Raw genomic sequence first — 72,089 nt, 5'->3', positions numbered from 1 at the left:
GCCTATAAAATATAAACTCTGTGCTGCTAAGATCATTCATGAAACTGCTATAGCACATCCTTACATTGGTGAGATAGAAAGCCAGTTATGATGTTTTTTTAAAAAAAAACAATCATTGTTTTCTGGCAAATAATAATAAATATCCAATATATGAGCCACAAGACAAAATAAATGGATAATAGCTGATTTCAGACCTCAAATCAGATAGTGTCTACAATTAGTAAGTGCAACAGTGCCCTCTACATCTCATGAATTCAAGCACATCTAACAACGTATTTCTAAAACTTTGATGAACTTGGAATAAAAATATTTATACAGGGTGGCAAAGTTTTTGATGCATTATCTACACCAAAAGAGAAATTTGGCTTATAAAATAGTTGTCCACTTCAATTACTGTATATTATATCATCTGAATCTTCATATTTAAATAAATCATCACATTTAGAATGAGTTATTTGAGAGTCACATCCTTAAATCTCTATTTTTTTTTAATTAAGGTGATTCTCTCTTGATCTCATTGGGAGATTGCTCACGTAAAGAGTGTGTAAAAGGAGTGTGGGGCTCTGGATTTAACCCTATAGCTTATGTGATAAAACTAACACCACCATTAATCTCAGATCATAAGATTTAAATTTCTTACTCATTTTGGTACAATAGACCAATACTTTTTGTATGTGTAGATTGGAGGACAGAACAGACTGCTGAGCCCAGGAGCCAAGCACCAGGGAGAGCAGGAAAATCATGGAACTTTCAGTCTGCATCTCTGTCCTCACCAGAGGTGAAAGTAAGCTGGTACGGTACAGTGTACTGGTAAGAGCCGGTTCACAGCCGACCATACCAGCAGTGGCCGGGGGCTCCGGTGGTGATTTAAAGGAACCGGGGCTCCCAGTTGCCCTTACCACGCCAGCAGCTGGAGCCCTGGCCCTTTAAATCACTGCGGGAGCCCCAGGGTAGCACTAGCAGTGGCGGGGAGCCCTGGGCTCTTTAAATTGCCACCGGGCTGCGCTGAAGGGCTGGCTGTGGGAGTCTGCCCCCGGCCCGCCCCTTCCTGTTGAGGCTCCGCCCCCACCTTCCTCAGGATCCTGGCTGCTCTGCATACCGGTAAGTCCTTTAAGTTACTTTCACCCCTGGTCCTCACCATCAGGTAACAGAAGGGGCTTTTGAGCAGAACAGCTGCACTGGTAACTGACATTCCCCAGGGTATAATCTGGACTGTTGAACAGCTGTGTCCTCTTAATTCTCCAACCTTTTACACCACTTTGCTGTGTGTGAGCAACCACTCCCAGTCTGCTCTCACACAGTCTCCAACATGTAAATCACTCCCAACTACACATTGAGTGCTATAGCCAGCCATTCTTGAATTACACTGCACATCAACACCAGCAAATTCCTAGTCCCAGAAATATGCCTCTTGTACTGCCCCAGCTCTCTCTTGGACAACACAAGCTCATATAAAATCTGTCATTTTATTAATAGAAAATGATTGTACAAATCCTTTTCTCTCAAATGGAGCTTCTCAAACACTTCAAACCAGGCACACTGGTTTAGATAAAACAAGTTTATTAACTACAGAAAGATGTAATCACTTACAATCTCAGTAAAAAGGCATAAAACTCAGAATTAGTTACAAAGAAATAGAAGGTAAAAAGCAACTAACACCTAACATAAGTAAGGTAGCTAACCTTAGCATAACTAAGCAAGCTAAGTGAATTCAAAGCAAAAGTGTCTCTCACCACCTGTTTCAGCAGTTTTACTGTCTGAATTCCTTTCAGACAGGATCCCTCTCTCAATTCAAAGCTGTTTCTTTGTTCCTCAGGTACTGCTGTGGGTAGAGAAAAAGGGAGGAGTATCTTGGTGCATCTGTTTCCCATTCTTATTCCTTTTCTTCTTCTTTGAGGATCATCTCCAGCTGGGGTTCAGGAGACAGAGAGCCTGTAGGGACAGGAACCTCCAGCTATTTCCTTGCCATGATATAAATTTCTCGCTCACAACCTTTTTCCTGACAAAGAATGGCCACTTAACCATGGGATGGCCCATTTGATTTCATTGACACCTGGCAGAGGCGACAATTTGTCTTTTGTCTCCAAGGAACTGGTTTGTGGCGGCTTCTCCAGATTTGGAGTATTTCTTAGTAACATCATACAGTAGAATTTTGTAATTTTACAGTGTTGCCACATGTATTTTACCAAGGCAATAATGATCAGCAAATCATGAGTTTTCAGATGATACCTTACAAGATATAGTTTGTACAACACTTATCACAGTCTTGAAAAAGGAGTGGACATAGTCTGTATCCCTATCACAGTAACCACTCCCTCAACTCCTCTTTCTTCCTTTGGGAAAAGTTTTGCATTCAAGTACTAATATTATTGTCCCTTGTTTTGTGATACAATACATTCCGCTCCCGTTTAGCCAAATGGTGTGGGGACATCTGAACATTTTGGATAACTTGGTGTTTGGATAACTGGAAGTGTTATTAACTAACATAGGGCTACATTGGGGAGGATACTGGATTTGCATAATTAGGATGTTCAGATAAAGGAAATTTGGATAACTGGAATTACATTGTATTCTGATACTAAAATGGATAACAAAGGCAAAGAACATGTATATTATAAAGAGGTAATCCAACTATACAAGATTAACTGCTAGTTTGGCTTAAGTCTTTGATCTTAATGCCAGGGAGCATGATGGAGGCTCCCTCACAGTGAACATGAGGTGGTGGTAGGTAACTAAGTGTAGGCAGCCATGGCAGTGGAGTTGCATGTAAAATCCCAGTAACAATGCTCAGAGCTTTAAGTTCTACATCGACCTACCTCGTGTCAGTAGAGTGACACCAGGCAGGAGCACAATACTCTGCTGTTGAATAGCAGAGGGCAAGGGATGATGTTCTAAGCGTACAGCTGCTCGCACCCCAGGTTGAGCAGGACAGTTTTCCGAGGAAGTTGTTTTGAGTGGTAACTTTGGCTGATCTGTTCTTCAAGTGGTTGTGGTATGTCAGTGATCTTTCCAATGTCATGCCGAGGTAAACTGTGTTTGGGTCATGCTGCAGGCATTGTCCATTTAAGAAAAAATTAACTTATGGCTTGCACTTGCATTATGAAGATGCAATATACTAGAAACTGTCTTGGAGAAGCTCACCTGCAGGTGCCATCGACTACAGTAGTCTGCCATGAGCTTCATATCATTCAGGATCTTGTCAATTTGTTAGAAGGACTAAGCTTGGTAGCTGCAGCAGATGTTATTGGCCTAGATAAACTTGTGCAAGAGTGTTGCTGGCAAGTTGTTGATGTACACATTGAACAGTACTGATGAAAGAACTGAACCTTGAGGAAGACTGTTAATCTGCCACTTCCAGGAACCACAGCAGTTGCCCATTTTGGAGGCAGAGCTCTACTACTTCGACCACCCAATCTGGGGCAACTTGAGAGTTTGCACAGAAGGCCTTTGTGCCAAACCATGTCATAAGTGGTGGTCAAATCCAGGAAGACAGCTCCAGTCTTTAGATTTTGTTGATAAAGGTGGTCAAGGCTAAGACTTGCTTACGGGTGCTACGTCCTTTCCTGGACCCTGTCTGCATTGAATAATCAACTAAAATGAAAACAAAGACCTTACATTCATATGGTTTTAAGATTGCAAATTTGTAAAGTGGAAAAAAGCAAGAAATGCAAAAGCTAGAGGTAGTTTTGAAGATAAAGGGCCAGAAGGGAAATGAACTGTGGTGGGCCCAGTATAGAGGGAGAAGAGGAAGCAAAGGATTATGAGGAGCCTGGAGCACTTGCATACCTATCAGATTTCAAAATGAAAATGAGGGCAGTTGATCTAGTACAATACAATAAATTCATATGTTGCTGCATCCTTTCTTTACTCTTTCTCGCTGTCTGGTTTCCACACACCTTTCCCCCCTCCCCTTCCCCCAGCTGAATTGCTATAATTTTGCATCTTTTCTCCCACAATACCCTTGATCTGCCTGGTCTTTGCTCCAACTATTTTCCCTTAGTGTTTTCTGAGTCCCACTCCCAAACCAGTGTCTGACCCACAAGAACACCCTTCCTCCTCTCTCATAACAATAGACTATTTTTAATCAAAGAGAAGTTGATCAATATTGGTAGATAGCGGACCCTGGTTCTCACTTTTTTTAATAAGTGAAGAAAAGGGTGGAAAGACAGACCAGTCATGCTTTAAAATCTGGAGGAATCTTTTATTTGTATTTTGCTGAACTATCATAAGCTAGGAATTCACCCAGGTGGTGTAAATAAATAAATAGTATTGCTAAAAATAATAAAACCCCTCACAAATTTGAATGTAAGTGTAGCTTATGTTATCTAAACACAGCAAGAGGAAAATTGTGCTTGAAATATTTTTAGAATGGCTCCTGGGTTCATTAATTTTGTTGGCAGATAAAAAATGAGAGAGCAGTTTTGAAGTAATGTATTAAAGAGCCCTGCAGTTACTGAAGAAACTAATGATGATGAACAAACCACCTTTTGGGACAGAAGCTTCTGTACATTCCCTGAGAGACATCCAGGTTGTACTTCATTAAAGTATTATCAGTGACTCTCTTTTTTTTTCTATTGATGAAGGGTAAATAACTGGTTTTAAATTGAATCTCTTCTCAGAATATTTCCGGTCTGCAATATGTCTGTGCACTAAGAACACAAACTAAAAAAAAGAAGGACTGGGTTCCATTTTAATTTATTCATAATTTTTAAAAAATGCAGCTAATTATCCATCCTTTCCTAGAGTGATGTCAAGTAAACTTAACCTTTTCCGCTATTCAAGAAAGCACTTAAGGTTATTCCTATTCAGGAGCGATTGGCTTTGGTGGACTTAAGCACAAATGCTCTCCTGATTAGGTATGCTTTTCAGAACCAGGGCTCTATTGCAGAAAGCCCATAAAAAATTTCCTACACCAATGATTCCCCACAGTACCTCGGCATGGGGGAGTAGACAGTTAGATTAGTTGCATAGGAAGAACATATACAAATCTGTGCACTGGGGAGACAATTTATGAGCTGGTTCTGAATATTGGTGTGGAAGGGAATGTTATGGGAAAATGAGGGAGAGATCAGTGGACATCAAATAACCACAAACTCCCACACAGCTTGTATGGAAGGGTCAGGGCTGGTATTTCAGCTCAGGGGCTAAAAATGTGGGCATGGAGCCATTGCAAAGCTTCCCCTTATCATGATTTTGAGTTACAGTTTTGCCCACCAAGTCCCACTCCATTGCACCACCTCAATGTCTACATAGTTCCTCACTCAACCCTCTCCTCCCCCTGGGTCCTGTCATGGCCACTCAAGGGCCTGTCACAACTACAGTGCCTGTACTTGGGAACTGCTCCTGGGAACATAGGATTATCTTGAGGGGGACAAACAGGGAAGAGATGGGGCCAGAGCAATTGTGCTCTGCCTCTTATTTGGGCCAGTAGCCAAATACAACAATTTGGCTTTGAATGACTAGATGGAGTAATTAAGAAAACTAAAGAAGTGATCTTTACTTTAGGCTATGATAACTCACTCTTGATCTAATTTTGGTCATTGAAGGAAGATGAAAGGTCTTAAAGGAACATTCTGTTCTCACCAAGGGTATGTTGTTATGCTTTTAGAAAAGCAAATATCTGATAGCACTGGAGATTTGCAGAATAAAATATATGGATGCTTTTTGATCTGATACTGCTTAGAAAGATATCGTGCCAGCACAAAATACTGAATAAGAGTAACACATGAAGTCTTTGTAACAATTGATAGGACTATGAGACATGATTTTTAAAGCCATGGAAAGTATACTGTATAAAGGTATACTTTCAAACACAAATCTAAGTATTAAAATAAAGGAAACTTTCACTGTGTGAACTGGAAGATAAACGGCTTATAATGAGACAAAGAAAACTGGCCTTACCAAAATAAGGTTGATGTTTAAGGTTCAGGACCCAGTTTTCAGTAGTGAATGCTTCTTGAAGGAATAACCATAGGATCCATGACTTAAACTGTCATTCAGGACAACACTTTATCTTCAGAAAAATCTCATTTAGAGTTGAGATGTCTCATGAAATTCACCTCTTCAGACAGCTAAACAAATAGCCTTGTAATGTTCATTATTTCTTATGAACTGTGCACCACTGAAGACATATTGCCACCCCCCCCCCAGCCCACTTCTACAAAGGTTCTGGCACCCTTGGTTAGGACTTGCAGATGCAAGCTGGACTGAATAACTTGGAGGGGAGACTGCTGGGTGATGAAAGTGGTCAGTGGAAGCATGTGACTTGGAGAATCAGGCAAAGGAAAAGACTGGTTAATGAAGGAAAAACAAAGCTCTGGAACAGATTTGCTGAGTTGGAAAATGAAGAAGGGGCACAGCAGGCAGTAACAGAAGGTGGGAGGGCAAGAAAGAGAAGAGCGGCTAGTCCTGTATGAAGGGAAGAGCCAGTGGAGATGCCCAGAATTCGGAACCCCAGGAGGATACAGGATGACTTGCAGATGATTGCAAGAGAGAATAAAAGACAAGAGGACATGCAGCCAGAAAGAACAGGCAGGAGGCCAGAGAATCACACCATCACCTTGAAAAGCAGGTTTATGTGACTGGGGACTCCCTACTAAGAAGAATAGACAGGGCTGTCACCAGAGCTGATCTGGAGAACAGAAGAGTGTGCTGTCTGCTGGGAGCTAAGATACAGGATATGGACCTAAGGCTGAATAGGATCCTAATGGGAGCAGGAAAGACTCCACTGATTGTCCTTTATGTGGGAACAAATGACACAGCTAGATTCTCGCTGGAGCATATCAAGGGAGACTACGTGAGGCTGGGGAAGATGCCAAATGAAATGGAGGCTCAGGTGTCTCCAGTGGGATTCTGCTGGAGGAGAAGGAAGGCAAGACAAGATTTTGATGATTAACAGATGGCTCAAGCAGTGGTGCTATAAGGAGGACTTTGGGATGTTCGACCACTGGGAGGCATTCATGGGCAGAGGACTGTTCTCATGGGATGGACTCCTCCTGAGTCGGGAGGGAAATAGACTTCTGGGATGGAGGTTGGCACAACTCATTCAGAGCTGTAAACTAGGAACTCGGGGGAGACAGTAGGTAGGTGCTCATGTAATCTCCACACCTAATTTTAACATTCAGAGGGAAGAAAATCAAGTAAGAAAGGATACAGCAATGGAGAAAGGAACAGCAGTGGGTAGGAGAACGGACATTAAGGGGAAGGATATTGCTGATATAGGTCAGATATAGTCATATAGGTGGAACTGGCAGTAGAATAACTGTACCCAATCGGGTGAGGAATGTGCGAAAAGCCAAGCAGCAGCAATTAAGATGTGTGTACATGAATGCGAGGAGCCTGGGCAACAAAATGGAGGAACTAGAACTATCGGTGCAGGAAGTGAAACTAGATATTCTAGGGATAACAGAAACATGGTGGAATAGCAGTCATGACTGTAATACAGGTATTCAAGGGTATGTGCTGTTCAGGAAAGATAGAAGTAAAGGCAAGGGTGGTGGAGTAGCATTGTATACTAATGAGGAGGTGGACTGTAAATAAATTAGGTGTGATGGAATGGATAAGACAGAGTCTGTTTGGGGTCAAAATCACTTTGGGGAAGAAAGCTAATAGAGTTTCCCCTGGGCTAGTGCTTGGGGTGTGCTACAGACCCCCCCAGAATCCAATTTGGCTATGGATAGAGACCTCTTTAACGTTTTAAATAAATACTACTGGGGAATTATGTGATTATGGAAGACTTTTACTTCCCAGATATAGATTGGAGGATAAGTGCTACTACTAATAGTAGGGCCCAGATTTTCCTGGGTATGATAGCTGACAGATTTCTTCACCAAACAGTTGCTGAACCAAACCAACAAGAGGGGATGCTATTTTAAATTTGGTATTGGTGAGTAGTGAGGACCTCATAAGAGAACTGATTGTAGGGGAACAACCGTGGTTTGAGTGATCATGAGCTCATTCAGTTTAAACTAAGTGGAAGGACCAAAAAAAAAAAATCTGTAACAAAGGTCCTTGATTTCAAAAGAACTAACTTTAAAAAATTAAGGGAATTAGGGACATGGATAGAACTGAAGGATCTGAATGTGGAGGAGGCTTGGAATTACTTTGAAAGTTGCAAAAGCTATCTTTGAAACCTACATCCCAAGCAAGGGGGAAAAATTTGTAGGGAAGTGTTGCAGACCAAGCTGGATGAACAAGCATCCCAAACGGGTGATTAAGAGAAAGCAGACAACCTACAAGAAATGGAAGATAGGAGGGATCAGCAAGGAAAACTACTTCTTTGAGGTCAGAAAGTGTAGGGATAAAGTGAGAACTTCCCAAAAGCCCAGCAGCATTGGACCTTGCAAAGGGAATGAAAACCAGTAGTAAAAGGTTTTATAGCCATATAAATAAGATGGAAAGATGAAGTGGGACTGCTAAACACTGAGGATGGGGTGGAGATTAAAGATAATCTAAGCATGGCCCAACACCTAAACAAATACTTTGCCTCAGTTTTTAATGGGGCTAACAGAATCACAGAAATATAGGACTGGAAGGGACCTCAAGAGGTCATCTAGTCCAGTCCCCTGCACTCATGGTAGGACTAAGTATTATCTAGACCATCCCTGACAGGTGTTTGTCTAATGAAGAGCTTAGGGGTAATGGCAGGGTGGGTAATGGGAATGAGGATATGGAGGTAGAAATAACCACATCCAAGATGGCAGTCAAACTCAAATAGCTTAATGTGCCTAAATCGGGGGGGCTTGGATAATCTCCATCCAGGGATTATTAAAGGAACTGGCACATGAAATTACTAGTCCAATAGCAAGGATTTTTAATGAATCTGTAAACTCAGGGGAATTGCTAATATAGTTCCTATTTTTAAGGAAGAGGGGGGAAAAAAGTGATCCGTGAAACTACAGGCCTGTTACTTTGACCTCAGTTGTATGCAAGGTCTTGGAACCAGTTTTGAAAGAGAAAGTAATTAAGGACATAGAGGCAGGGGCGGCAGGTTTGTAGAAATTTTGGTGATGCCCAGAACACCCAGAACCTGCCCTCACCGCCCACCTGCAAGTTCCCCTCCCCCAGCTGCCTAAGGCTCTGGGAGGGAGTTTGGGTGGGGGGAGGGGTTCTGGGGTACAGGCTCTGGGATGGAGTTTGGGTAGAGGCTCTGGGCTGGGGCAGGGGATTGGGATGCAGGGTGCAGGCTCTGGTAGGGAGTTTGGGAGCAGGGGGTGTGAGGGGTCGGGCTCTGGGAGGGAGTTCGGTGTGGGAGGGGGTCTGGGTTCAGGCTCTGGGATGGAGTTTGGGTACAGGTTCTGGGCTGGGGCAGGGGATTGGGGTGCAGGCTCTGGGAGGGAGTTTGGGTTGGGGAGGTAGTCTGGGATGTAGGCTCTGGGAGGGAGTTTGTGTGCTGGCTGCAGGCTCTGGGCTGGGGGTGGGGTGAGGGGTGCAGGCTCTTGGAGGGAGTTTGGGGTGACGGGGTGCAGGAGGAAATTTGGGGGCTGGAGGGTGTGTGTGGGGAGAGGGTGGGGGTGCAGGCTCTGGAAGTGGATGGGGGGCTCAGTGCTTACGTGGAGCACCCCCTCTGGCAGAGGCTCCTAGGCGAGGCAGGCCAGGGGGTCTTTGTGCGCTGCTGTTCCCAAGTACCGCCCCCGCAGCTTCCCATTGGTTGCAGGGGCATTCAGGGTAGGGGCCACGCGCAGTGGCACAGGCTCTCTCCCTCCCCCATGGGCTGAAAGGACATGCCGGCAGCCACATGGAACGAGTGCGCAGGAAGCCACTCAGCCCCACTGAACTGCCGGGTGGCAGCAGGAGCCCCTGGGCTGTTTTAAATCGCCTGGGGGCGGCAGGCGGGGTCAGGGGACATGCCGTGGGGGAGGGGCAGAGGGTGTGCAGGCGGGAAACTTTGCTGGAGCCGGACCTCTGGGCCAGAAATATTCCTGATGCCCAGGCACCACGGGCCCATAGAACTCGCCACCCATGCATAGAGGTAACGGTAATTGGGATAAAATAAACATGGTTTAAAAAAATGTAGATTGTGCCATCCAGCCTGATCATCTTTGAGGAGATGTCTAAAAAATCAGCTAAAGGAAATGCCGGTAGATCTAACCTACCTGGATTTCCATAAGGCGTTAATACAGTTACACATGGGAAATTATTACTTAAATTGGAGAAGATGGGGATTAATATGAGAATTGAAAGGTGGATAAAGAACAGGTTAAAGGGGAGACTACACATGGGTCATACTGATTACTAGTAGCGTTCCTCAGGGGTCAGTCTTGGGACCAATCTTATTTAACATTTCTGTTAAAAAATGGGAATGTGCGCTCATTAAAATTTGCGGATGACACAAAGCTGGGAGGTATTGCCAATACAGAGGAGGACCAGAATATCACATGAAAAGAGCTGGATATCTTTGTAAACTGGAGTAATAGAAATGGGATGAAATTTAATAGTGCAAAGTTCAAGGTCATGCATTTAGGGACTAACAAGAAGGATTTTTGCTATAAACTGGGAAGTGACAGAGAAGGAGAAAGACCTGAGTGTATTGGTTGATCACAGGATGACTACTGGTTGATTGATCACAGGATGACTGCCTGCGTGTGTTCTCTATGCATGCTGCACTGGCTCTGGCCAGATAGACCATACAGCAGGCTCCGATCGAACTGCCCAGTAAGACCACTGGACTTGGTTTAGTAGTGAAGGCATCCAGACAGATTTACTGCCGACAAAGCACAGCGCTAATGCCCCGGCTCAATGGTTGCAGGTACACTAAGACATGTACGCCCATGACAATGGACGCAGCTCAATCAGTGGCGGGACTTTTCACTGCCCCCTAGGCTGGACGAAGGGTTAAAGAGAGGAATCCCAACATTTATAGACTGAGACAAACAATCTGGGTTAAACAACTTACTTATCATCTTACGCATTTCATGCCATGTTTGTTACTTCCTCTTGTACTTTCCTCCTGATGTTTCAGACAAAACATTCCTGTTCACCACTTTTACTCCTGATGTGTCAGACAAAATATCACTATTCATCACTTTTTGTCAAACCATTTTATCATGTGCTAGGTTGGGGGTTCTTGTGCTGGCCTGCTGGAATGTGTTTACATATTCAGTGTGTTTTAGCCATACTGGTGCCAAGTCCATATTCCGGACATGGTTTGCAGGCAAGCATCTGCTTTTGACAGGGCCTGACTGTTGCTAGGAGCATAACTTCTGCTCATTTTGGTTCAGGCCTTGCAGCAGGACCATGCTTCAGACTCTTTCTACTACAACTATGAGCTGCCAATGTGATGTGGCCGTGAAAAAGGCTAGTGCAGTCCTAGGATACATCAGTCAAGATATTTCCAGTAGAGACAAGGAAGTGTTAATACTGTTATACAAGGCACTGATGCGACGTCATCTGCAATACTGTGTGTAGTTTTGATCTCCCATGTTTAAGAAAGATGAATTCAAATTGGAACAGGTGCAGAGAAGGGCCACTAGGATTATCCAAGGAATGGAAAACTTACCTTATGAGAGGAGATTCAAAGAGCTTGGCTTGTTTAGTCTTACCGAAAAGAAGGCTGAGGGGAGATACGACTGCTCTCTATAAATACATCAGAGGGATAAACACCAGGGAGAGGGAGGAGTTATTTATCTTAAACGCCAGTGTGGACACAAGAACAACAGGATATACTGGCCATCAACAAGTTTTGGCTTTAAATTAGGTGAAGGTTTCTAACCCTCAGAGGAGCAAAGTTCTGGAGCAGCCTTCCAAGAGGAGCAGTGAGGGCAAAAAACCTAACTGGCTTCAAGGCTGAGCTTGATAAGTTTATGGAGGGGATGATATGATGAGACTGCCTACAACAACATGTGGCCCATCACAACTGCCAGTAGCAAAAATCCCCAATGGCCAGTAATGGGACACTAGATTGGGAGAGCTCTGAGTTACTACAGACAATTGTTTCCCAGCTGTCTGCCTGGTGGGTCTTGCCCACATGCTCAGAGTCTAACTGATCGCCGTATTTGGGGTCAGGAGGGAATTTTCTCCTGGGTCAGATTGGCAAAGATCTTGGGCGGGGGAGAGGTTCACCTTCCTCTGCAGCATGGGGCATGGGTCGCTTGCAGGTTTAAACAAGTGTAAATGGTGAATTCTCTGTAACTTGAAGTTTTTAAACCATGATTTGAGGACTTCAGTAACTCAGCCAGAGGTTATGGATCTATTACAGAAGTGGGTGGGTGAGGTTCCATGGCCTGCAATGTGCAGGAGGTCAGACTAGATGATTATGATGATCCCTTCTGACTGTAAAGTCTGTGAGTGTGCTCTAGCAAAGTCATAGTGTGTTAAATTGTATGACCGGGGGGGGGGGGGGGGGAACAACCTTTGTGCTACATCTGATACAGAACTTTCTATGGAAAAACAACTTCCAGATTGTTTTATGGTAAAACAAATTTCAAAAATGTTCCACAGCACTACTTTGGGCTTTTAAAAGAAGATTTGCTATCACATATATTGTGTCTGTATTTCAGTGATTGCAAAACAGAATGGATTATTACAACAAATAAGCATCCATGGACAGAAAGTAATTTATTCCTTCTAAAAAAACTAGTCAGGTTTTATTACGATATCTGAGAACTATAACTATAAGCAAAATCTAAAATGTGCAGAGTTGCCCCGGAAGACATGCTGTATTCACTTGTTCTACTTCTTATTGCTGGCTGAGGTCATAGCTAATTTGTAATGGGTGTAAAATGAGCCAGCTTATTAATTTAAAATGCATAATTAGTTTTTTTGTTTTTTTTTCCCGCTAGCTGCTTGTAGGTATGTGCTGATGGAAGCATTTAATTATATCATAAACTGTGGCCTAGTCCACTTTCCACTTCTGAACATTGCCAGACTTCAGACTTTCTGTATTTAGCTGCAATACCCTCTGATGGGCTCCTGAAAGTGGGTTGCTTCTGTCACACTTAACTGAATGGTATGAAAATGATTGGCTCATGTGATTTAAAATGTATACCTTTTGACAGTTCTGTGCATCAGAGAGAGAATGAGTACTCTTGTGTTTTTTACTTCTCTTGAGGATTCATAGTGTACCGCATGCCATCAACTTCTCAGGCCAGATTCAGACGTGGTGTAAGTGGGCTTCAGAGGGAGCTGCTTAAGGTTAGCTACCAAATTCAGGCTTGGCAAAATCTTTATAATGCATAAATATTTATCTTGGATATTCTTCTTTTCATATAATAGTCTCACCATTATTTACCTACTGGTACTTTTAAATACTTGTCATCTATTGAGCCTTTACAGATATTAGAATCATAGAATATCAGGGTTGGAAGGGACCTCAGAAGGTCATCTACTCCAACCCCCTGCTCAAAAGCAGGACCCATACCCAATTAAATCATCCCAGCCAGGGCTTTGTCAAGCCTGACCTTAAAAACTTCTAAGGAAGGAGATTCCACTACCTCCCTAGGCAACGCATTCCAGTGTTTCACCACCCTCCTAGTGAAAAAGTTTTTCCTAATATCCAACCTAAACTTCCCCCACTGCAACTTGAGACCATTACTCCTTGTCCTGTCCTCTTCCACCACTGAGAATAGTCTAGAACCATCCTCTCTGGAACTACCTCTCAGGTAGTTGAAAGCAGCTATCAAATCCCCCCTCATTCTTCTCTTCTGCAGACTAAACAATCCCAGTTCCCTCAGCCTCTCCTCATAACTTATGTGTTCCAGACCCCTAATCATTTTTGTTGCCCTTCGCTGGACTCTCTCCAATTTATCCACATCCTTCTTGTAGTGTGGGGCCCAAAACTGGACACAGAACTCCAGATGAGGCCTCACCAATGTCGAATAGAGGGGGACGATCACTCGATCTGCTCGCTATGCCCCTACTTATAATCCCAAAATGCCATTGGCCTTCTTGGCAACAAGGGCACACTGCTGGCTCATATCCAGCTTCTCGTTCACTGTCACCCCTAGGTCCTTTTCCACAGAACTGTTGCCTAGCCATTCGGTCCCTAGACTGTAGCTGTGCATTGGGTTCTTCCGTCCTAAGTGCAGGACCCTGCACTTATCCTTATTGAACCTCATCAGATTTCTTTTGGCCCAATCCTCCAATTTGTCTAGGTCCCTCTGTATCCTATCCCTGCCCTCCAGCATATCTACCACTCCTCCCAGTTTAGTATCATCTGCAAATTTGCTGAGAGTGCAATCCACACCATCCTCTAGATCATTTATGAAGATATTGAACAAAACCGGCCCCAGGACCGACCCCTGGGGCACTCCACTTGACACCGGCTGCCAACTAGACATGGAGCCATTGATCACTACCCGTTGAGCCCAACAATCTATCCAACTTTCTACCCGCCTTATAGTGCATTCATCCAGCCCATACTTCCTTAACTTGCTGACAAGAATACTGTGGGAGACCGTGTCAAAAGCTTTGCTAAAGTCAAGATACAATACATCCACTGCTTTCCCTTCATCCACAGAACCAGTAATCTCATCATAGAAGGCGATTAGATTAGTCAGGCATGACCTTCCCTTGGTGAATCCATGCTGACTGTTCCTGATCACTTTCCTCTCATGTAAGTGCTTCAGGATTGATTCTTTGAGGACCTGTTCCATGATTTTTCCGGGGACTGAAGTGAGGCTTACTGGCCTGTAGTTCCCAGGATCCTCCTTCTTCCCTTTTTTAAAGATTGGCACTACATTAGCCTTTTTCCAGTCATCCGGGACTTCCCGGATTAGTCCTCCTGTTTCTATAAAGACTATACTTTTACTTATTGTTTACTGTACTCTTGTTCCCTTATTATTCATTTCTATCTCCTATTACTCTACATTGTGTCCGGCTTTTTATCGCTCACTTTCTTATCCACTTTGATTGCTGTTGCTCATTTGTTGCTGTTGCTCCTGGGATGTGGAGCTTTGTCTAAAATTCTTTCTGAGTATAATGTTTCCATTAAAAATTGTATTTGTGTCTGAAGCATTATCTAATGATTATAACAAAAGCCATTTTAATGTTGGGCTGAGATAAGTGGCTATCTTTTATAGGTTTGATCTGTCATGTAGAAAAGACAGGCAGTTGCCTAGGGCAGCAAAATATTAGGGACTGCTAAATGTTCACTAGCTATTTCTGTTTGAGTGGCTACCAGATAATAAGAGGGAGTTGTCAAGGCATGAATAATTATAGCTGGCCCTGAACTTTCATTTCTTGCTTTTGATTACCTCATTTCAACCTTTGAACATTTGGTTTTTATTTGAAAAATAGGTTATCAGAATAAACAAGTAGGCGTTCACTTCTGGGATTGTTGTAATGGCATATCCAGTATCAGCGCAAAATGCTGATTAAAAATTAGACTCATGCGGACTCACACGGAGAGGTTCTGGTGACTTCACAAAAGCTTGAGGGCCAGAATTTTTAAAGGGGACTCTGTCTATTATCTACTTTTTTCATTGGCCATCAATTGTACAATATTCTAAGCACTAGTAAATGCAAGCTTAAATAGACCATAGTGAAGTGTCTCCTATTTGCAGATACAAATGGTGTTTGTGCCCACAATTCAGGTAGTTGTCTAAATTTTATTTCACTCCTAAATTATTGTGTCCACAAAATTGCATCTGTTCTGTGTTGGGAGAGCAAATATCACAAATTAGAGGGTTTGTTGTTGTGGTTTTTTATTTTTTTTTCCAAAAAAAATTTGGCCCTGAATATTTCTTATCTATTAGTTGTTAAGTGATGACAGACTAGCCTTGGAAAAGAGACATAAAGGGTATCTGCCCCACAGAGCTAAAAACCTAAAAAGACAGAGCAGAGAATATCATGATATATTCTGTATTTATTTATAAACCGTCTTCTTGTGGGTCTTGAAGTAGATGTGAGTTTTTCAGAGCCATTTGAATGAGGATGGAATGCTGGCTTTGCCAATGTCATCACAATTTCAAAAGGTAATAGTTTACCAAATGGAATTTTGATCAGACAATTAGTTTTCTGGAAAGTTGGCCAGAATTCCCCAGTTAAAAATAAAGGCCCCGATCCTTGGCTAAGGAAGATGGATGGAGTCTCAGGATGATGTGCAGGTACAAGACTTCAGAAAACACTATTAATGAACACATATATGGGAGAAGAGACCAATGCAAGAACTACAGCCACAACTGCCTGAGGGACAGACAGGCTATCCATGACCGTTGCAGACTGTTGTATCTTTGCTTTGTGCAGTTCATGTTTTTTGCATAAGGTGTTTGATGTGTGCCTTGCTTCAAAGCTGTTAATAGCAACAGGACAAATTTGCTGCCACCTTGCTCTGTCGTGGGCTGTTGCTTCCCAGATACTTGGATTGACCTGAAATGCTTTCAAGCTTGACTTCATTGTGTCTTTATATAATTCGTACTGACCACCATGAGATTCAGTGCCTGGCTTTAACTGACGGTAAAATATGGTGCTGGATGGTCTCGAGTCCGCATATGAATGAGGTGACCAGACCAATGCAGCTGAAATTTTATGAGCATGCTTTGGATGCAGACATCCATCAAGTAAGGATTTTGACATTAGGAATCTTGTCCCACCATTTGACTGTACAAACTGCCAGGAAACCTCACATATGGAACTGTTGATGTTTCTTGATATGGGGGCGATGTGGTGTTCATGTCTCACAACCATACAGAAGTGTTGTTACCATAGCTGCCCAATAGACGTTTAGCAGAGTGTTTTATTTTGAAACCCCTATCATTCCAGAGGCAGTGTGACAACATGCCAAATGGGGAGCTCGCCTTGGCATTCTGTGAGAGCATGGCTCCCTAGATAACAAAACTTCTCCACGGACTTGAGTGGAGTGTTGTTGATCCTAATAATTAGGTGGACATGTGCATCTTCTGGCTGAGGATGGTACAATTTTTCAGTTTTCTTTAGGGTAATTGTGAAACCAAAGCTGTTAACTGCACAAGCAAAGTGATTAGTTATAAATTGGTCGAGTGAGCAACACCATGCACAGTTATCAGCAAATAGAAGCTCCTCAATAAGTAAATCAGCTGCTTTTGTGCAAGCACGGAAGCATTGCAGAAAAACCAACTTCCTATGGATGTTGAACTGAATAAATACTACTCTGTCAGTGTTATGAAATGCATCCGTAAGCTAAGGGGGAGTAGTGTATCATGCAAATCAGGATGGGTATGGAAGGATTTGCAAAGTCTGGTTTTAACTTTTAAGTGTTCTTTGTACTGTCCTGATCCTAGGAGAACTGTGTGTAAGCCAGTCCCCTCAGACAAGTATGAGGTACAACTTCCCCAAGAGGGTTAGGCTCTGATCCAAAGTCCGAAATGAATGGGAGTCTTTCTGTTGACTTCAATTGGCTTTGGATAAGGCCTTTATAGAGCATCAGGGAATGAAGGCACCTGGCAGAGCTGGTCACATAAATCTCTCTCACTCACACTCACGCTCACACTCTGAAAGTGATAACTCAAATGCCAAGTTAGAAGGTCTAGTCTATAGGCCACAGCACACATTGTCCAAATTCAGTTACTCTGACTTCCTCATGTCAGATCCAATTTTTTTCCCTTCTATTATTTTTGCTCTGTAAATCATAACTGCACTGTGTGTGTGCACACATCTATGTATGAACACACATATATCTTTTATATGGCACTCTTTTTTTTAACAGTCCCAGCCATGCTCCATTCTCTTTCTCCTCCCCCACTCTCCCACATGACCCCTACTTTCAGATCCAGGAAGGGGCTGTCATAAGTGCTCCAATAGCTGCCACACAACCAGAGGATTTTTCTGTGGGGGGTCCTGCTGCCATCAGCTATGTTAATTTTATGTCATCAATTCAGCTTATGGTACAGCACTAGATTGCTGCACTACAGTGGAGAAATTGAGACAGAGTGTCAACACGTCATAAAATAACTTACCAATGACTGTTAAAGTAGATAAATACTTATCTCAGTTAGCCTCTCTGAGACAATCTGCTTTAAGAAATTGGGTACTATAATAAGGACAGAAGAGCACTTTTATTAATTTGCTACCTTCTGACTGGTTGCAGTTCAAGAGAGGCTGGATTCACCAGGTCACTGTCCTTAATCTATAAATACAGGTGACCAATTTAAAAGATGTGTAAGATTAATTTTGTCTTCAAATTTAAGAGACAAAACGCACAATGCTCAAAGAGCTGTTTGAAAGGCAAATGAAGCTTTTACATCTTCCAGAATTGTTGTGGCAGGCTTTATTATGGTCCTCATCTTGAATTCCCTCCATGAAAGGAGAGAATGCAAGCAGCTGCTTTAAGAACCTTTCTGACTTTTTCTATATCATAGTGCTATCATTAACAGTGTGTCAGTTTGTGCTTCAGGAATGATCTGTAATCACATCAAAAATGAACACTTTAGATACATTTCACCTCTTCAGCCCCACTGACTTCAATGGGGTTGTATGGGTTTAAGTGAGGGCAAAATGTTACCTCTTGGCTTCACAGTTGCTTCATTTTTCTGCCAGAAGTATAGCATGTTGTCTGAGCAAAATCTGACATACTACTAATGATTTTCCTCAAGAGTACTAAGCTTAACTGAGCCTTGAAGACACAGCCCTGTGATATAGAGTCATAAACCCACTGGAAACACAACACCTTCTGGGGCCTCCAGAAATGTGGCTGCTGCATCACCATTGCAGAGTGTGTAAGGAAGCGGGTGTGCAACAACATACACACTGATGCAGGGCTGGGCATCTTTTGTTCAGACTGTATTGGCTATAGACTAGTAGAGGTACCTGGTTGAGGAAAAAGTTGATTAAAAATGCAAATCTAGGGAAAACTAACTTTACAAAGAGAGATGGCACAACTTTCAGCTCCTGGTGGTTTGGGATGTTCAAGCCTAATCTTTTGAAGTTGTTTATCAAATCTTAAAAGTGACAGATGAAGTGAGCTGTAGCTCACAAAAGCTTATGCTCAAATAAATTTGTTAGTCTCTAAGGTGCCACAAGTACTCCTTTTCTTTTTGCAGATAAAATCTTAGATTTATTGCAAATTTAGGGGAAAATTATTTGCCCTTCTGGTGAGATAAGGCATAACCTTCAACTGCTAATAACCTATAAAGTAATTTAACTAATACATTCATAATTAACAAATTATAAGATATATGTATTTTGTCATTTAGCTGGCTAAAATCTGATACTATTTCAAAATGTGTCCAGGACCTCTTCTTGCTGATATTTGCCACTCAGCATCCATCCATTTTAAAACCAAAATTGGCAGCTGGCATCCAAATGCTAGTTTTTTTACTCAAGGAGAGCTGGCTTTTCATTTTGCCTTTTCACACAACAAATGTAAATGTGGGGTCCAGACTGACCTACCTGTACTTTCCTAATATAAAGCTAGCATTAGAAGGCGAGTAGCTGTGAGTCAAGTTAGTGAAATAAGTGACTAATGCTTTAATTCTAGAAGTTAATAAATGTTCATGTTTTTAGTTTCACGCATTTCATAATGTGTGGTAATGGAAGTTGAAAAAACAATAAGTCTGTAAAAATCGGCATGTCTACAATATAGGCTTGCAATTGCATGCGCACTTCCTGCAAATGCACATACATTTACCACAGTACGTGCACAAGCAAGTATGTGGACATCTTAAAACTAATATCTATGTGCAACTGCGGTGTGTTGTCGTAATTGCAGTCACGTTTTGTACATGATGAAAACCTAGCCCTTTGAGTCAAATTATGGACAAATGGTGAAAAATATACACACACTTACATATCTTCATTTGAGGGTGAAATTGATGGAAATGCCTGTGAAAATGTATAATTAGAAGATGAAATAATTTATGTAACCATAGAAGTTTAATTCATGTGCATTTTTGTACGTGGTCCTCTCACTCAAATGTGCCACTAAATATATTAATCTAGTTAGGAGAGGGAGATCTAATACCCCCATGGCTGTGTAATAGGTTCGTACAAAACCCAAACTCACCAAAAATTAAGATGGGTTCACTTTATATGGGAACCTTATTTCAGGTTTGGAACCTTTTTCCAAACTGGAGTTGATACATTTCACCAAATCTTAGCCCAAGAAACATATACAAACACCTTTCCAATAGGTTCAGTGCCAACTTCTGTGAGCAGACCCTTACGGGTACAAACAACGCTGTATTCAGCAAATGCCATAGTCACATAATCTATATCATCCTCAGTAGGGTTGGTCAAATATTTTTAATTTTTAAACTCTTTTTTCATGCAATATTGGGTTTTCAACAAAATGGAAATTTGTGGGTGCTGTAGTTTGATTACCTCATGTCCTCTTTTTCCTCTATGGGCCCCAGATGGATTAAGTGCATCATAGAAGACAATCTTCCATCTCCAAAATAAGCTATCTGTGAGCCCAATAGCCAGAATTTATTAACTTGGGTATCTAAACATTAGGCTCTGAAAGCCACATTTAGATATCTAAATAAAAGTGGCCCACTCTTCAGAAGTGGTGAGCGCCCACAAATCCCACTGAAATCAATGGGAGCTGTTCACAAACAAGCTTTAATTGCTAAGTGTATGTTCTACCTTTCATCTTTTGAGTAACAGTGCACTATTATTAGGAAGTTTACTGTACTGTTTGTCTGTTGCAAACCAGAAACAACTTGTGAAAAAGCTTATGGATTATTGGCAAGTATTCTTGTATTTCCTACACTTAAATATTAAATTGGAGACTTACAGTTCCTGCACACACCCCAAAATATCCCTCCCAGAACCTTTCACAAGTAAATGATATGTTTCTCTTTCAACAATGTATTACTTAGGGATCTTTGTTCTTTGTGTTTTTAATACTCTGGGTCAAAAGGGGGCAATGTTGTTATAACAGATTTAAGGTGTCAGTAACAAATCTAAATTTTAAAAAGCCTTTTTAAAAAAAGTCTGTTCTTAAGCTGGTTGATATTAGAGCTCTGGAAAATGTTTTCACCAGGCGATGAGGGCCTGCAAAATTCACCCAGTTTCAGATTTCATTACAAATTTGGAACTCAGGTCACTTTAGTTGAAAAGTTAAAGAATATTTCTGGCAAACTTGGACTAACTGATAGCTTCACTCCCAAGCCAAACAAGCTCTGCAGTTTTGCATGTAAGTGGACCAGTTTTGGCTAGATTTTGTTTTCAGTTTTCTGTTTCGTTTTCAATCATAACTTGAAGTGAAATTTGTTGTTATTTAGAAAATGGGAAAGTAAAACCACATGGAACACACCCAAAAAGTTTTGATGGTGTTTGGTGATGATATTTATCTTGGGTACTTATACAGCTCAGATTACCTGAGGGCCTAACAACCTCACAACACCCCATGAAGTAGGGAATTATTATCCTCCACCTTTTACAGAGAGACTTAGGGAATGTGTACACTGGCAAAGTTGCTGCGCCGGGCAGTTACAGCACCACTCAGAGAGCACAGAAGGGAAATGGCTGTTGTGTGTTCACACTGACAGCTGCCTGCGCAATAGCGTGTTCACACTTGTGGCACTTGCAACAGTATTTGGAGCGGTGCACTCTGGGCAGCTATCCCACAGAGCACCTCTTTCTCTTTTGCCACTAAGACTTGTGGGAAGGCATGGGGGGTGGGTCGCAGGGCATCCTGGGTCCTGTCCCAATGCCCCATGATGCATTGCTTCGCATCCCAGCAATCCCTGTGTTGCCGTCCATATTTGGCGCCATCTTTCAGCGGTTTGTCTACTGCACACCCTGCCTCTTTCGGGCAGCAGGAATGGATCCCGAACTGCTGACCAGTATGCTGCTCGCTCTGACCAACACGTCATGAGTGGCAGTGGAGTTATTCCGTAAACTACAAAGGCAAGAGGAGTGCGACATTGATTTTGCCACGTGTAGTAGCTATGACACAAGATTGCTTGTGGCATTCACAGAGGTGCTGACCACAGTGGAACGCCGCTTTTGGGCTTGGGAAACGAGCTCTGAGTGGTGGGATCACATTGTGGTGCACATCTGGGATGACGAGCAGTGGCTTTCAGAACTTTTGCATGAGGAAAGCCATATTCATGGGACTGTGTGATGAGCTAACCCCAGCCCTGCAGCGCAAGGACATGAGAATGAGAGCTGCCCTGTTGCAGGAGAAGTGTGTGGTGATTGCACTGTGGAAGCTGGCTACTCCAGACTGCTACTCATCGGTCGCTAACCAGTTAGGAGTGGGAAAGTTGACCGTTGGAGTCGTGTTGATGGAAGTGTGCAGGGCCATTAATCTCATCCTGCTCCAAAAGACCATGACTCTGGGCAAAGTGCTTGACATTGTGGATGGCTTTGCACAAATGGGCTTCCCTAATCGCGGAGGGGCGATAGATGGCACACACATTGCAATTCTGGCACCAGACTACCTAGCCACCAACTACATTTCTCAATGGCTCTCCAGGTGCTTGTGGATCACCATGGGCATTTCACAGATATTAATGCAGGCTGGTCTGGAAAGGTGCACGATGCACGCATCTTTCGGAACATTGGCCTGTTCAAGAAGTTGCAAGCAGGGACTTTCTTCCTGGACCAGAAGATCACCACGGAAAGTCGAAATGCCCATTGTGATCCTGGGAGACCCTACCTACCCCTTAATGCCGTGGCTCATTAAGCCATTAACTGGGCAACTTGACAGCAGCAAGGAGCGGTTCAACAACAGGCTGAGCAAGTGCAGAATGACTGTTGAGTGTGTATATGGCTGCTTAAAAGCCCAGTGGCAATGCCTGTATGGGAAGCTGGACCTTGCCGATGACAATTTTCCTATGCTTATAGCAGCGTGCTGTACGCTCCATAATATTTGTGATGGGAAGGGTGAAAGCTTCACTCAGGGCTGGACTGCAGAGTCTCAGTGCCTTGAGGCTGAGTTTGAACAGCCAGAGAGCAGGGCTATTAGAGGGGCACAGTGCAGGGCCATAAGGATCAGGGATGCCTTGAGGCAGCAATTTGAAGCTGAAAGTGACTAATATTTGTTGCTATGCTTGAGATTGCAGTGCTTGTAATGCTAGGAGGTGATTGGTGCACATGATGCAAGAAGGGGCCTTAACATAATTGTATGTTGCTTTGCAGTGCTTCTTTTGCTTTCACTTAATAGAATAAAGATTGCTTTCAAACCACCACAATTCTTTTTATTAAAAGACGACAACTGGAGGAGAGAGTCAAATAAACAAACTCATCAGCAGGGAGGGGAAGAGGGAAGCGAAGGTCTCAAGAGGAGGAGGGGTCCAGGGACAGCTACAGATTTGTTTATGTCCAGGGATCATACCTAACCGTCTCCTTTGGAGTACAGTGCAGCAGGTGCTGTACTTCAGCAGGGTCAAACTGCAGAGGGATGGGTCTTTGACTGCAGTGGGTAGTGGGAGTCTGCAGTGCTGGACTGTGAGGGGGGCAGAGTGGAATGATGCGGGTAGAGTCTGGAGCCAAGAGGTTGATACGAGTGTGTTGGCAGTGTGTGTATGTGGGGGGGCACATGGGAAAGAGTTTTTTGCTTTGTTTGAAGAGCTAGTATCTCCTGGAGCGTGTCCACTTGGCATTCCATAATGTTTAAGAGCCGCTCTGTGACTTCTTTCTGGTGTGCCACACTCTCCTTTTGGTCCCTCTTCTCATTGTCCCGCCACTCCTTCAGTTGCTGTTTCTCGGCAGCAGAGTGCATCATAACCTCACAGAGAAAGTCCTCCTTAGTTCTCCTTGGCCGCTTTCTAATTCTCCGCAGCTGTTCCGCCACCGCTAGCAAAGAGGGAGGCTGGGCTCCCAAGGTCGTCTCTGTGAAGTTTAAATGCAACATTTTATAGGAGCAGTATTGTTTGCAACACAGACAACGCTGATTCAGTGCTTTAAAACACAGCCAGTACTCACACACCTGTCACTAATTGGCTAACCCCAGGCAAGCACACATGAGCCACAAGACCCCCAAAATGGTGAGTAGCTGCAGGGTCAGGGTAAATCATTCTTCCCAGACCCTGCTGTGCACTGGGCACACGGCTTTTGGGGAGAGCCATCACTGTAGGGGGGGGCCTGATAATCATTCCTGTCCCCACACTTTCTACAGGATGTGATCATTATGGAAGATCTCACTGCAGAGGGTGAACAGGGAATCAAGGGAGGGTCTTCTCCAAGCCAGCGGCCTCCTCCCCAGCCCCTATGCAGCTCGCCTGTGTGCAGCAATGGTCTCCCCCTCCATGATAGCAAAGTGGCGTGGGAAAGTTACCATTAATGGGACAAGTAACAAAGCAGCTCTGCTGAGGAACCTGCAGAAGCAGATTGCCCAGTATCTCCGCGAGAGTTTCCTGGAGATCTCTGAGGGAGATTCATGTGAAGTAAGGGAGTCTATCAACAGCCTCTTCTGTCGCTTAGACTAGGCATGTGGTGGGAGACAAGCCTGCTTTCTGCAACCCTCCTGCCCCCAACAACTTGCTTCAGCAATTCCCAAAATCAGATCCACTTATCAGGAGCAGGCCACCCGCAGCTCCCATTGGCCGGGAATGGAGAATCGCAGCCACTGGGAGCTGCGGGCGGCCGTGCCTGTGGACAGTCAATGTAAACAAACTGTCTCGTGGCTTGCCAGCAGATTACCCTGACAGGCCGCTGGTTGCCCACCACTGTTCTAGATGCTGCCAAGGAAAAGAGTCTTTCCAATTTGTTTCTGAAGTGTCAATTGCAGTCTTGTTGTTTGGAGCATTAACTGCAGCTTGTGAGATTTCCTTTTCTTGTTTGGAAATAATTTTGCCTCACTAAAGGATGAGCATGAGCAATCAATTCAATGAAAGTAAGAGAAAACTAATTCTCCTGTCATACAAAAGTGACTTCAAAACTGGACCTAGAAATCTTTGAAGAAGAATTCAGATATTGTTATCCAAGAAGACTTCAAGTTTCTATGAACAATCTTTACATAACAGCAATTTCATGTTAAGAGCTATACTTTTGTATTTCTGAATGTTTGAATGCTTGTATAGGTTTATACTGAATGATCACAAATGTGTAACTTATTTTTCCTGATTTCACAACTATAAAGTTTTTAAAGAGGCTTCTGGCTGAGACTGTTTTTCACTAACTATATGAACTTCTGAAGGCAAGCACAACTGCCTCTCTTGTCATGCAGTCTAACCCATCCGTCCTGCCCCCATGTTGATGTCCTAGCTACAGGGCTTTCAGCAATATCTTTTAAAGGTTGCAATCCAAGAATATGCATTAGGGCAGAAAATATGAATTAGTAATCATCATTCATTTTATTCAGATCTACTGAGAAAGTGTGATTATTTTGACACATTCACAATTTGAGCTACACTGGCCTGTTAACCCTTTTAGACACTTTGTTAAGGTGCAGAAACAGAAGCCGAAAACTAATTATATTCATATACTGCAAAGTAGTTTTTTTCAGTATTTTTGTTTCCCACCAGATTTATTATTCATGTAGCCATAAGCACACAGGGTAGTCATTAATACTTATTCTGCAATACCTACATATCCTGCTTACTCAGAGATGTTCAGAATCAACCTGTCTCACTATGAAGAAATATCTAAAAAGCAGAATGTCCTTTTCAGCTTCCCTTTGTCATAAACACTTGCATTTACAGATCTGAAAGTCCTGGATTCTGGACTCCAATTTTCATGTTACAGAAAGACTGTTTGCCTACCTCCCCATTCTTATGGTAGATTTCATGACAATACTTGCGTAGCTTCTTTAGGTGGTCTCATATGTGATCTCAGAAACAAATCTTCCATCCAGTCATTCTTGCTCTCTTTCACTACTTTCAGAGACTGCCTCAACCTCGTTAAACATATTCCTAAAAGCCAGTGAGATCAAACCATGCTGGTCTGTCTACCTCTTTTTGCCACACTTTATCACATTTTTTTTCATTGGATCTTGCACAACCTGCCACAATTAAGTTCAAAAGCATTCAAAATGACCTTGAGAAGCCTGTCTGGTAACCCACCCAGCAGGTCTATATAGTTGTGCAGAAAATCTAGCTAGTCATCTTCTCCTTTCCCAGAGCAATAAAAGGTGGAAAAGAACACACTGTGTGGCCCAGCAGCAATCAATTGAGCTAATTAAGAAATAGGCTTCCTCTTTCCCTGGCTCCTCTCTTGGTTTTATATGAAGTAACAGAAGGAAGTTGACAGGAAGGTGGCCAGGAAGTAAGAGACAAGGATTGCCACTTTTTATAAGTTACCTGTTCTATGTTGATCCTCTCCAGATTGCTGAACTTCACTCGAAAACAACTGACAAGAGGCCCACTCCCAAAGAATCCATCCACAATTTACACTAGCCACATTGTATGTTGAAACAGGATCTTGTAAACTTAGTTTGCACTATAGATTCCAGTGCAGTATAGACATGTTCAATGAAGCTGATATTTAAATATGAAGACATGACTGAATGCAGCAACTAAAATTCTCGATAATCTGTACCCTTTATTGGAAACAAAAACTATAGAACCTGTATCTTACCTAATTAAAATTAGGGTAAAGTGAGCAATAACAAAAAATCAACCAGAAACTTTTTTTTTCCCCAAGTGTAACAGGAACAGGTTGTAAAACAAAACCAGCACTAGGACAGAACACAGACAACAAGAGCAAAGCTTATGCCAGGTACTATACATTGATTTGACCTTATTTCCTCTCCTTCTACAGCATAGGAGTTAGAGTAGCTTTTTCTTCCAAGTGCAAGGAACATGAAAATTGAGGGTGCCACATACAAACCACTCAAATGTGGGTGCTCTTCATTCAAACAGTGTGAGAAGTGTGGCTGGACACCATGATTCTTCAAACACCATTTTGTAAAGTGGAAACTGCAGGGAACTTTTTCACATCACTTCTAAAAAAGATCTCTTCAGCATAGCAACAAACAAACAAAAAACCCTAAACCCCGAAGACACTCTACTTTGAGCAGTCACCAAACCACAACCTCGCAAATGTTTTCTGCACGATTCCAACTCTATCCTTGGGCCAGCATTAGCTAGTATGATTAGTTAAACTTATCTTTAATGATGACATAAAATGAACCCTGCCACAAGGGCATGCTATTCTTGTATCTTTTGTATACTACTGCATACAGTGGTGGATTAATGATTTTGCCGCTCCTAAGCCCTGAAATAATTGCCGCTCCCAGCAGCTCCCCGCCTCAGCTCACCTCCACTTCGCCTCCGCCTCCTCCCCTGAGTGCGCCTCCGGATCCTGCTTCTCCCTGCTCCCTGCCAGTGCTTGTGCACGAAACAGCTTCGCAAAGGAGAGGGGAAGTGGGGGAATGCAGTGCGCTCAGGAGAGGAGGAGGGGCCAGAGCAGGGATTTGGGGAAGGGGACCAATAGGGGCAGGGAGGAGGCAGGGAATGGGGGAGGGGAAGAGGTGGAGTGGGGCGGGGCCGGGGGCAGAGGGCACAAACCTGCACCAGGGGAAGCAGCCTAAATTTGCTGCCCCTGCACATTTGTTGGCCTAGGCATTAATACACCACTGACTACATACAGTAGAACCTCAGAGCGGTGAACACCTTGGGAATGGAGGTTGTTCATAACTCTGAAATGTTGATAACTCAGAACACAACGTTATGGTTGTTCTTTCTAAAGTTTAGAGCTGAACATTGACTTAATACAGCTTTGAAACTTTACTATGCAGAAGAAAAATGCTGCCTTTAACCATCTTAATTTTAATTAAACAAAACACAGAAACAATTTCCTTACCTTGTCAATTTTTTTAAAAAAACTTTCCCTTTATTTTTTCAATAGTTTTTGTTTAACACAATACTGTACTGTATTTGCCTTTTTGTTTGTTTCTACTGCTGCCTGATTGCATACTTCCGGTTCCAAATAAGGTGTGTGGTTGACCAGTCAGTTCATAAATCTGGTTCGTAAATCATAACTCTGAGGTTCTACTGTGTTCAAGACATTGCCCAATACAGGAAACAGAAACTATGACAGAACAAAAGCACCTCTCAAAGACATCAAACCTAATAAATATGAACTTTGACCATGATATTGTCTGTGGAAGATATTTCAGCAAGAATGAAAAAATGTGGTATACCATTATACTGAACTAGAATGTCTAGCAGCTTCCTGTGAATCTGTGGATGTCCATTTGTAGAAATTGTTGCCTGCCAGCCACCTTAGAAAATGGAATATATGAAACTCCCTTAATCCCACTTGTTATATTCTTACATATAACTGATATAAGCAAGTATAGCAGGTATACAGGCTCAACAGAATAGAGTTAAATAAAGCCAGTAATGAGACTGCCCTAGTCATTCATGCACAGCCCTTTAGCCTCGCTCACCAGTATCAAAACAAGCATTCGTAAGGTAATAACTGAAGAGGTCTATCATCATACATTAGTAGAGCCCTACCAAATTCATAGTATATTTTGGTCAATATCACAGTCATAGGATTTTAAAAATCATAAATTTCATGATTTCAGATATTAAAATCTGAAATTTCACAGTGTTGTAATTGTAGGGGTCCTGACCCAAAAAGGGGTTGGGGGAGGTTGCAAGGTTATTGTAGGGGGGGTTGCGGTACGGCTACTCTTATTTCTATCCTGTTGCTGGCGGCAGCGCTGCCTTCAGAGCTGGGCAGCTGGAAAGCAGCGGCTGCTGGCCGGGAGCCCAGCTCTGAAGGCAGAGCTGCCACCAGCAGCAGCGCAGAAGTAGGGATGACATGGCATGGTATGGCCACTTTCACTTCTGTGCTGCTGCCTTCTGAGCTTGACCCTCGGTGGCATGGTATGGTATTGCCATGCTTACTTTGGCACTGCTGCTGGCGGGGTGCTGCCTTCAGATCTGGGTGCTTGGCAGAGAGTGGCGGCTGTTGGCTGGCTACCCAGCTCTGAAGGCAGTACAGAAGTAAGGGTGGCAATACTGTGACCCCCCAAAATAACCTTGCAACCCCCCTGCAAATCCTTTTTGGGTCAGGACCCCCAATTTGAAAAACTCTGATTGCCCCTGTAGAATCTGTATAGAATAGGGTAAAAGCACAGAAAAGACCATATTTCATGGGAGGAGACCAGATTTCACTGTCCGTGACGTATTTTTTATGGCCGTGAATTTGGTAGGGCTCTGTATATTACTAATATCCACAATTGCCTGGACAATCCACCATGACAATAACAAGAGAGACACATGTAGAATCATGAGAGATAGTAGATGGGATCTGCTCTGGGATGGACAACGCCAGGATTTTTCATTTTTAAAAAAGTGTTTTTTTTAATTACTTAAACAGCCTGCCTGCAAGCTTTCAGTTAGGTGGAGCCTAAGTTGAGACCACTACCAGGAGCTGAGTCTCAATTTCCAATAAAGCAGAAAGTCAGGGGAGGAGACTTTGGCTCTGCAGCCCGAGCATGCATCAACTCTTCTCCCTCTGCATCAAATCTGTTGTCATTTTTGGAGCCTCCACACTTGGAGACCCGCTTACCTCCATCACCTGATGATAGAGTCCCTCTGCTGCAGGACTCGTTGTGGTACAAATCTCCACCAGCATTAAACGAGTTATACCCTACGAAAACCATCCCCCAGTCCCAATTAAGCACACAGCTTGTCCTCAGAGAAGTCCTAGCTTGGCAAGAAGAGAAAGCGGCTAGCCAGAGAGAAGACTGAGAGACACCCACCACAGTTTCATAAGCCTACAGGTAAGTAAAATGGGGTGGGGCTTGACTAGATTAATGCAAGATTTCAGCCCTCGATTATGTTAGATTAAAGACTTTTCAAAGCACCAAGAGCACTTTCAAATAAGATGAATAGTAACTCCTGTCTTTCTCTGCTTCGTTTTAAAAGAGAAACTCATGCTCTACGCTTTTGAGTTGAAGAAAGAGGAAACCACAAGGAAGAAGTGCAAACAGCTGGTGAGAATGGTCACATCTGAGTAACAGGTTAGCATTTTCAGGTGAAAATTAAAAAAACAAATTCCATCTTCAATGGCAGCTCTAATACTGGACTGCACACACATTGCTTCAGTTTCTCTTCCCCCCACACAGCAAAATCAACGAGAGAGTCCCATAAGTCCCGCAGAGCAAGGAATTGATCCTGCAAGTTCCTGAGTACCCTTGATTCCTATTGAAGTCAATGGAAGCTAAGGGTACTTAGCACCTTTCAAGATTGGGCCACAGATACACAAAGTAGTTGAAAATATTAAAGGGAAATTTTGGCAGGCATGCAAACTACTTTAATTATATTAGAGGTTTCTAAGGAAGCCTTGCAAAAGATGGTTATTGCTTTAAAAACAAACTGGTGCTAGCTACTTTAAAAAAAGAGAGAGAGGGGGAGAAAAATCATACCGCCCCTCCCATTTAGTTTAACTAGTAGGAACGCCCAGAAACTCTGAGCAATACATAGAATATAAACACCAGATAAATCTGTATCTGTGACAAATCAGTTCAGCTGCACATAGTTTGACGAATACACACATTTTGCTTTTGTTTTGTTAGGTTTTTTTTTTTTTGCGAAATTGTACTTTTTATTGCTCCGTGTATTTTCTTGTGCTGTGCTGTTCTTCAGAGAAGCATAGACATGGATTTCAGGACAGGTGCTAACAAGACAAGTAAGTTCAAAGATGACATTAAATAATCTCTTCGCTGAATGGCTGAGTATGAAATTATATATACATATAAATTTAAAAAATCAGAATAAAGTTTGTTTAGGTAACCAATTTAAAAAGTGAGTCAGTCTTTGATATGACTTTAGCTATACACAGGGAAATGGAACTATCACTGCATAGCCTTCTCTGGGAAAGAATACAAATATGGATCTGTTTCATACCCCTTAGAGGTCAATGGAAAGACTCCAGCTGACTTCAGTGAGTTTAGAATCATGCCTTTAATTGTCTGATTTATAGCTGTCTGATGTGATACAATGAAATGATGAGGAAGAAGAGAATGTAGAAGAGGGATGACTACATTTCCATGACAGAGTTTGATATATTATTTGTTCATGCCAAAAAGGCGGTGGGAGGGGGAAGCTGGTAACTAGCAGTGTTTTTGTGTCTGAAGAAAGGATAGTAAAAATTAGAGGTGTTTTTTGTAAAGCTATTACATGCTTGATATGTTGAGGCAAAACCAAACAATTTCTACCCCTCTTTCCCAAAGTAGTGTTCAGTTCATTAGGATGTTAAACTTTACTGCTTATAGAAGAGAACAAATAAGCATTAAGTCTCTACTTATACTCTGCATCTTTGCTTTCTCTCCTGACATTCATTCTCTTTAGTTGTCTAGTGGTTAATCATATTTAAAAGAAAAAATCAGGAGTGTTTCAGAAGATAATGCCGTACAGCAGCCCATTCCACACTAACGATCACATTCAAAATATGTACTGAGAAAATATCCCGTAAACTCGGAGGCATAGTTTCTGTGGCTGATTCTGGTGGCATTTGCACCAGTGCAAATTGGGAGTAGCTTCTGTGAACTCAATGTAGTTGCACTGGTATAAAATGGGTATAAGAAGAAAGCTATCTTCTCAAAATACATCTAGAGTATATAGAGCTTAATCCTCTATTACCAAAACAAAAAGATAGTCCTTGCCCCAATATTGGTGTAAATGATGGAGAGATAACACAGAAAAGCAAATGGGTCAGACTTTTGAACTGCTTTGCTTTGACTTGTATCAAAAGGACAGTCCTAGTTTAAGCGAATGGAATCCCATTAATATTTTCTTATTCATTAGAGAGAACAGTTAAGTTCTGTGGAGGATTCAGTAGCAGAACACAGTGATCTTTTATCATTTTACATTAGCATAAAGAAAAACAAGAGGGTGTTTTATTATTTAATTAAGTTACAATGAAGATTTGATTTTACCTGTGTTGAAACAGTTATTCCGACTGAAAGTATGCATGCTATTTTCTCATTATGTCTAATATTTGCTTTTTAAACACTGCAAATTCTGCAATTATTGGAGTCCTGGTATCACCTAAAATACTGTATGTATAGGAATTATCAAGGGAATACTACAGATATTGAAGTTATATAAATTGCTAATACTTATTTTAGTTAACTAGAACAATTGGTGCATTTCCATCATCAGTAAAATTGGCACGTTGTTAGACACCCACTGGAAAATATGTTATCTTTGTAGTTATTGGTAAGAAAAGGTGGGTGAAGTAATATCTGTCATTGGACCAGATTTTGTTGGTGAGAGAGAGAGCTTACACAGAGCTCTTCTTCAGGTCTTGGAAACTGAGGCTATGTCTACATTAGCACTTTTGTTGGTAAAATATTTATCAGTCAGGGATGTGAAAAAACCACACCCCTGACTGACATAAGCTTCACCAACAGAAGTGCTGGCATGGAAAGTGCTATGTTGGTGGAAGACGCTCTCTCGCTGATATAGCTACCACTGCTTGTTGGGGGTGGTTAGTTGTGCCAACTTCACCTTGAAATGTGCTAATTACTTACGCTAAACTATCTTTTCCAGCTTGTATTGAGCTGTGGCACTCTGAGTAAGTTTTCCAGACCTGAAGAGCTCTGTGTAAGCTGGAAAGCTTGTGTCTCTCACCAACAGAACTTGGTCCAATAAAAGATATTACCTCACCCACCTTGTCTCTCTAATATCCTGGGATCGACGGTGGCTAGAACACTGCATAGTTACTGAGCAGTCAATTGTACAAGTAAAATTATGTCTGCTACTTTTAGTCTTTAGGCTGTGGTTTAAGTGAAAAAATATTTGACAAAATACAGATAGGTTTATATTTTATGAGTCTTCACTCAGGTGAGCCTTATGAGCCTTTCACATCATAAGACATTGGTAGTAACGGAGTAAGGAGTACAGTACTGGGCACAACCTTAATAGAGGCCTCATCCCAGCCTTCAGTTTTGCAGGTGCATTTTGAACACTTAAATTGTTAGCTGTTTACCTGGTAATGTCTAATTTTAGGCACAATAGTGCAGTTAGACATGTGACTGTTGTTTGTGCATGCAAAACAGCACTGCAAAATTAGAAGTTGTTCAAATATCAAGTCTTATAACTGTATTTGATGTAAGTACATTTTTTTGTTTAAATACGAAACATGGAATTAAAATAGTAACGAGAGTCTGCTTCTGAACTGAAAAGGAAAAACAAGAATTAAAAATTCCTTCCAGCATGACTGTAAATTACTGTCTGATGATTGTCCAGTCAGTGACTGTGTGCAGTCCAGCTCATATTAATTTGTTCCCTGTAGTCCCAATGACTAGTATGTATTGCCTTTGAGTGGAGGAAATTCCCATATCCATTTTAGGGACACTGTGTGTATGGGTCTCCACGGACTTCACCTGTTGACCTCTTTTTGCATGTAAACAACAGCATTTCAAAGTTGTATTTCTTGCCTTGGTTTTGCTGTTCTGGTTAAGCAAATGTCTGATTATTATTATTAATGTTGTCGTTTGAAACACATAACCAGAGAACACTGAGAGCAAAGGCGATCCAACATGTGTGAGCAAGAGCTGTGGTGCCCATTATGCCTATACCATACTGCACTAGGGCAATGAGAGAAAAGTGGTGTATTTGCTTCAATTATTTGTATCTTTAAAAAAAAAACCAAACATGGATCCTTGTATTTTATGCTCCCCTCAATTATTAACCCCAAATCACATCAAAGAAAATTAATTTAATAAAAGCCTAGGTAAATCAGTCATTTCATTCCAACAACCAAAATAAGAAAGCATCTCTGTCATAAATATAAAGGGAAGGGTAAACACCTTTAAATCCTTTCTGGGCAGAGAAAAAACCCTTTCACCTGTAAAGGGTTAAGAAGCTAAGATAACCTCGCTGGTACCTGACCAAAATAACCAATGAGGAGACAAGGTACTTTCAAAGCTGGAGTGGGGGCAGGGGGAACAAAGGGTTCTCTCTGTCTGTGTGATGCTTTTGCCGGGACCAGAGCAGGAATGCAAGTCAGAACTCCTGTAAAGAGTTAGTTAGCAATCTAGTTAGATATGCGTTAGATTCTGTTTTGTTTAAATGGCTGATAAAATAAGTTGTGCTGAATGGAATGTATATTCCTGTTTTGGTGTCTTTTTGTAACGTAAGGTTTAGCTTAGAGGGATTCTCTATGTTTTGAATCTGATTACCCTGGAAGGTATTTACCATCCTGATTTTACAGAGGTGATTCTTTTATTTTTTCTTTAATTAAAATTCTTCTTTTAAGAACCTAATTGCTTTTTCATTGTTCTTAAGATTTAAGGGTTTGGGTCTGTGTTCACCTATGCAAATTGGTGAGGATTTTTATCAAGCCTTCCCCAGAAAAGGGGGTGTAGGGTTTGGGAGGATTTTGAGGGGAAAGATGTTTCCAAGTGGGTTCTTTCCCTGTTATTTTTCTTAGATGCTTGGTGGTGGCAGCAATAAGGTCCAGGGACAAAAGGTAAAATAGTTTGTACCTTGGGGAAGTTTTTAACCTAAGCTGGTAAATATAAGCTTAGGGGGTTTTTCATGCAGGTCCCCCCATCTGTACCCTAGAGTTCAGAGTGGGGAAGGAACCTTGATAACCTCCTTTTATTAAACTAAACAGATGGCTATTTGATTAATATAAGGTTTGTTCTAATTTAATTGCCTCTCTGGATCGCTGTTTTAAGCATTAGCTCAGTCTGATAATTAAACACAGTCTAGGACTTAGCTTTTGTACTTTAAAAAGAATTAAATAAGTGCCTTAGCGCAGTGACAATTGTTAATTATGCTACAGCCAAAGTTGCTAAGCTATGGTGGCAGTTTACCTAAGTAAGATGTTAAATGTCAAATTAACTCCTGTGACACACCACATTGGCAATCAGAGATTTTTAAAATCCATCTCCAAGTCCAGATTCTTTCCAGAGTGTGTGCAGACAGAAGTCAAAAGAAAAGTTAGCTTTATAGTCAGATAAGTTAAATCATGTGGGCCTCCCTCCTTTTTTTCCCCCGGGCAAATTCCTTCATAAGTCAACTATTTTGTTTGGCTTGCACTGGCAAACTTTTGACATGAATCTTACCCTTGGGATGCACCATAAGGATTTAGATACTTTGGAAATGCTTTTTAGAGGTTCTGTTAGGAAAACCTCAGGAATAGGGGAAATGTGCTAGGTAAGCATCTGTCAGAATTTGAAATTAGGGTGACCAGAAGTAATAGCTTGAAGGGCTGTATGAAGCATTTGTCAAAGGAAGTTAAATGTTTGTTAAATGTTTAAAAAAATAGTAGGTGAATAGCTAGAGGCCACATTTTGATCGTTTCTCACGTTGATTAGCACATTATCCCACAAGTCATCCCCTTGTATCAAAGTCGGCCCCAAAAGATAAGCTGCCAGGATGATTTGGAAGGGTGTCCACCTCTATTCTATGTGTATTAGAAAGAGTAAATCTCTATGTTAATGTGCCATCCTTGACAGTAGTTAGGCAGAACAATATATTCATAGGGGGACAGATAAATCACACAGAAAGAGGGATTTAAAGAGACTTGTAAAGGGATCCATGGAACTCCTTGTCACCAGATATTATTGAACCCAACCCAAGTGGGGTTCAGAAAAGGATTAGATGTTTATAAGGATAATGAGAAAATCCAGTTTTATTAGATAGCATAAAATATAATGGATAAATGTTTCAGAGAATAATCCAGCCACTATATGATGGAGATTATTGTAGGAGGAAATTTCCTCTGGGCTTCTTGTACTTTCCTCTGATGCACCTGCTTATGACTGTGCCAGATACTGCAAGCCAATACAAGTTTATGAATGGTTTATATATCATTGTGGGCCAAGCATTTTATGTAACTCAGGTGGGGAAGGGTTATCACAACTCCTGCAGGAACCAAAAATAGTGTGTGGCGGTGAGGGAATTAAGGTGAATCACTCAATTTGCTAATACTTCAAAGTACCACCCCTCTGGGGAGGCTTGTGTATACTTGTTCAAACTGGGTTTTCCAGAGATCAACAGAGAAGGGTTTATGATACAAAAAGGCTGCATTTAAATTTACTTAGGGTCTTCTTTCTGATCCAGTAAATAGACAGGATATTCTGTCAAATGGAGGCCCTACGCCTTGCAGAAGACTTGGGCCTACTAGGGCCCCTACTGGGCTATGATGACTGACTGGACACTCCTTGGGTGGACCTTGGAGTGGGGATACAGGTGCAGTTACTCTGAAACCCTGACTCTGGCATCTGTCACAGACTGAATACTAGACTAGTGGATGGACTATGGTCTGATCTGGTCTGGCAATTCCTATATTGCAAATAATCCTTTAAAGCCATTTTCTTTTTTAAATCTGATGTCATTTTCCCAGATGAACAGGTCCATCTTGAACCTTCTCAGCTGAGAGAGAAACATATCTCTAGCTTTCAGGAAGAAGGCAAAGAGAAGGAAAAGGACACTAAATCTGAGAGACTTGTGGATAATTTTTCAAATATCTATGCATCAGGTAAGTATAATATGAAAAACCAAAACAACAGAACAACCAACCCTTTCAATAATTGTTCCTTTTGCTGGCAACAAATCCTGTCTGGTGTTTCTCTTGGGGCAATTCCCTGTTTCTAAACAGCCTGTTGTGGAGATGTGTCACATTTCAGCTTGATGACCACATTTTATATGACAAGTGGGGAAAGGTGGAGGACAATGAAGATGAAGTGTCTTCTCTTTTCTGTTCCCAGTCTCTCCCTCTCTACTCCTCATTCTCTCTAATCTTCATAAATCTGGTAACATATCTCCTAAATAAAGCCAGCAGGCAAAACTGATAGTAGAAGTTCCCCCCCTTTTTTCCTCCCTCCACCAGATTGAAAGGCCAAGAACCAGCAATTCCCCCCCACCCACGGGTTGCCAACTTCCTAATTGCACAAAACTGAACACCCTAGCCCCACCCCTTCCCTGAGGCCCCCCACCTTTCCCCTAGGGCCCGCCCCCCACTTCCTCCCCCTCCCTGATGGCTTGCTCTCCCCCACCCTCACTCACTTTCACTGTGCTGGGGCAAGGGGTTGGAGTGTGGGAGGGGGTGAGGGCTCTAACTAGGGGTGCAGGCTCTGGGGTGGGGCCAGAAATGAGGGGTTCAGGGTGCGGGAGGGGGCTCCAGGCTGGGGCAGGGGGTTGGGGTTCAGGAGGGGCTATGTGCTCTGGGCTGCAGGTGCAGGCTCTGTGGTGGAGCCAGGGATGAGGGGTTGGGGGTGCAGGAGGGGGCTTTGAGTTTGGGGGGTGCTCAGGGCTGTGGCGGGTGGTGGGTGGACTTGGGGTTAGGGCACGGGTTTACTTCGGAAAGCTCCCAGTCAGCAGCACAGCAGGGCTAAGGCAGGTTCCCTGCCTATCCTGACTCCACGCTGGGCCCTGGAAGTGGCCAGCAGGTCTGGCTTCTAGGCGGTGGAGCCAGGACGCTCTGCACGCTGCTCTCACCCACAGGCTCTGCCCCCTCAGCCGGTGCTCGGGCCAGGGGCAGCGCGTGGTGCTAGAACACTTAGGAACTAGCCTGCCTTAGACCTGCAGCACCAGCAACTGGAGTTTTAACAGCCTGATCGGTGGTGCTGACCGGAGCTGCCAGGGTCCCTTTGTGACCAGGTGTTCCTGTTGAAAACTAGATGCCTGGCAACCCTACCACACACACATGCACCCTGAGGAGGAACCAAGGGTTCCTGTAGCCCCCACCCATAGATCAAAGGAGGGGTAGCTAAGCCACTAGGATTTTTGCCCATGCTCAATGAATCATAGAATATCAGGGTTGGAAGGGACCTCAGGAGGTCAGCTAGTCCAACCCCCTGCTCAAAGCAGGACCAATCCCCAATTTTTGCCCCATATCCCTAAATGGCCCCCTCAAGGATTGAACTCACAACCCTGGGTTTAGCAGGCCAAAGCTCAAACCACTGGGCTATCCCTCCCATGAAGACCCAGGAGTTTCTCTCTTCCTGCTTCACAGGCCACTGAGTACAAGGGAATGGGTTCAAGGGGTATTTTCATCATGGTGGTGAGGCAGAGACCCAAGGATTTATGGATGATCTTGCCCCTGCTTTCCAGGGGGAAGAGAATGAGGGAAATGTTGATCCTATCAGTTGCATTGTCACTAGCAGACTGTGAGGGAGTTGTGGTCTTCTGGATCTGAGAATGAAACTGAAAACAGTAACATAGTAAATCTCCTTTCTGTACCAGTAGGAAATCATCCCTGCCCTTCTAGCCTCTTCCAATCCAAATTGGCCCTTCAAGGTCTTGTTAGAGAGCTGGGTCACTGAGCAAAATGTCTGTTTTCCCACTATCTGCATCTATGTGCTGAGCTCCACACACGAAAGGTGCTATAGAAGTGCAACATACCGTGAATGCTACAAAAGGGTTAATGTGCTAAGCTCTTATATGATAATAGTAGGGATATGTAATATGGTAATGGGTATGTGCATTTAAGGGCTGAGCTTCCTAGAAAAAAAAGTCTGGGTGGGGCGCTCCCTAGAAGTTCATGTTGTTGTTGTTATGCACAGTCAGTTGGAAATGGTCACTGAATAAAGCAGAACTTTCCCAAGCACCTTATGCACTTAAGCTCACATCCTCAAAGGTATTTAAGAGCTTAACTTCTACTGATTTTCCAGTGCGGTGAGGATTCACTTCCTCAAAACAAACAATTAAGACTTCTGTAATTTCAGTGGCAATTAATTTCTTAAATACCTTGGAGGATCTGGGTCTGAATGCTCACTGAACACCACAACGTGTTACAACGATGGAAGCAACTAGATCTGAGCATGTTCAGTGGGAACTGGATATTCCCAGAAGCCTATGCAGGGTGAGGCTGAACAGAGCATTTGTGAAGTCAATAAAAGCAGTGTCTCCAACCAACCTGACTCCTGAGTACTTGTTAACATTACACTGATGTTCCCTTGATTTCTTCCTAGACTTGTTGCCTGCTAGGAATGGTGAGGAATTGACAGATCAGTTCCTGCTTGAAGTGGTAGAAATTCTCCTGAATTATATTAAAAAAACCTATGATGGGAACAGTAAAGTTCTGGACTTTCATCACCCTCATCAGCTTCTGGAAGGCTTGGAAGGGTTCAGCTTGGAGCTGCGTGATCAGCCAGAGCCTTTGGAACAGATACTTGTTGACTGTAGGGATGCCTTAAAATACGGAGTTAAAACAGGTAACATAGTGTCCCCCACAGCAAAAATGTATCTGTCTCATATCTTTACAGGCATATAAAGCATTGTTTAGGGATCTGATATTTCTCCATACTGGAATCTATTTGTCCAGGACTCTTAGTTTTGCCGGATTCGTATAACTCCTTAAATATTTTTTTCCTTACCCTGCATTTCCAGTGGGGGGTGGGAGGGTGCGTATTGTTCTGTTCTCAACTTGTTTTGATACAGTAAGAAACAAGGGGAGGGGGTTAACTTCCTCAAGAGAACCAGTTAACACTTTCATGAATTATTCACTAATGTAATTCTTTATTTAAATAATTTAATGTAATTATTCATTAAAGAGGGTTATGTACAGGAACTGACAACATTTTAGACAGGGCTGAATATTTTTGTTTGTTTTTCTGTTCTCTTTCCCCTTTGCAGTGCATGACACTAGGGAGGTTTCTAAAATATTTAGACAATTTTTCCAACCGTGTACATTTATTTTTAACACTTTTTTAGATGTGAATTGACTTGGCATGTACAGAGGTTTAAGGGATAGCACATTGAGTTCAAAAATATCCTCAGATTTAGAGACAGTTGGTTCAGAATAGTAAAAGGGTTTTGATCACAAATGGAAAAATGCTCTAAAGCACATAAATCTTATTGACCTACATGCTTTTGAAAATGTTACCCACATCCCAATATAAGGGACCAGTTGTCTTGAATTATTTGAATTCTGGTGTTAGTAGAAAGTAAGCTACTTAACTGGGAAATGTAGTTTGTTTAATTTGCTCAATAAAGACTTGAATGTCCTATGTTTAACTTCAGACCCATTTTTAAGGAAGGCTTCTTTCCCCAACATTAACATAAAGAGACACTCTTATTCTCCATACTGATTTCACTATTCTTGTCAGCACAAGTTAACTGGGGACTGAGCTGAAGAACAATGTATTTCTGTCTCTTACACAAATTCTGGTTTATTTTTATTTCATTTTAGGACATCCTCGCTACTTCAACCAGCTCTCCAGTGGTCTTGACATTGTTGGACTAGCTGGTGAATGGCTGTCAGCTACTGCAAATACAAACATGTATGTACTGTAAATCCCAGTCTTTGGTTACAAGTTAATTACTAACAAAAGCCAGCCACTTTTTTACTACTTTTCTGGAATGCAAAGTACCTATTTGAAAACAAACAAGCACAAACTGCCCATTTTTGAAACAAGTGAGTGAACACCTGAATAAATAGTGTTGGCTATGTATCAGAGATCTATGCACTACAGACAACTGAGGTAGATATACCATGTTGCACAGCAAAGTGACAATGCCTGCACTGGATGTAAACTCACTGGTTGTTTTCAAGCAGAGCATACTGCAGACACCAGTCTTAAAACTATCAGCCAATTAATTTAACTTAAGAGCCCCTAATAATTATCCAGGCTTATTTTGGGATAAAACATCCACAGATGTACTGAGTAGAGGGAATAATATTGTTCACTTGCAAATGCAACTCCCCGGTTGCAAAACACATTAGCATTGAACAATGGGAACTCAAAATCACTAAATCCCTGTTAATGTTACAGAACTAGATTCAGTCCCAGGTTACAGCCACGTGACCAACGGTGCAAGGCCTCTGGTGTTGGAAAATTTCCGGAGCAGGACTTTAGGACACAGTCTGGACACATCCCCTGCTCCACTAGGGAGCTCATAGCTGACCAATATAGCCCCAAAATGACTGTTGAGGAGAGAACATGGCTAGGTCAACCAAAGGATGCACTGATTCTCTGCCACAGCCTCTACCAGAGGGGTTCCCAGGAAATCCCAACCGCAACTTAAAGCTGATTGATTCTATTAGAATTAAACAAAATATAACAAAATTTCAGAGCTGTCAGATTCTCACTAGAAGAATTTCTGAAATAAAACACAATGAAATTAAGTATATGCAGAATGTTCAGCATAACCATAACACAGCAAAATCTTCCTTTTTTTTTGTGAAACTTGTTCATTTTGGCCATTCAGTCCTTCATTTTGGCACATGCTGCCATATTTTCAAAGGGACCTCAAACCAGACTTCTGGATTGGCATGTACAATTCTGTTCCCTCAAATATTTTTGGCACACCCAAGACATCTTAGTGAACACAAAACCTTAAATTGGCACTTGCATAATGGGTAATTAGATGCTCAACTCCCTGGTTTATAAATGTAAATACATGGATTGAGCATGCTAAATGTTGGGAGTGGAAAGCATGGACAAAGCTTTTAGTGCATCAAGTTGCAACTGCACACTAAGAAGTGGTTTTTGGAAAATTTGATTCATATACTTCCAAGATTTTCAACCTGGACATTTGGCCATGTTTTCCAATAAAATAAGACTTTGTAACAATTATAGTGAACTTTTAAAACTCTAATTTGTTTTATTTTTGTTGTATCATTTAATAATCCTAGTAAGAATTTTGTATATTACTCTGCAAGGAGTGTAAATGATTAAGGGTGAGTGTTTGAGATAAAGGAAGGTAGAGAGAGAGAGAGAAACTTGGCTTAGAAAATGAATTTGAGAACTGGATACTTCCTGGAAGAGATAAAGGATCTAGTGGAGTTGACTGAAATATATATCTATTTGCCACAGTGAATTCTGAAAAATTCTACCCCCTACCCCCACCATCACAAATTTTCTGTGGGTGGAGGAAGGGGGGGAAGTTTAGGTTTTTTTTCAACAAAAATCAATACCCCCAAATAAAAATCTGTTAAAAAATGGTTTTGGTTTTAAAAAGCAACACCAGTTTTCAGCATATATATAAAAAAATCAGTTTCTATTTTTTTTACAATAATTTGGACCAAAATGAAAATTAATTTAGTTTGAAAAATCATTTTCGTGTAAAAAAAAAAAAGTTTTGACAAAAAAGTTTTGTTCAGCTTTGGGACCTAGGGGACAGTTTTTGAGAATGAGAGGTGGAAGCAGAGGCCTTCAGGGGATTATTGAAGATGATTTATCTGTGGAGAATATGTGGAGTAGATTGTGTGGTCTTGATAGACAGGAGAGGTTGAAAAGCACTAGGTTTAAGCCATAAAGTGCATGTACTTACTGAAAAGACATCACAAAGCCAAAGGGGGAGCACCTCATGGAGACTGACTGTAGGGAGGTTAGAAAGGAAGAATGGAGGTGGTAGAGTTAGCCAATGTACCTTTCATGTGCCTAAAACCAAATGTCCTACACTCATACATTCTAAGGGATGCAGCTCAGTGCAGTTCATAATGTAATGAGGGAAAATAATCAAACTTTTATTTTCTGAAAGGACAACATTATTAAAGACACTGGAACAGAGACTAGTGTCCACAGAGATGAACAATGCACCTAAACAGCTTTCAGTCACACTGTATTTCTGTCTCTATTTCCCAAATAAAATGTCCTAGCAGATTTTTACTATCCACAAGAACATTGGAACACATCTCTGTGGAGAAATTTCAGAAGAACATGCATTGTATAACTCCTTAGGAAAGATTAGCTGGAGACAGTGTGCAGAATGACAGTTTTCAGAGTAACAGCTGTGTTAGTCTGTATTCGCAAAAAGAAAAGGAGTACTTGTGGCACCTTAGAGACTAACCCATTTATTTGAGCATGAGCTTTCGTGAGCTACAGCTCACTTCATCGGATGCATACCGTGGAAACTGCAGAAGACATTATATACTCACAGAGACCATGAAACAATACCTCCTCCCGCCCCACTGTCCTGCTGGTAATAGCTTATCTAAAGTGATCATCAAGTTGGGCCATTTCCAGCACAAACCCTGGATTTGTGTACTTCAGTCAGACTTGTTCGTGCATGGAGCATTGCACATGTTAAAAGTAGGCACGTAGAACTCTGACTGCAGTTTTAGTTTTGTTTGGTTTTTTTGGAAAGTGTAAACCCAGTTTTCTTTCACTCAAAGTAAATTCCTGCTGTTGTTTTCTATTACAACAAAGCTGGAGTGTTTATGGAGATGCTTGAGTGGAAACTGCATAGACAGCTGTGAGTAGTTTGGTAAAATTATCCTGGCTGGTTACTGCAGATGATAGTCTTTCCCTTGGACATTTTGAACTAAATTTAAGAGCTGTCAAAATTGGTTCAGTCAAAATTGTTTCTGTTTTAGCTGGAGGTCTAATAGGTCTATAGTGAATAGTGGAGCTACACCACCAGATTTTTTTTTTTTTTTTGTATTTTTTGTTTAAGCTTGTTAGGTAATTCAGTTTTTCCAGATAAAAATTGTGCCACTCCAAAATTAAGTCAGTTATAGCTTTTCCTCCCTTCCTTTGTATTTTTAAGAGTCATATAAATGCTCACATGAGTGACTAGGAAGTTTTGGGAATGCACTTCTTTTAAATTGGTTTGAAGTCATATATAAATTGTGCATTTGGGTGAGAGTGCATGAGTAATAAGCGGCCTTTGTGTCTCTCTCTAGTCCTTTGTCTGCTCTTGTAGCACTGGCTTCCTGACTGTCTGCACACAATCTGGTCGCTTTGGTTTGAGAGCCTTCTCCGACTCCATCTACAAATATTTTCCTTTAGCTCTCCACCACAGCAGCTCCCCAGTATCTAACAGGGCCATGATTTGGCTCTACATCTATACATGGTTCTGGGGAATCTTCTAAATGCTTTGTCTCACTCTGTGCTCAGGACATGACATTAGAAAGCACCCCTGAGATGTGCTGTAATAATAAACAGACAGTGTAACATAGTCTCATGTTATAGTTTCAAGCAAAATTCACTTGAGGAATGACCCTGAAATGTTAGAATATTTTAATCAGCTGAGCTGTGATTTTTTGGGCCATCCCAGTGCAAACAACAGATAAATCCCATGAAGTCAACAGTTACAGAAATGTAAGTGAGACAGAATCTAGAACACTGTTTCTAGATTCAGTGGGCACAATTAAAGACTCTACTTTCACCACCTCAGGTATCTACAGTAATCACAGTATCCTTCTGTGTTTGGCTTAGCAGGAAAACACAATTGCTGCAGAATGGCACATGCTGAGTGTTTAGTAACAGCCACTACATATTGCTTTCTAGAATTTGGGAACAACTTTAAATATGGCATTCCCCACTGATTTAAGGCAAATGTAGAAAAGATGGGTGTGTAAAATTATAGGTATTTCAGTTTCACACCACAGTAACATGCAGAATAACTTTATGAGAGACTTGAGGAGAACTGGCTCATATATTTACTTTTTAAATATAATCTCAGGGTAGATAAAATCTATCCTCTCTGAACATTTTCACATCCTAAATGTATAGTCAGATAATGGGTATTATGTGGGATGAGAAAGAAGAAGGTAATGGGGAAGAAAAAAGGAAAGGAGGCCGCTAGTCTAATCTCACCCCTTAGATCATTCCTAAATCAAGTTGTTGTCTCATTTCCTTTTGTGCCTCTTTTGTGTAATAGAAATACATTTCTGAAAACAGCCTGTTGCTATTTTTTTTAAAACATATTTTAGGTTTACATATGAAATAGCTCCAGTGTTCGTTGTCATGGAGGAGATCCTTCTCAAGAAAATGCATGAAATGGTTGGATGGGGAGAAATGGAAACAGATGGTATATTTTCTCCTGGTAAGTAGACAGGAAAATACCCTTGCCATGGGCCTGATCTGAAGTCCAAGCAAATCAGTGAGAGTCTTTCCATTAAGTTCACTCACTTTTGGATCAGGCTCCATATGAAAACTGCATTAGGTTTGTTTTAGGGATGAGCAAAGTAGCTCAGATAAAATAGGCAGCAACTTGAACCTTCCCTTTAATCTAAAAGCAAACTTGAACTGAACTTTTTTGCAGTTTGTAATAATATGGTTAAATTATTTAAAACACTATTTATAATTTCAAAATATTGTTAATAGCAATCATGTAAATAAAAAAATGACAGGATAAAGAAGAAGAAGGTTACTGCAATGTTATAGGACAGTGAAAACTTTCTCAGAATAAAAATCCACAAAGCTTCTCCGAATTCAATTTTACATCAAGCTAATTCTCAGAAAGCACCCTCTGGTACAGTGATGCAATAAGAATAGAGAAAGAAATGAACCTCTCAGAAATGAGAATTTGGACAATTCTGAATCAAGCTCCTTAATTCGATGAAGTGAGCTGTAGCTCACAAAAGCTTATGCTCAAATAAATTGGTTAGTCTCTAAGGTGCCACAAGTACTCCTTTTCTTTTTAATACCCTCTGTTTCTGTTCGGGACTAGGACACGGTGGGTTGGGGGAAAGAAAAGGAGACTTGCAATCAAATTTGCCTGACAAGCATGAATCTGAAAAGGTCCATCACACTGGGACGCCTAATGGTGAATCTCATCAAATCTGTGGAAGCCTGGAGAAGTGCACAAGGGATTAAATGGTGGGGAGAAAATTCTGTGGCCAAGATTTGACTGGTATTCTATACACATATCCTGCAGTCAAAATGGGCAGTCAGCTGGTGAATTGCAAATTGCTGGGTCATTAAGGAATCAAAATTAAGCCAATGGAGGTATGCTAATTCATACCAGTTGAGTATCTGGCCCTATGATGCAATGATGTAAAATTTAAATTCCCAGGAGGAATAAGCTATTCAATCCAAAGCAGAAATATTTGTTTCCTTTTCATGCTGTTAGGTGGGACCATATCAAACCTCTACAGTGTTCTTGTGGCTCGTTATAAGCGGTTTCCTGAGATTAAAACCAAAGGCATGGCAGCACTTCCACACATTGCACTGTTTGTTTCTGAACATGTAAGTACAGAATTATAGTATGTCTATGTAAAATAGCTTGGCTGTGCTAGATTCAGTACTGAATCTTGAAAATCAGTATTTAAATATTCAGACTACTGAAATATATGAGCTGGAAATGAAATGAAATACTTCTGGAGGAAGTTTGAGTGAGATTTTCAAAAGTGCCTACGTGATTTAGGAGCACCTGTCCCATTGCAAGTCATTAGTGCTTGTTTTTACATTCTAAGTCACACAGGCTCTTTTGAAAATCCCCTCTTGTGACTTTAGGCACAGCTCTGAGGAAGTGGTGTGGTGTAAGCTGCACCAGGACTAGCCCTGGAAATCACTGGGTTTGTCTACACAGCAATTAAAAAGCTCATATGTGGTGGAAGGGTCCCAGAGTTCGAGCTGCAACTCAAGCCCAAATTTAAAAATGTTGTTAAGATGATGTTTTTAAAAAAAAAGTGAATGGTACAGAGTTTAAGCGTAGAAGTTTCTGGTTGTCAGGGAATAATGTACACATTATCAAGGGGTACTGTCAAGGTTCCTTCCCCACTCTGAAATCTAGGGTACAGATGTGGGGACCTGCATGAAAAACCCCCTAAGCTTATTTTTACCAGCTTAGGTTAAAACTTGCGCAAGGTACAAACTGTTTTACCTTTTGTCCCTGGACCTTATTGCTGCCACCACCAAGCGTCTAACAAAAATAACAGGGAAAGAACTCCCTTGGAAACGTCTTTCCCCCCAAAATACCCCCAAGCCCTACACCCCCTTTCCTGGGGAAGGTTTGATAAAAATCCTCACCAATTGGCATAGGTGAACACAGACCCAAACCCTTGGATCTTAAGAACAATATAAAAACAATCAGGTTCTTAAAAGAAGAATTTTAATTAAAGAAAAAATAAAAGAATCACCTCTGTAAAATCAGGATGGTAAATACCTTCCAGGGTAATCAGATTCAAAACATAGAGAATCCCTCTAGGCAAAACCTTAAGTTACAAAAAGACACCAAAACAGGAATATACCTTCCATTCAGCACAACTTATTTTATCATCCGTTTAAACAAAACAGAATCTAACGCATATCTAACTAGATTGCTTACTAACTCTTTACAGGAATTCTGACCTGCATTCCTACTCTGGTTCCGGCAAAAGCAACACACAGACAGAGAGAACCCTTTGTTCCCCCCCTTCCAGCTTTGAAAGTATCTTGTCTCCTCATTGGTCATTTTGGTCAGGTGCCAGCGAGGTTATCTTAGCTTCTTAACCCTTTACAGGTGAAAAGATTTTTCCTCTGGCCAGGAGGAATTTAAAGGTGTTTACCCTTCCATTTATATTTATGACAGGTACGAAGTTCGGTTTAAGATCAGATGGCATAAGGAATACATGATCTGCAGTATCCCAGATTGGGGGTAAAAGGTTAACAGGTCAAAGTATAGACATTGAGATATGAGGGTATGTTGTTCATATAATGGCTATGTTCAGGTGTGGAGTATAATGAGTGGATATGATGATGAGGATGGATTGACCATCATTTGGTGAGATTTAACGTTCAGTGAGTTTCTGGTTCCAGTTCATATAGTCCAACCGAAAAAGTCTCTCGGTCCCTTTCTCGTAGTCGATGCACAATGTCGCTCTGGCTCACGCCTCCTGGTACTGTCTGTGGCCGATGATGTGTTCGACGTAAATGTCCCTGGACCATCAGATGGTGTCTGAGACCATGAGGCGCTGCATGAGCCGTGCGTAGCATCAACTGATCCCACAGGTCCGCAGCACACGCTCGTTGCAGGGGTCCCAGGCGCCCAGGGCTCTGACGATCAGGGCGCCCATCTGCACCTCGTAGCCCTTCGCTCTCAGGGTATCAGTCAGGGGAGCATACTTTTCCAACTTACGAGCTCGGGCTTCACAAAAGGCCAGGGTCCTGTTCTCAAAGGAGACCGTGATGTCGATGAGGATGATCTTTTTCTGGGCCTCGTTGGTGACAATGATGTCAGATCGCAGCTGGCTGTCGGTACCAGGGATGGCGCAGTTCATGGCGACCTCCCCCAGGCGTGGTTCGATGGCTTTCACCAGGCAGTTCTGGATGGCGTTGTGGCACACTACAATTAAACAGCCCTTCAAGCCCTAGTCATTTGGTATGGGCCAGCTGGGGGTGTCTAAGTGCAGTGTGGACATAGACATTGTGACTCAGAAATGTATCTCTCAGTCACAGTTCCTCCCCTGTTATCCTCTAGCTTTAGAAGAAGGGATAGTAATTTCCTGCTGACCTGCACCAGCAGTAATTTATCACGCTCCCTGCACTGGTACTTTGGGGTGATGGAGCCACGGCCTTACCTATTCCAACCCACTGCTTTTGGTGTGAGGATGGGCAAGTAACAGGACGAACACCACCCATTCACTGCTATGTGCATACACAAAGTTCAGATTTCACACCCAGGTGGTATCTGGAAGAAGTTCACTCCTTCCTACTCCCTTATGCAGGTGCATTGTACAAGTCACAATCTGGTCCTTGGAATTTTTTCCTCCATGTGTATAACTCAAAAACTGGCACTTTTCCAAGTGAAACTTTCTAGGGGTCTGATGATTGATATCAATGGAAGTGTTTCCATGGACCTCAGTGGGCTTTGGATTAGGCCTCGGGTGCCTACTCTTCCCTGATTAGTCTGCAGACAAATGTGCATATATACAATTTAAAAAGAAGAGTTTGAATATTGTCATTGTACATGCACAGTATGAAACTTCAGCTACATTTATATTTACACTATGGTTATGGAATTGAGGCATAATGTAAATGCAGAATATTGATGTTGGTTACTCAGGTGTGGCTTTGTGTTATTGAATTTGGAGTGTTCCACAGTTGCAAAAGTTGTTCACTCTGCTACTGTGGCAGTACAGAGTGAAATCAGTAGAGCTCTCAGTGCTTTTTAAAATCTCCTTCATTTTTCTCATAAAAATAATCTGTTACATGGATGTTAACAGAGGACAGTCTAGATTATTTTTAAACCTTTATTTAACAATGCAGAAATATTATGCAAAAAATGGGACATGTGAAATTCCAAATGCTATTTACCATTGTAGCTGTATGTTGGTTCAGATTTGTGTTTCCTATTTAATAGGAAACTTGAGGTCAGGCAGCAAAATAGTACAAAAATAACTCACTATTTACCCTGTAATTAAATATATTTACCATGCAGCCCATAACTTAAATAATCAATGATCATATAAGCACATGATTCTCCTAATGATTAACATAACTGCCATAAATCTAATAAATAATCTCAAGCATATTGTACACATTCCTAAAGCTTTGTTTGCCAGAAGCTGGGAATGAGCGACAGGGGATGGATCACTTGATGATTACCTGTTCTGTTCATTCCCTCTGGGGCACCTGGCATTGACCACTGTCAGAAGACAGGATACTGGGCTAGATGGACCTTTGGTCTGACCTAGTAGGGCCATTCTTCTGTCTAACAGAGAATAGTTGCTTAGTAAATTACTGAATATCATGTCTAATGACACTAGCTAGGATTTAAAAAAATGTACAGACTATCAGCAGTCAGGGCAAGTAATTATCTCCACTCGGATCAGGAAGTAAACTCCCTATACAGCATAGCACAGTTAGGAGCATGATGGGAGGATTAGACAGGATTTGATGGACTCTTGGTAAATTTCAGCATGCCCATTCTTATACTCTTAAGTGTCATCACAACACCTGAGCCATAACATACTTTATATTTCCCTAGGGCAGAAAAAATAATGGTGCCACCCATAAATTGTATGTACTTCGTATACACAGGTTTCGGAGTAGCAGCCGTGTTAGTCTGTATTCTCAAAAAGAAAAGGAGTACTTGTGGCACCTTAGAGAGTTACAGATTTATTAGAGCATAAGCTTTCGTGAGCTACAGCTCACTTCATCGGATCCATTCAGTGGAAAATACAGTGGGGAGATTTATATACACAGAGAACATGAAACAATGGGTGTTACCATTCACACTGTAAGGAGAGTGATCACTTAAGGTGAGCTATAACCAGCAGGAGAGCTGGGGGGGAGGAGGGGGCTTTTGTAGTGATAATCAAGGTGGGCCATTTCCAGTAGTTGACAAGAACGTCTGAGGAACGGTGGAAGGGGGGGAATAAACATGGGGAAATAGTTTTACTTTGTGTAATGACCCATCCACTCCCAGTCTCTATTCAAGCCTAAGTTAATTGTGTCCAGTTTGCAAATTAATTCCAATTCAGCAGTCTCTTGTTGGAGTCTGTTTTTGAAGTTTTTTTGTTGGAGAATTGCAACTTTTAGGTCTGTAATCGAGTGACCAAAGAGATTGAAGTGTTCTCCGACTGGTTTATGAATGTTATAATTCTTGACGTCTGATTTGTGTCCATTTATTCTTTTACGTAGAGACTGTCCAGTTTGACCAATGTACATGGCAGAGGGGCATTGCTGGCACATGATGGCATATATCACATTGGTAGATGTGCAGGTGAACGAGCCTCTGATAGTGTGGCTGATGTTATTAGGCCCTGTGATGGTGTCCCCTGAATACATATGTGGACACAGTTGGCAACGGGCTTTGTTGCAAGGATAGGTTCCTGGGTTAGTGGTTCTGTTGTGTGGTGTGTGGTTGCTGGTGAGTATTTGCTTCAGGTTGGGGGGCTGTCTGTAAGCAAGGACTGGCCTGTCTCCCAAGATCTGTGAGAGTGATGGGTCGTCCTTCAGGATAGGTTGTAGATCCTTGATGATGCGTTGGAGAGGTTTTAGTTGGGGGCTGAATGTGATGGCTAGTGGCGTTCTGTTATTTTCTTTGTTGGGCCTGTCCTGTAGTAGGTGACTTCTGGCTCTGTCAATCTGTTTCTTCACTTCAGCAGGTGGGTATTGTAGTTGTAAGAATGTTTGATAGAGATCTTGTAGGTGTTTGTCTCTGTCTGAGGGGTTGGAGCAAATGCGGTTGTATCGTAGAGCTTGTCTGTAGACAATGGATCGTGTGGTGTGGTCTGGATGAAAGCTGGAGGCATGTAGGTAGGAATAACGGTCTGCTGGTAATAGCTCACCTCAGACGTTCTTGTCAACTGCTGGAAATGGCCCACCTTGATTATCACTCCAAAAGGTTTTTTTCCTCCCCGCTCTCCTGCTGGTAATAGCTCACCTTAAGCGATCACTCCGGTTACAGTGTGTATGGTAACACTCATTGTTTCATGTTCTTTATGTATATACATCTCCCCACTGTATTTTCCACTGAATGCATCCGATGAAGTGAGCTGTAGCTTACAAAAGCTTATGCTCAAATAAATTTGTTAGTCTCTAAGGTGCCACAAGTCCTCCTTTTCTTTTTGTGTACACAGTATCCAACAAAACTCCCTTATAAACTTTTTCTTTTTTCTTTTTTAAGAGCCATTATTCAGTTAAGAAAGCTGCAGCAGTCCTTGGAATTGGGACAGATAATGTAATTGCAGTAAAGTGTGATGAAAGGTAAGCCCCTTAATGTCTTCCAGTAAATGTTTTTTTCTGAATTTAACCTTCTCTTGTGCCAATTGCTCTTGTGTCTATTGCTTAAGGCGAACTGTACTTTATAAAATGATCTTGAGCTACAGCTAAAGCAGAATTGATTAGATGCAAAATATGGGTCACTTACCTTATTCAGTATTTACTCGGTCTCTATTTAGACAAATAAATTAGGTCAGTGGGAGTTGTGCCTGAGTAACCCAGGGAGTAAAACTAAAGGGCCAGTTCTACAAACTTCATTCCAATAGTAATACTACTTGACTAGTTGCCAAGTAACATACTATTTAACACGGGTAAAGGTGGCTGAAACTGTCTCTAAGTAAAAATTTCAAAATGGGGCCCAGATGTAAGGTTAGACTGAGGTTTTACTACTAACCCTGTTTAAGGAGCAAGACATGCTGAGCCACCACCTTGCAGGGAAGGAAATTGGACCTCAGAGAGGCATAATTCCTTCCCTTATTTTACCTAACTTCATAAAAGTACAGTAATTTGCTACTGGCCCATGCCAGTAACAAATTAATGCCAGCTGAGCTATGCTGGCCAATGTACTGTGGGGTGGAACCAAGTGTCCACACATTCCTGCCTTCTCTGCCCATTTCCCACCTATCTGCTTGGGGGAAGTGGGGTAACAGGCTTTCCCCACATGCTTAGTACCAAGTGCAAGGACTTGTATATAGTGGCAGATAGATCCGACTCCCTTTCATACCTGTGTTGCCTTGACCAACAGTTCTCAACTGGGGGTTCCCCGCCCCCTAGGGGTCCATGATCCCTTTCAAGGTGGCCGCGGGGCCCGCAGTGGGGCTGAAGCCTCAAACCTGGCATCCCCCCACAGCGCTGAATCCTGGAGCCCTGAGCCCTGATGCTCCCTGCGGGGCAGAAGCCCTGAGCCCATGGGCAGAGTTGGGGACATGAAGGGCATTGCCTCCCGCCGGCCAAATTGCAGCGCAAGATCATGGCAGCCCCCCGGCCCCCATCTCCCCTCCCCGGCTCCTGGCCAGGTCAGAGGTGGGAGCCGGAGCCTGGCAGTGCGGGGTAGCTGCTGCTCTGGCTGGTGCCATGGAGCAGTTAGCAGCAGCAGCGTTCCCTCCTCTCCTGCTGGTGCCCCAGATTGAAGCTGCTGCTCAGCCCCATTTGTTCTCGCAGAGGCAGCCAGTAAGAACCCCCCCTCTCCCTGCACCCTGAGCTACCCCCCGGCCTGCACACAGCCCCTAGCTATCCCCTGCCTGCACACAGCTCATAGTAGCCCTCTCCCTGCACCCTGAACTACCTCCCTCCCTACGCACAGCCCCAATACCCCCTCCCTACACCCTGAGCTGCCCCCTGCCTGCACACAGCCACTAGCCACCCCCCTCCATGCACCCTGAGCTGCCCCCTGCCTGGCACATAGCCCCTAGCCACCCACTGCCTGCACCCAGCTACCCCCTCCCTGCACATTGGGCTACCTCCTGTCTGAACACAGCCCCTAGCTATCCCCCTCCCTGCACACTGACCTGTTTTTTAACTTTCTGAGCTAAGCCCCCCACCTTTGAGTTACTATTTTTGGTTGAACACCCCCCTCCCCCCCCCGCCCCAACCCAGACAGTCTGGGTGGCCTGTTGAGGTGAGCTGGGATGGAGGTGGCACTCCCTCCCTGGACCCCACCATGCAGACGTGGCTCAAGACCCGCTGGCCCCTATTCCCCCCCCCTCGGGGCAATAGAAGTCAAACTACACCTATGCCAAAGGCCCCACCCCAAGGCCCCTCTTCCCACACTGGGCTCTGGAGCTTTTATAGTATGTCAAGGGGGCCTCAGAGAGAAAAAGGTTGAGAAGCCCTGGCCTAGACCACAACTTGGTCCACCTTTAAACTTATTCTTTCTAATGCCATCATCTCTTCACCTGAATAGCTTTCATTTTATTTGTTTACTTGGGGAGCAAGGCTGTTGAATTTTTTTTTTTTTTGCTAGTGTTTGGGAAGAGGACTCTGTAGGAGTTTGTAGTTATGTTTCTTTTCCATATTTTGCTCTGGGACTAAATGAAGGCATGTATGAGGGCATTTCTGTAATTCTGTGTCTGATATATTCTTGTTAAGAGGCCTCTGGGCCTCAGGTATTGGTGTTGAGAAATTAAAATTGATTTCTTTATTACTTAGGAGTACTGTAACATTGTAGTATGGTGATGTGGAAGAGAAAACCCATTATCTTTACTGTAATAATGCTGTGTAATAATTGATGTACTATAGCATCAGATTGGTAATGGAGTTTTTAAAAGATATCTGTTACATAATGGATGCAAAGGGAGAGTTAAGTTTAAGCTTCAGTGTTGTGGGGGGGGAGTTGTTGTTGTTTTCATGTTTCTTTTACTGGTTATTGCAATGTCTCCTAAAATCTACAGGCACCCAAACTGTAATCTTTCTTTTTATACAGCGGAAGATTATTCTACATAGTTTAAAGATTGAGAAATTTCAAACAGTAAACAATATACATGTGATAATGAGATGTTAAGTGAGTTCAAAGGAAATGTGTCAAGGCACATAAAAGTGAATGATTATATAATAGCATATCTCTGAAAGTACCTGATTTTCAGAAATCTATATGTTGTTCGTATGAGTCTTTAAAACACACCTGTTTTTGTTGTTGTTGTTACAGGCAATAGGTAACCCATGACAACTCCACAAAAATTACATCACTATCTAAATTGGTTTGATGCCTTTCTCTGAAAATTGTTTGTCTGTTCAGAAAATCTGTAGAAGACCCATTTAGATCTCTGTAGCTTCCTTTCTATGATGCTATAAATCCAGATGGATCCTTAGCTAAAACCACAGTTCCTACTGAAAAAAGAAAAGGAGGACTTGTGGCACCTTAAAGACTAACAAATTTATTTGAGCATAAGCTTTCGTGAGCTACAGCTCACTGAGTTCAGTGTGATTTGCACACGTATATCCGAATACAGACGTAGTCATAATTCAACGACTGTGGCAGATTCAAAAACAGAAAAGTGTTTTTATTTCCCTGAACAAAAAGTATGTAAAGGCCAAGATTCTCAAATCGGGTTGCCTAAAGTTAGGAGTATACACAGAAATGTAAAAGCCTAAATAAAAGTGGGCTGATTTCCAGAGATACTATTTGTGACTACTCCAGCTAAAATCACTGGGAGCTACAGGTCCTCACTACTAGAACCAAATGACATTTTTTTATAGACATTTTTGAAGATATTTTCATGGGATCTGTCCTTTTTCAAGAACATTTTTTCCCTTTCATTTTTGGCAAAAACAAGAAAATTTTGACAAAAATGATTTTTTTTTTGGTTTTAAATTTTTTTTTGGTATGCTTCTCGGGGTATCAAGGACTGTGTGTCACCTTGTTAACCCCCCTCCCCCAGCCCTACTCCCACACCCCTCCAGTGAGAGGGAGACTTGCCTGTTTTCTCTGTCCGCTTCCTGACACCACCAATCTGTTAGCCACCCAAACAGTCTTCTTTGCACTATGCCAGCCCTTACTGTGCCTTGCAGTTTAACAATAGGTGAGCCCCAGGCTCAAAGCCACTTTGAAGCATCCCCCTTTATAGTTTTTCATTGAACGCTCACAGGAATACCAGGTCTTCTGTTCTCCAGGGAACAGTGTACACTTCTGCTTGAGTATCAGGGGTAGCCGTGTTAGTCTGGATCTGTAAAAGCAGCAAAGAGTCCTGTGGCACCATGTCATCATGCATCGGAAGACGTGGGTATTCACCCACGAATACCCATGGAAGCTTATGCTTATACCCACGAAAGCTTTCACCCACAAAAGCTTATGCTCCAATACATCTGTTAGTCTATAAGGTGCCACAGGACTCTTTGTCGCTTTTACTTCTGCTTGAATGATTCAACTCTGGGTCAGCTCCTTGTATAGTACCATGGCACTTAGATAGATTTGTAGTGAAAACAACCTTTTTATTATCAAAGATTCAAGAGGTTAGGATATCCTCAAGAGAGAGGATAATGGAAACAACAGTATTACACATAAAAGCATAACATGATTTCTAGAGATTAAACATAACTTAACTGGCTAGCCTTCTGTCTAAAGAGGATCATCTCACCCCAAATGTCCTTTGCAGCATTTCAACCAGGGCAGGTTGTGATCCATTGTCATGAATGTAATCGCACTGACCAGTCAATTCCTAGGTGCAGGATAAAGGAGTGTCTTCCTTGCCTTCTCCTTAATATCCCCAAGTACTTTGTTTGTACGCAGAGTCAGGATAACACTCCCTGCCCCTATAGTTTGTTCTCTTGTGGTTTGATGACTTCACATTCCCCACCCTGTTGACTATGTATGAAAATGAGGCTTCCATTGTGTTGGCTTACAATGTTTAATTATATGCTGGCAGAGATACAGGTGAATAAACATCATTCGTCTGACAAAAAACCTGTTTGCCAAGTCTGCCTTGATACAGACTTCAGATAGCTCTTTATGCAATCAATAGTATTAATGTTGTGACCCTAGCTCTTATGTAAAACCTCACATGACAGTCTTTGGTGGACCAGAATGTACATACCCGGGTACGGTTATTCTTGTAACTCCCTTGCCAGTTGGGTCACAATTTTGTAAGGGAAAAATCCCCATTTCGTGACCTGATCTACTCAATACCTCTGCATATTAGGCCACTTTTCTTTAGGAACATAAGTATGCATTTAAGAGCCTAACAGTGGGCACCCAAGTTTGAAAATTGGTCCTAATTCTTTCATGGAGTACTGTGTTACAAGGACTTCCTTCATTTCTGTAGACTTGAAATGCAAAATCTGCAAGAGTAAAAGGAAATATTTTGCAGTACAGGAAGAGAAAAGCTTGCAACAATTCAGGTAGAAAAAGCCAGCATTTCAGTATATTAGTATGCAGTGCAATAAGATGGATACGAAAGAGGATAATACATTAGCAGCACAATAGAAATATCGTTAGTACGTGAGGGGGGAAAACTATTAACAGATTAAAATTGGCATGTATTATGCTCACATACAATATGTGTATTACCAAATTTTTCAAAATGTAATGGGCCAAATCCTGCCATCATACACATGGTGAGAAGTGGGTAGAAACTGCTATTGTCAGTTTTCTTACTCATGGCCCCATATCATAACATAACATTAATCTTCAATGAGTTTGTTTACATTAATGATCGCATTATTTGGATGTGATAAGGGCCACAAATGCATCAGTTAGAGCATTGGGAGTGATCCACAACTGCCCTGCACCTTATGCTGCCATTTACTTTGTGCAAAGTAGGTCTAAAATGCTGCCATTCTCATTTGCCAAGGCTTTACACCACTTTACACAGACCTTGCAAAGATGCAGGGTAGTGGGAAATAAGGCTCCTTGTCTTTTGGCCACTGTTTTATATAGGCTGAAAATATTTTGCAGCAAAATATAAGTAAACCTCACTGGAGAGAGTCAACTGAACAGTATGGTAAATGTCAAGGAAAGACTCCTCCCCCCAACTGGGCTTTGATCTACTGCATATTCTCAAGAGTAGCAGGACAAATAACTTAAATTTTCCCCTTTTTTTCCCTCCCAACATTCTACAATCATCTAGGGGGAAGATGATTCCATCAGATTTGGAGGCAAAAATACTCAAAGTCAAGAGACAGGTTTGTTTGTTTGTTTGTAGCCTTGTGATATTAATATTGAGCTAAGTCTGGCAGTCCTCACTCATGTGAAATTCCCAAGGAAGTTAATAGTAGGAACCACGTTTTCAAAAGTATTTAGCACCCAGAGCTCCAAATGCAATCTCATTTAAATTAATGGGAGTTTTGGCAGAGTGAGGACTGCAGTATTTGCCTGGATTATAGAGAAGACATCTTTTAAGTTACAAAATTGTCTTACAATTAAAAGTAGAGAGTCATAGTATCATGGACATGTAGGGCTGGAAGGAACCTTGAATGGTCATTAAATCCAGCCCCCTGCACTGAGGTGGAACCAAGTAAACCTAAACTATCCCTGACAGGTGTTTGTCCAACCTGTTCTTAGAGACCTCCAGTGATGGAAATGCCTCAACCTCCCTTGGAAGCCTATTCCAGAGTTTAACCAACCTTAGAGTTAGAAAGCATTTCCTACTATCTAAGCTAAATCTTCCTTGCTTCAGATTAAGCCCATTACTTCTTGCCCTACCTTCTGTGGACACGGAGAACAATGGATCCCTGTCTTCTTTATAACAGCCTTTCACGTATCTGAAGATGGCTATCGGTCTTCTTTTCTTAAGCCTGAACGTGCCCAGTTCTTTTAACCTTTGCTCACAGGTCAGGTTTTCTACACCTTTTATCATTTTTGTTACTCTCCTCTGGACTCTCTCTAATTTATCCACCTCTTTCCTAAAGTACAGTGCTCACAGTTGGACATGATACTCCAGCTGAGGCCTCATCAGTACCAAATAGAACTGGACAATTACTTCCCATGTCTTACATACAACATTCCCATTAATAAACCCCAGAATGACATTAGCCTTTTTCCCCAACTGCATCACATTCATTCATATGCAATTTTTGATCCACTATAACCTACAGATCCTTTCCAACAGTATTTCCACCGAGCCAATTATTACCCCTTTTGTAGTTGTGCATTTGATTTTTTTCCCCAAGTGTAGTATTTTGCACTTGTCTTTATTGAATTTCATTTTGTTGATTTCAGACCAATTCTCTGATTTGTCAAGATTGTTATGAATTCTAATCCTGCCCTCCAAAATGATTGCAACCCTTCCCAACTTAGCGTCATCTACATATTTTATAAGGATGCTCTCCACTCCATTATCCAAGCCATTAATGAAAATATTGAATAGTATCTGACCCAGGACTAGTCTCTGTGGGACCCCACAAATACACTCTCCCAGTTTGACAGTGAATCACTGATAATTACTTTGAGTGTGTTCTTTCAGTCAGTTGTGCACCTGCATTAGAGCAATTTCCTCTAGACCATGTTTCCCTAGTTTGTTTATGAGACTGTCATGTGAAAATGTATCAAAAGACTTACTAAAATCATGACATAGCACATCTACTGCTTCCCCACCATCCATTAGGCCAGTAATCCTGTCAAAGAAAGAAATTAGGTTGGTTTCACATGACGATTTTCTTTTTTTTGACAAATACACACTGGCTATTCCTTACAACCCTAGTATCCTAGGTGCTTACAAACTGATTGTTTAATAATTTGTTCCAGTATCTTTCCAGATATCAAATTTAGGCTGACTGGTTTATAATTCCCTGTGACATCTTTGTTCCCCTTGTTAAAAATAGGTACTGTGTTTGCCCTTTTCCAGTCCTCTGACACCTCACCTGTCCTCCATGAGTTCTCTGAGATCCAGCTAGTTTTCTGAGTACCGTAGGGTGGATTTCATCATGCCCTGCCAACTTGAATACATCTAAGTTTTTTAAATACTCTTGAACCTGTTCTTTCCCTGTTTTGGCTTGGCTTCCTTCCCCCTTATTGTTAATATTAATTGTATTGAATGTCTGGTCACTATTAACTGAAGCAAAATAGGTATTAAACACTTCAGCCTTCTACATGTCATCAGTTATTAGCTCTCCTTCCCTCCTGTGTAGCAGACCTATACTTTCCTTTGTCTTTCTCTTGCTCCTAATATATTTAGAGAACGTCTTCTTATTAACTTTTATGTCCCTTGTGAAGTGTAACTGATTTTGTGTCTTAGCCTTTCTGATTTTGTCCCTACATGCTTAGGCTAGTCCTTTGTGCTTGTGTAACCCACACACCTTCGGGGTGTAGTGTTGTGTCCCATCTAGTGGCACTGAGACCACTGAGTGAGAGAGATAAAATGAGTCTGCTCTATAGCCTTAGCTAACAGCCAGTTAGCTTTTAGCTAATGCGGTAGAGGCTCATGCACTAAGCTCCAGAGGTCCCAGATTCAATCCCACCCACTGATGACCGGGGTCTGTTGGCGTTACACTTGTCCTTAGCAACTTGTTTCCGCTTTTTGTAGGATTCCTTTTTGACTCTCAGGTCATCAGAGAACTCTTGACGGAGCCGTATTGACCTCTTCCTATCTTTCCTTTGCATCGGGATAGCTTGCAGTCGTGCCTTTGATATTGCCTCCTTGAGAAACTTCAAGTACCTCTGAACTCCTTTTTGCCTTTGATTTTCTTCCCATGGACCTTATCTATCAGTTCTCTGAGATTGTTGAAGTCTGCATTTCTTGAAGTCCATTCTCCTTATTCTTCTATTCCCACTCTTTCCTTTTCTTAGACTCATGAAATCTATCATTTCTTGGTCACTTTCACTCAAATTGCCTTCCACTTTCAGATTTGCTATCAATTCCTCCCTATTAGTCAGAATCAGGTTTAAAATGGCTGTTCCCCTGGCTATGTCCTCTACTTTCTGAAACAAGAAGTTGTTCCCATTACGTTCCAAGAACTTATTGGAAATTTTGTGTTTTGCTGCATTACTTTTCCAACAGATGTCTGTGTAGTTAAAGTCCCCCATTACTACCAGCTCTTGTGTTTTGGATATTTCTCTTATATGTTCTAGAAATGCATCCTCCACCTCCTCTTACTGATTTGGTGGTCTATACTAGATCCTTACCATGACATTACCCCTTCTGTTTTATCCGGAGGCTTTCAACTGGTCTGCTTTTCATCTCCTTCGGGACCTCAAAACAAGTATATATAATTTGATGTAGAATGCAACACCTCCTCTCTTTCTGCCCTGCCTGTTCTTCCTGAACAAGATGTACCCCTCTATATCAATATTCCAGTGATAAGATTTATTCCATCAAGTCTCTGTGATGCCAATTAAGTAATAATTTATCTTATGTACTAATACTTTCAGTTCTTCCTGTTTATTCCCCATACTACTTGCATCTGAGTATAGACATGTTGAGCAAATTCCCCCACTGATTTTCCTCTTATTGTTCCTATGAATCTATTATAATTTTCCATGCTGTGCCCCTCCCCCATCCAACATTCCGCCTTCTGTTTAGATCACTTTTTTGATACTTACCTGTGGACTTATGTCACCTGCTCCTTTTGAACCTCGTTCAAATCACTTTTCACTAATTTGATGAGTCAGTGAACAAATATCTCTTCCTAAAGGTACATCTTTTCTGGGTTCATATGAAGATACTGACCAAACTTTCCATAACATTCACCACCTTCAGGCAAAAACTAAACATGAAAAATTTCAGTCTCAGATAGGGATTTGGGGAAAGTTGTTAATGGGAAGAAAAGGGGTGATGATGGAAATGTATTGCAACATTAATTATAGAAATGGTGACTGATATGAGAAGAAAGAAGAACACGTTCTCTGAGTTATCCCTTCCGCTAATATGGCCTGAATTATCTTGTATTATTTTCAGGATCATATCCCACTCTATGTCTGTGCCACAGCTGGTACAACAGTGTATGGAGCCTTTGATCCTCTTGACAACATTGCTGACATCTGCGAGAAGTATGGACTCTGGATGCATGTGGATGTAATGCTTTTCAGAAATATTGCTCACAATTATTTTTTTATAGGATTATAGTCTGGAACGTGTTTCTTTACCACAGAAAAGAGCACCTGTTTTGAAGGGTTCCAGTACAAGTAATGTGTATGAATGGATTGTGATGAATAGACATACTCGAACAAGATACAATCTTGCAGTGAAGGGTGTGCCTGTTTAGAAAGGAAACTAAGTAAATGGCATTTGTTAGCGTTCATTCAAGTCTTGGAATAATACAACAAATACTGCTTCAAAATGCATTCGCTTTATGTCAGACTAGAGCAACTCAAAATACCATAATACACCTCTCTGGCATACAATGAATGATCGTTTTGAAGAATATTTTTCTTTTTATGACTAATCATTTCTTCTGCATATAATACCACCTTAGTAGTACAGAGTCACTGGGATAAGTACAGCTCCTGGCAAGATAAGCCGAATTTAAATCACTAGGCCAAATTCTTCTCTCTGATATAGTTGAATGAATAAGTAGCTAGTCATATTATTTTTTTACTCTGAAGTAAAATGTGTGAATTTTAGCCCAAATTCTCAGTAGCGGTTGCCTAACTTTAGGTTGGCATCTAAGTGCATATTAAATTGGTGGCCTGATTTTTAAATTGATCAGAGCTGTGATTTCTTAGCACTTCCTAAAATCAAACCAGTTCTATCAAGATGCCTAAATATTAATTTAGGCCTGACTTTAGGCAACCTTTGTTGGAAATTTTTGGTTAAAAATAAGTTGAATTTTGCTTTTTCAGTAGGTACAATGCTGTGCCACTATAACCAGGTTAAATATAAATGCAGTTGTTTCAGTATATTGAACCTTACCCATGCAGTCTAATCTCTAGTGAACATAAAGAGGATTTTCATAGAAATTCTTCTTGCAGTTAGTGTGCACCGTGGATCAAGCTAATTGCTGGCTTCAGTTTACTACTCTAAAGAACGAAGATGGTCCAGGCATTTAAAAGAGCATGCAATGAATTAAATGTGATGGATCACAGACCTTGAACCTGAGCCCACAGGTAGTGCTCAGGTCCTGACTGCCACACAGCAGTTCGAATGGACTTCAGCATGACAGAAATTTACCCTTTGTCTTTATTAAATGCTGTGATTATTCTCTTATTCATGCATGAAATCACATTAAAGCCAATGGACTATTTGTTTAATAAGGCACAGTGAATAGGGCTTATTTTTATCCATACTTCTTATTTGCAGAATGCTATATAAAACTACAGCTGCGGCACAGCACTTTACAATACTCTATTATACGCCAACCAATGAGCAGAAAACCTTCTTGAATATATGCACTTTGTTCCTCCATTGTCTGTGTGGTGTGGCTGGGTGTTGCTCTGTTTTTCCCTTTATAGATTAGATTTCTTGTAACATTTAATGCCTGAATTCATTTAACAGCTTGTATCTTTTAGAAGAAAAATATTTTAGTAACTCTCTTATGCAGGATTGAACTTTTCTTCTCTTGTTTTTATTTTATAATGTCATTGTCTCATTTCTTACAGGCAGCATGGGGAGGTGGGCTGCTGATGTCTAGGAAACATTCCTTTAAACTTAATGGCATTGAAAGGTGAGCATAATGCATTCTGTGTTTTTATTCAGAGTAAGTCATTATCCTCCCCTCTCTGTTGTTCTTGCCATGTTACCCCTTACACACCTTGAATCCCTCCATTACCACACAACACACAGTCCCATCTACAAATCCCTAAATAATCTTGCCCCACCACCTCCATTTCTGATCTCCTCTCCTCCTTTACTTTATACACTCCCCATTTCTTTTTTGTCTTCCTCTTCCTGAATCTCCTTTTCTCACTCTGAGCTTCATTCCTTTATCACATGGCTCCCTTCACAAGAAACAGCCTTTCTTTCCTCCCCCCCACACAATCTACCTTCTCTTTCTTCCTCTAAATCTTTCCTTAAAAGCTCTCCTCTCCTTTTTATTAATAATTCCTTCACTTTCCCTACCCTGAACTATTATCTTAAGCCATTGTCCTGTAAGAATGTAAGCTCTTTTGAGCAGCAGAGGTAGACACACATATTATGTCTGGAAAGTGATATGTATGTGTGTGCAGGGGCCTTTGGGGAGACTTATACCTATTACATTTAGCACCTGCCATGTTCCTTACCTTATAGTTTGGTTTATCACCTAGGGCCAATTCTGTCACCTGGAATCCACACAAATTGATGGGCGTTCCACTTCAGTGTTCTGCCTTCCTGGTCTGTGAAAAGGTACCGTAAATGATGTCTTTCATATGTCAAAACAGGCTTTAGGTAATGACTTAAAGTGCTAGCATGAAGGCCAACTGATGTGATTGTAAAAGTTGACAAAGGCAAAGAGCAGAAACCTCAGAGCACAGCAATCCTCAACAGTTGCTGTACCCCTCTTACCTTTGAATTTTCTGATGATCTGAAAATCCTGACTTGCCCTGTATTGTAGGGTCTGTGTTTCCCAGCTACCAGTCAGGTTCTAGGTCACATCCTAAGACCGCAGGACCATGGAACCACCAGAAGAAGAGCTTTTCTATCCTGTTGGTGCTTAGTAAGGAAACAGACTCCCATAAAACCTCTTCAAGATCATATGGCAATATGACTTCCAGGCATATACACTCTAAAGAGGCAAGATGTGGGAAGAAAGTGGCCACACCACCACACCTAAAGGTGTCAGGAGATGGCTAATGGTCATCCGGGCCCAAAGACAGCAGGCGATAGCAAGGACTTTTTTTTTTTAATGATGCCCATTATCTTAAGTATTTATTTGGCTGATAGTCATGTAGGTGCCTTCACAAGTAAGAGAGTGTCTGGGCCAGCTTTGGAGAAGGATTTTCTGGGGTCCAGAAAAGAGCATATAGCCCTTTGGGAAGGGTAAGTCTGGCTGATATCCAGATCTGGATTTATAAATACATAGACACAGATTTTGGAGGCAGAAGGGGACATTCTTACCATCTCATTGGTACTCCTGCATAACATAGGTCATAGCATTTCACTCAGTCATTTCTTTGGTAAGCCCCAAACTTCTTGTTGAGCTAGAGCATAGCTTTTTAGAAAAAAAGTATTGAATTTAAAGACTTCAAGCAATGGAGAACCTATCATATCACGTCCCTTGGTGAGCTGTTCCTCTGAACATCCTCTATCCGGATATTTGAATCAGAATAACAGATAATTCACTCATTCCTGTTTCCCATAAAAATATCTTCTCTGGAGGCAACCCATCTTTTGATATCAAAGGTTATCTGTCACACTAATGACTGACAAGTGGAATTTATCTTTGCAAATAAATAGAATATTAATTACCATTTGTGTTAAATGTATACCCTAATTCAACATACAATACTATGCTATGTGTCTGAGTTGATGTTATTGTGGGAACCTTAACCATTGAATTTTCTTGGTCTCGAGTTTTACCTTTTTGTAATCTTAACATTGTGTTGTTAAGGTTTTTCCATGGTATGTACATTCACAGACACACACTAGAAGCTTTGTAAAAAAGTCAGCATTTACCAACTGGCAGTTAAATTTCCCATTTGCCTTATTTCCCATTCCATGGCAACTTAGGAAACCCCATGATTTCATCAGTAAAATCAAATACATTGAAAAAGTAAATGTTTAACATAGACCACTGTATAATTTACACACAGTTTTCTAAGCATTTATTTAGTTGGTATTTGGTAGGATACCTTCATTCTAAGACCTAAAGGCCCTTATTCTATTTTTCTTCTTTATGTTGTTTCTTTTATCTCCTCACTCTGTAGTAGATTCTCTTTTCATAGCAGAAATAGCTTTCAGCAGCACCATGAGTTGTCTGCCTGCAAATTCAGGTTGAGAACAAAAAGTGTATTGCTTCGTCAGACGCACACAAATCAAATTCTGCCGTGCTTTGTGCAGAGACCTTTACCACAAAGTCTGAAGAAACTGTCAAGTGCTTTAAAAAAAATGGAAAAGGCGTTTTTTGAAGAAAAACAGGTAGAAAATTGGCTTGATGTCTTATGGAGAAATCACTATTATATGGGTGTCTATTACCAAGATGTAAACGGCCTCTCCCCTTCAGATGAACGTAGTACTCTCAATATTCTTGCTCACTCCATAATCTATGAACAATGGTTGTAACCATTGGTAGCTCACACAGTATCCATAAAACACACAAATATTATGACTCTTGCATAATAAAGGAGGCAATTAGATGAAATTTTACATACTCAATTTTTCATTCTGTATTTTTTTGCATATATGCAGGATATGGGGTGCAGTATCATATGCCTGATAAAGGACCTATTTAATAAATTGTATATATCAAGACTAAGAATTTATCTGTACACACAGTGCACGGCAAGCCGGGGTGTCAATCTACCTTGCACTATCCTGCTACACACTAGCTGTCTGTGTGGATCTTGCCACATTACACTAACAGTTCCCTAGGGCACTTTGATCTACCCCACTTTGACACAAGTGTGGATCAAAGTGATTATGAACTTTAGTGCTCAGCAGCAGGGTCCACATGGATGATTAGTGCATGGCAGACTAGAGAGAGAGAGATTTACACTCCCGATTGCTCACTATGTGCTTGTTCATATAGACAAGCCCTAAATGTAGCATTATTTTCAGTGGGACTGTGTTTGTATTTCAGTGTAATTATCCTAATATTTGCTCATTTCTAGCCCAAGTTCAGTAGTTGAAGTGGACATTCCAAAATGAATCTTGTTCATAAATATAGCATGCATATTGATGGCTGTATTCCTGCTCTAGAATCTTCTGCAAGCCTGTAATCAGATGCGTGCTGGGTATCTGTTCCAACCAGACAAACAGTATGATACAACTTACGACACAGGGGACAAGACCATTCAGTGTGGCCGGCATGTTGATGTCTTCAAACTTTGGCTAATGTGGAAAGCTAAGGTAGGAAAGGTCTACAGAAATGCAGCTTTAACCAGAAAAATAATAATGTTTTGCAACATCAACAACAAAGCACATAAACAATAGCTGTTCTTGCAAGCAAAGTAAATATTAAATGATAAATAGGAGCATCAGTGCCTAATGCTCAGTCTTTTTTGTGTAGAAGAGACATGAAACCATAGTGTGATGTGATATACAATTCTGATTTTATGATTTATAATTTACAAAAACAAGTTAGAATTGCAACAATAATGGAACAAAGATCAGGTCAAGAAATATAGCCAAATTCTGAAACCTTTGAAACGGTGCTATATTAGCAACTGGAGTAAACCCCATTATTGCCTAAATAGGAAATACGTTACCAATGGCAAGGTAAAGGGGAAAAAGGGCAGGGGGAGCATAATTTATCAACTAAACTGGTCTTAGAGATCTGTCAAAATGCAGTCCCTACCATGCATGCAAAAACTCAGACAAATGAGACTTCATTTGATGTGGTGTTGGTTTAAGCTCAATAGTTATGTAGATTCATACTTCTAAAAGCATACCTTTTTTAGAATGAGGTTCTGTATGTTATATAGAATGAGCATCGATAAGTTCTGTGCCCCAAAACAATAAAATACCATTCCTCAGGACAGTACCCTAGATTCTCCCCTTCAAGCTCATTCCTGTACAATAAAGTTGTTGTTTGTTTTTTCTAAAGCGGCTCAAGCACTCTTGTAGCTCACTTTCTATATGTTTTGCATTGATATTCCACAGGGCACTCGAGGCTTTGAGATTCTTATCAACAAATTCCTTGAACTTGCAGAGTATCTTTACAAGGAACTGAATTCAAGAGAGAACTTTGAGCTTGTATTTGATGCCGAAGTAAGTATAAAAATATCCCTCTGTTCTCTTCCTCAGTATGTATTCCCTTCTAGTTTACATTTAATTTGATGTTCCATATAAAAAGCTAACATATTTTCCTGTTGTCACTTTCCCTGTCGAATTGAAATGGGCACTTCACAGATCAGGTATATTCATATTGTACAGTAGAAATGAGTCTAGCCATGGTAGCCATTTCCTGAATGAACAGAGTATTTTTAAATCCTCTGTGATGTTCATCCAGCCTCTGGGATAACAGACAAAGGTGGCAAACCAAATTTAGGTGATGGTTTTCTTTTGTGACACCATGGACGGTTGTAAGCAATGAACTGGGCAATTAGGGACTTGATTCTGCAAGATGCAGAGTAGAGCTGGGTGTAAAATTTGTGACTCAATTGACTGAACATTTTTTTTCTACTGGAGGTTTTTTTTGGTCTCTCTCTTGAGTATTGCCCTCCCTCTGCCCACCCACAGTGTCCGTGACCAATTAGTGTTGCCTACTCTCCAAAATGTATTGGCTCCAAGAGTTCTCACCCCTACATCTGCCTATTGCCTGCCCAGCAATTGATCTTGTCCCCGATAGGTCCCATCAGCCCCACCTGTCCCATCAGCCTCACATCTGTCTCTCTCTCCCAAGCCTCAGAGGGCTGCAGCAGGGCTCTCCCCCTTTCCAGGATTTGGGTGGGAGATGCAGTTCCAGGAGTTCTTCACCCCTCACCCTCCTTTCCCAGGCCATCTAATGCAGGGGAAAGGGGAAGGAGCAGAGGTCCCATCCTGCTCCGTTGTGCACAGGAGGAAAATTGGGAGGAGGAAGTGGAGCTACAGTGATCTGCTGAGCTTTTTGCTCTGTCCTCTCCCATCCTGTGAAGAAAAGCGATCAGAGGGGGAAACTCTGCTGGCTTAATTTCACGAGGGATCTGGACTTCTCATGTCATCGCGGTATGAGCTCCAGGCCCCCTGAAATCCTGGCACTCACGAAAAATTGTGGGAGTGGCAATACTGCACTTAATCATGGAACTATTCTTGTACTTACTGTTAAGCTCATGAATAAGTGCTCTGCTAGATCAAGGCCAGGGTGCTCAACACCTTGCAGGAGTGAGCCCTAAATTATATTGCGTTAACTGCTGGACAATCATCACAGAGTAACACCTTTTGTGATAATTATCAACCTGGGCCAGTTTTGAATAAGTGACCTAAAAGTAAAAGGTAGGATTTTCAAAAGTGACTTAGAAGCATTGGACTGATGTTCAATGGGCTTATGCCTAGGTCATTTAGATACTATTGGTATTAAACTCGTTGACCTCAGACCCAATAGCAGAATCATGATTATCGTTTACTGAGAAATAAATATCTTTGTTTTAAAGCCTGAACTCACCAATGTGTGTTTCTGGTACATTCCACCAAATCTTAGAAGAATATCAAATGGGCCAGAACGAGAGAAATTACTTCATCAGGTAAGATTTCTAGTATTGACATTCAGAGGGTGTTGTGACTAATAAGGTCTCTGTTGATAGTTCTCAGCCTTCATGTAGTCCATATTTTCATACAACCTTGTTGTTTAATCAGGACTCAAATACTACAGTTTGTGTTCCATCCAAACAAGAAAAAACTTAATGTCATGGACATCTCCTTAGTGTCAGAATTAGAGTACAGCAAGCTCGTAAAATTATGAACATTCATTCAAATAAAAAGAGTCCTTTGAATGTGTTTGAGAAAAGTTTTCTCTGACCATTTGTAGGAGTGACTCACCACTCACAAGAATGAGTACAGACCATTATTCCAAGTGTATCTGCAGCCCCCTTAAATGTTCTCTTTGGGCTTGGAAATCATGCAATCAGGAAACAGAAACAATGACATGAGACTTAAGTGACCAGTCATAGAGCACTAATGTTAAATTATGGAACCTAAATCAATAGTCGTAGTGAATAGTTTTCAAAGAATCCCCAGTCCGAGACATGTCTGCAAAAACCATTCATCAGATCATTTCAAATATGCAAAAATAGAAGGCTGAGATTTTTTTAAAATGACTAATAATCTAGTGGACCTAAATATTTTGGTGCCCAACTTGAGACAGTGTAAAGGGCCTAACTTTTCAGAGGGTGGGTTCTAAAGCACCAAAGTGACTTATCACTCTTCAAAATCTTGGCTCAAGTCCCTCTGTAAGCAGAGAAAAGGGCTACATTAATTGAATAACTTGTTCACTTTATCAGAGGGGTAGCCATGTTAGTCTGTATCCACAAAAACAACGAGGAGTCCGGTGGCCCGTTAAAGACTAACAGGTTTATTTGGGCATAAGCTTTCGAGGGTAAAAAACCACTTCTTCAGATGCATGAAGAAGTGTTCACTTTATATAGTTTACCTAGGTCTAGTCAGTCAGCCCTCCTCTGACTTTTCTTAGCTTACAGAATTCCTGGGAGTTGAGGCACTAGTATAGGGAGCGATTGACCTATTTTATGGTGTTTAATGATAGCAAAGCTAACTTTATTGCACCTAGATACACAGGACAACTTGCCCTAGGTGAACACTTAAAAGGGAAAAATATCTACTGTGCACAATCATTACATGCTTTTAAAATGCTCATATCTTGGTCAAATCAAACAGTCATCCAAAACAAGGTTCTGCACTCTTCCTCAGTAAGGATTATTTTCCTACCAAATTCCAGTTTTCAAATCGCATTCATCTGGGCTGCAGGGCTGTTCAGAAATGTTGTCCAGGTAACAAGCATTTTTAATCCCAATGGGAGAATTCTGTATGTTTGCTTTCAATTCTGTAAATGTACAATCTACCAACAGAAAACCTCTTAATAAAAATGCACAATGTAGCATATACATGTATATTACACACAGCTAAAATAACACCTGGCCTTGTGGCAGCAGCAGGGAGCCATGCAAAACACGATTTGGAGTCAGAATTCCCACTCCCAGAGATCACATGTATTATAATAAGGAGGGGGCATGTTAGCATCCAGAGTTAGTGTGCAGGGCTCATCTTTCCTAGATGATCAGGATTTCCAGGAAGTGCCACTGATAGTGGCCTTGAAAAGTTGTTTTGCCTTCCCAATATTATGGTAGGAGTCCTGCAATGATGGCAAATAGAAGAAAGTTGGAACTCATAAATCAGACAGCCAACTATAATGAAGATGCAGAAAAAAAACCCACCTTGATTTTCTCATCGCAACATATTTAAAAAGTGATGAAAGTTTATAAGGAAAAAAGGAGTAGGAGGCAACTTTAGTAAACTCCACTTAAGGTATAAAAAGTGATGTAGAAGAGCTCACGTGCAAAACTCACTATTTATTGCAAATTGAAACTTTGCTGAATGGGCCTGATTTTCAAAGTAGTCTAACCTCTGATTTTGGGTTCCCACCATTTGGGTGCTGAGAATCTCTGATAACATCCACAAATCAAGCAAGTAACAAGTCAACACTGTGCTACATGTTTGCAAATCAAAATGTTTGTTCATCCATTATCTCAGAGATATTACCAACCAAAATCTACAAGCCCCAGAATAGAAGCACCTAAAATTTTAAGTGCACAAAATTAGGGCTAACAAATGAACGAGCAGGATTGCAATTTTATAAGGATGTTGTCACAGAAATCAATGAGAGTTTTTCCTGTGTAGGGAGTGAGTAAAAGCTGAGTAAGGACTTCAGGATTTGTCCTACTGTATGTAATGTTAACATTCTATCTTATGTTAAAATTAAAAACAAAAGGACAAATCCTGAAATTCTGTCTTATTCAAGCAGAACTCTCACTGATGTCAATGACAACAGTCTTACGAAGTTTTAATCATGCTAGCTTTTTTGTTATACTGTGACTTGCAAAGACTGGCTGTAATGAGAGGGGTGTAAAGTTTCCAAATGTAAAAGGAAAATAATTGTGATGGCTGACTTTTTGTATACAGGTTGCTCCAAAAATAAAAGCACGGATGATAGAAGAAGGAATGACAATGGTTAGCTACCAGCCACATGGGGACAAAGTGAATTTTTTCAGAATGGTCTTTTCTAACCCAGCTACTAGGAAATCAGACGTTGACTTCCTCCTTGAAGAAATTGAACGGCTTGGCAAGGACTTGTGATAACTGATGCTGCACTTTGAAATGGGATCAATTTTGTGCTGCCATAGTGGGCACCATTAAAAAATGTTACATTTGCTACTCCATGTTAGTTTAATGTATTATGGCACCTCCTGTCCTAAGGATAGGAAGATACTGCAGTTACTGGAGGTACCTAGATTAATGAAAGCTCAACCTTTTTTTTAATGGAACTCCCTTTAGACAAGAGATCTCATCGTTTCACAGGGCTTGAGAGTCACCGTATGCATCCTTCTTAACTGTATCTTTTTCGTCCTCCTCCCCCCTCTCCCCCCGTTTGTTTTCTAGCAGAGTGGTATTGGGGCTTCATATGCCTTCTGGGCTGCAGCAGAGTGGACTAAGATTAAGGTTTACCTTTGCTTTCATAAGCTCCTTTGATGGGTCTTAGGTCCTATAAATATAGCATTCTTTTGTCATTAGTTAGAGAGCAGAATACAGAGGCAGGAGCTCCAGAAGAGCCTTTGGCGCCAAGCTTTCTTCATCACAGTGTGTGTGAAACTTCGTAGCTACTCGTGGCAGTCAAAAATTATCCTAGAATACAGCTTTTTTTTGTTTTCTGTCAAGCCACATTAGTACTTAGTAGGAAATGTTGTTTGGATGCTTGCACCTTTTATTGGTTTCTATCACTCACTTCGCTTTGGTTTAGTAAACACATCTGTGCAGCTTCCCTTCACTCTCCCCTTTTTACATTGCATTTGACATCTCGAGTTTAGAGTAATAGTGTAATTCATCCTATGTGTCCATGCAGTGGAGTAAAAGAACATGAAGAGCATTACTCTCTGGTACTGGTTACTGTTATAGTTAGACTGTTCTATGGAGCCCTTACTCTTCCTCTGGTGCAAATGGGTAGAGCCTTGGCCTGGACTCCCCCTTCCACCCTCTTGCTCCCCACTGTGCCAGCCAGCACAGCTGAGCTCGTGCAAAGAGGGAAGTATTCTGCACAGTGTGTAGGACTGGCACAGATTACTCCCTGCTCACTGTCTAGAACAGGGGTGAGCAAACTTTTTGGCCTGAGGGCCACATCGGGTTTCAGAAATTGTATGGAGTGCCGGTTAGGGGAGGCTGTGCCGCCCCAAACAGCCAGCCGTGGCCCTATCCAACCCCACCGCCCCCTTCTCGACCCCTGACTGCCTCCGCAGGACCCCTGCTCCATCCACCCCCCATGCTCCCTGACCACCCCGGAACCTCCGCCCCTGACTGCCCCCCGCCTCCCCATCCAACCCCTCCTCTCCTTCCTGACTGCCCCCCTCTGGAACCTCTGCCCCCATTCAACCCCCCTGTTCCCCGTCCTCTGACCGCCCCACCCCCTATCCACACCCCTGGCCCCTGACTATGCCCCAAACTCCCCTGCCCTCTATCCAACCAGCGCCCCCCCACACACACACACACTCCCTGTCCCTTTACCACACTGCCTGGAGCACTGGTGGCGCGGCTGCACCAGGACAGGCAGCCACACACCACGCAGCACAGAGCACCAGGTCAGGCTGGACTCTGCAGCTGCTCTGCCCCAGGAGCTCACAGCCCCACCGCCCAGACCATTGCACTGGTGGCACAGTGAGCTGAGGCTGCAGGGGAGGGGCCGGGGACTAGCCTCCCAGGCCAGGAGCTCAGGGGGCGGGCAGAATGGTCCCGCAGGCCGGATGTGGCCCGCGGGCTGCAGTTTGCCTACCTCTGGTCTAGAACAAGGG

At 41.8% G+C, this 72,089-nt stretch overlaps 1 protein-coding gene across 1 annotated transcript; it reads left to right on the top strand.

Annotated features, from left to right (window-relative positions):
- Positions 1 to 30,419: 30,419 nt before the first annotated feature.
- LOC140905964 (glutamate decarboxylase 1-like) lies at positions 30,420 to 71,018 on the top strand. Its single transcript, XM_073329460.1, has 15 exons — positions 30,420 to 30,450; positions 36,124 to 36,258; positions 38,693 to 38,935; positions 39,913 to 40,003; positions 44,383 to 44,495; positions 45,525 to 45,640; positions 51,006 to 51,085; positions 56,662 to 56,716; positions 60,427 to 60,543; positions 62,067 to 62,131; positions 62,712 to 62,790; positions 65,302 to 65,451; positions 66,205 to 66,312; positions 67,674 to 67,763; positions 70,213 to 71,018. The coding sequence occupies exons 1-15, from the start codon at positions 30,420 to 30,422 to the stop codon at positions 70,384 to 70,386; spliced, it is 1,647 nt and encodes a 548-aa protein (XP_073185561.1). The 3' UTR covers positions 70,387 to 71,018.
- The last annotated feature ends 1,071 nt before the right edge of the window (positions 71,019 to 72,089 follow it).

Source organism: Lepidochelys kempii, chromosome 2 (genome assembly GCF_965140265.1).
Source record: "Lepidochelys kempii isolate rLepKem1 chromosome 2, rLepKem1.hap2, whole genome shotgun sequence".
In the NCBI taxonomy this organism is placed as follows: Eukaryota; Metazoa; Chordata; order Testudines; family Cheloniidae; genus Lepidochelys; species Lepidochelys kempii.
This window is presented reverse-complemented; position numbering and strand designations above follow the sequence as displayed.

What these genes read in the sequence shown, in the direction of transcription:
- LOC140905964 (XM_073329460.1), top strand. Translation starts at nt 30,420, where the DNA reads ATGGATTTCAGGACAGGTGCTAACAAGACAA. An exon ending in GACAGGTGCTAACAAGACAA is followed by an intron (nt 30,451 to 36,123) that starts GTAAGTTCAAAG and finishes TCATTTTCCCAG; the next exon opens with ATGAACAGGTCCATCTTGAA. An exon ending in TTCAAATATCTATGCATCAG is followed by an intron (nt 36,259 to 38,692) that starts GTAAGTATAATA and finishes ATTTCTTCCTAG; the next exon opens with ACTTGTTGCCTGCTAGGAAT.